We start from the raw sequence: 60,948 nt of genomic DNA, 5'->3' as shown, positions 1-60,948 counted from the left end.
GACTTACCTGCAGCGGCGGCTTCTCCTCAGTTCCACACATCTCCTCGAGTCCTCCCGCCTCCTCTTCGGCCAATGGCATGCGTTTGCCTTTCGGCCAATCAGGAAGCGGGTCTCGGACCCGCTCCCTGATTGGCCAGGAGGAGGATCCGTGTGACAATAGCGAATTTTCATTCACTATTGTCACACAATGGGTGGGCTCGGGGCGCACTGCTCTGCGCCCTGGGTCCACCATTTTTTGAAGCCTATTAGAGCCTCTGGCTCTGATCAGGTGATTAAAAAAAAAAAAAAACACTCTGTGACAGCGCCAGGCTGCTGACTCACTCGCTGCTAAACTGACTGAGCAGTGAGGTGAGGCGGTATAGGCGGGGCTTGGCTTGCAACAGTCCAGCCCGACCCGCCATTTTCAGCCATTGGGCGGCTGCGCTGGACATCTCCCAGCCTAAAGATGGAGGCAGCCACAGACAGTGTGTGAACTGTGTATGTCAGAGTCAGACAGACAGAGTGACACTGCGGATGCGCCCCCCCAGATGTTGCGCCCGGTGCGGCCTGCCCCCCCTGCACCCCCCACGCTACGCCACTGATGGCAGCGTTAGTGTTGTGTTATTGTGAAGTATAAATAATGCTGATTACACAGGTGACCGGGGGTGGTAAAGGCAGGTGGCTGATGCCAACCCTGCCGCTCCTCCTGTCCTGGTGTAAAAGGCCGTAGGGGCCCCCTGGAGCATGGGGAGCCACCCATGGGTCTGAATAATGTATCTGGGTAGATGATTCAAAACCCGAACTGTCTAAATTAATCCCGGACAGTTGGCAACCCTGAGGTTAGATCCTCTGTGAAGTTTTTATTGCTGTCTATGTCCCTCCTGGAGAGAGTCACCCTCTGTATCCATCCCGGAGATCATATCCATTATGTGAGGGAAAATGTGTCCCCCGCTACAGGAATAGAAAGGAATCTCCCAATGGGAATACTTCTTCTGGACTCTTTCACATGGTATAAGATGGGAATACCTCCCATTTTGGGGAGAGTTTCTCTCACTTCCTGTCATGTCTTTGGAACAGGAAGTATCTACTCTGGTGACAACAGTATAAGAGGGGAATTTCTCTCACTTCCTGTTGTGTCTGTGGAACAGGAAGTATCTGTTCTGGTGATATTAGAATAGGTGGGGAATTCTCCTTTTGGAAAGGTTTTCTCTCACTTCTTTCTGTGTCTGTGGAACAGGAAGCATCAATTCTGGTGACAACTGTATAAGAGGGGGATACCTCCCACTTTGGGGAGATTTTCTATCACTTCCTGTTGTGTCTTTGAAACAGAAAGTATCTTTTGTGGTGACAACAGTATAAGAGGGGGACTCCTCTCACTTTGAGATTATCTCTCACTTCCTGTTTTGTCTGTTGAACAGGAAGTATCTGTTCTGATGGCAACAGTATAAGAGGGAGGTTCCTCTCACTTTGAGGATATTTTCTCCCACTTCCTGTTTTGTCTGTGGAACAGGAAGTATCTGTTCTGGTGACAACAGAATAAGAGGGGGATTCCTCTCACTTTGAGATTTTCTCTCACTTCCTGTTTTGTCTGTGGAACAGGAAGTGTCTGTCCTGGTGACAACCGAATAAGAGGTGGATTCCCCTCACTTTGGGGAGAGTTTCTCTCACTTCCTGTTTTGTCTGTTGAACAGGAAGTATCTGTTCTGATGACAAAAGTATGAGGGGGATTCCTCTCACTTTGAGGATATTTTCTCCCACTTCCTGTTTTGTCTGTGGAACAGGAAGTATCTGTTCTGGTGACAACAGAATAAGAGGGGGATTCCTCTCACTTTGAGATTTTCTCTCACTTCCTGTTTTGTCTGTGGAACAGGAAGTGTCTGTCCTGGTGACAACCGAATAAGAGGTGGATTCCCCTCACTTTGGGGAGAGTTTCTCTCACTTCCTCTTTTGTCTGTTGAACAGGAAGTATCTGTTCTGATGACAAAAGTATGAGGGGGACTCCTCTCACTGAGATTTTCTCTCACTTCCTGTTTTGTCTGTTGAACAGGAAGTATCTGTTCTGATGACAACAGTATAAGAGGGGGATTCCTCTCACTTTGGGGAGACTTTCTCTCACTTCCGGTGATGTATGTGGAACAGGAAGTATCTGTTCTGATAACAGTATAAGAGGAGGATTCCCCTCAGTTTGAGATTTTCTCCTACTTCCTGTTTTGTCTGTGGAACATGAAGTATCTACTCTGGTGACAATAATATGAGGGGGTTGCTCTCACTTTGGGGAGAGTTTCTCTCACATCCTGTTGTATCTGTGAAAGAGGAAGTATCAGTTCTTGTGCCAATGGTATAAGATGGAAATTCCTCTCACTTGTCTGACTTTCCCCAGAGTTTATATATAAATATATATATGATTATAGACTTGATTTAACAGTTCTGGTCACGAGGCTGATAAGAACTTCCAGTGAAATCACCGCTGTGACTTCATCGCCTCCTGACTGATTCTGTTTCCAGGTGTAGCTCTATCTACGTCAGACTCCCTCCCAGTCCCCACCCTGCCTCAGCTGCGCATGCGCACCATGCTCCTGCCAGCCCTACCAAAACGTGACGCGCCTACGCCAGGACGGGACTTGTGCTCTGTCTGCCCTTCAGCGGCGGCCATCTTTAATATTGGCAAAACAACCTTAACCATATCGGAACTAGCTCTATGTTTTCCCCACCTTTGAATTCATTACAACTCTGATTGACTTTTTAGATAATGGCTCGCGGCTGCAATTATTCGATTATTTATTAGTATTAGTATTTGGATGCAAGTATTTTGCGAACATTTACATTATAAATTTGACCCATACGGGAATTTCGTTTATCGGAGAACTCTCGCTGTCACGCAAGAAAGCGTCGCTGTTTTGAGGGCAGAGTTTTTTTTCTCTGTCGTAAAGTTCTTGATAAGTTAGTGCAGAGCAGCCCTTTTCCAAAATGGCCGCTGCGTACTCAGGGGCAGGAGAGCGTGACTCATCTCCTAGTCACTTCCCGGAGAACGCGTGATGCGATGACGTCAGCACGCAGGGTCTGACGGGACGGGTCCGGTTGTTGTCGTCGCAGAGGAGGAAGGAGTAGGTTGGTGACAAGTGAGGGCTCGGCAGTGCGGACACACCGGGGGGAGATGTCGGTGTTTGGGAAGCTGTTCGGCACCGGGGGGAAGGGCACCAAAGGCCCGAGCCCCCAAGAGGCCATCCAGAAGCTGCGGGACACTGAGGAGATGCTGACCAAGAAGCAGGAGTTCCTGGAGAAGAAGATCGAGCAGGAGCTGGCCGCCGCCAGGAAACACGGCACCAAGAATAAGAGAGGTACTCCTCACCTGTTACCCATGGCAACTACAACACTTGGTTGTCATAGGCAACCGCTCCCTCCTTCCCTCAGCTGTTACCCATAGCAACCTAAGGAGATGTGCCCACACCTCCTGAATCACGTGACTGCAAAGAGTTTAAAAGGACCCTGCACTGACAGGTGGTTAGGCCATTGCTGACCTCAACTTCTACATATAGGGGGGGGAGGGGGGGTTAGACCTTCTGTCAGGGTTTTATTGGTGAGGAGCTCATTCACACGCCTGGATCAGAGAATTTCCTCTGCAGGTACAGCCGGGTGTCCGTTCCCATTCTCCCCACACTACAAAACCATCAGCAAAGTCAAATTCCATCTGTTTCAGTGGCCGGTGTTCACATCTGAGGGTTTTGTCACCGGTAGCCAAACGCCCATCACGCAAAAAATGTACAACAGCTATTTTTCAGGCTGATTGGAGCGTTTTTGCCCAAAGACTCCAGTAAAAACCCTAATTTTTACACCTAAGCAGCATCTCCCCGCCCCTAAACTCCTCCCCCTAGTGCTTGCTATTGGCTAAAACAGGGGTGATAAACTCAATTTGATTGCAGGCCACATCAGCGTTATGGTTGACACCGGTAGTATCTGTAAGACTAGATGTTCAGGGCCAAACCCCTTTACATTAGATATCAAGAACCCCCCTCTTTTACATTGGATATCAAGAGTCGCCCCCCTTTACATTAGATATCAAGAACCCCATTACTTTACATGAGATATCAAGAACCCCCACCCTTTACATGAAATATCAAGAACCCCTCTACTTTACATTAGATATCAAAAACCCCCTTACCTTGCATTAGATATCAAGAACCCCCCCCCCCCCCCTTTTACATTGGATATCAAGAACCCCCCTACCTTACATTAGATATCAAGAACCCCCCCCCCCCTTTTAGATTGGATATCAAGAGTCGCCCCCCCTTTACATTAGATATCAAGAACCCCCCCCTTTACGTTAGATATCAAGAACCCCCACCCCCCCTTTACGTTAGATATCAAGAACCCCCACCCCCCCTTTACATTAGATATCAAGAACCCCCACCCCCCTTTACGTTAGATATCAAGAACCCCCCCCCCCTTTACATTAGATATCAAGAACCCCCACCCCAACTTTACGTTAGATATCAAGAACCCCCACCCCCCCTTTACGTTAGATATCAAGAACCCCCACCCCCCTTTACGTTAGATATCAAGAACCCCCCCCCCTTTACATTAGTTATCAAGAACCCGCCTACCTTGCATTAGATATCAAGAACCCCCATTACTTTGCATTAGATATGAAGAACCCCCTTACTTTACATTAGATAACAAGAACCCCCCCCCTTTTACATTGGATATCAAGAGTCGCCCCCCTTTACATGAGATATCAAGAACCCCCAACCTTTACATGAAATATCAAGAACCCCTCTACTTTACATTAGATATTAAGAACCCCCCCTTTTACATTGGATATCAAGAACCACCCCCCCCCTTTACATTAGATATCAAGAACCCGCCTACCTTGCATTAGATATCAAGAACCCCCCCCCCCTTTTATATTAGATATCAAGACCCCCCCCCCCTTTTATATTGGATATCAAGAGCCGCCCCCCGCCCTTTACGTTAGACATCAAGAACCTCCCCCCCCCCCCCCCCTTTACATCAGATATCAAGAGCACCCCCCGCCTTACATCATATATCGAGCCCACCCTTCTTTTCATTCAATATCAAGAGTGGCCCCCCCCATCAGAAGTTGAGTCACTCACCCTACCTTACATGACAATACACCCCCTTTACCTTGTGCTGCTTCTGGGAAGAAGCTGAGGGGGGAGCAGAGAGTGCAGGGTCTGGAAAAGACAAGGGGAAGCAGAGACAAGGGGGGGCGCCTCACAGAGAGGAACAGGATCTGTAGGATTAGTTCTGTTCTCTCTGCTGGAGATTGGGTAAGGTGAGGGAGGCAGAGACGAGCCTCACTGCGACTGTACGGAGAATCGCAGGATCTAGTGGAGGAGTTTTCCTCTCTGCTGGAAACATTTGAAAATTGGCAAGAAGAAAAGCGCAAGTGGGAGCGTGCTTTCCCACTACACAAAATGTGAATGGAGCCTAAAACGCTGCTGTACTCTCACAGCAAAATGTCTGAAAATCGCTGTGCCGAGGTGTGAATGGAACCTCCATGTTTAGCTGCCTGTATCAATGACAGCTTTCTGCATGTAATGGCTCATGGAGCCGGTGGGTTGGGGCAGATGATGGGCTGCAGACTCGTACTGCATGCAGAGGCACTCATCTGCCGCTAAACATACATAATCCACTCTTTTAGATTACACGCCAGCAGCTATGAACAGTGTCAGCCTGTCATTGGCTCATACAGGCAGAACGTAAACACCAGGCAAGTCATAGCGGAGAATGGCATGGGAAGAATCCCCATTCTATATGTCCTGGTGGCCGTTGTCTCCACGTAAGAAAGGGAAATCTAGAATTTTAGAAATGTCCCCAGAACAGGGGGTGAGGGGAAATCCTCCAATGGGGGACACCTGTCCTGGTGACAACTTTCTAAAGCTACAATCCCACTGGTGCAATTGACAGAGGCAGGAATCTGCTGATTCCCACGGCTGCTGTGAGTGGTTTAGCTGAGGCCACCGAGGCCGTTAACTAGAATGACAGGTGACCGGAAGCCACAGCTATTCCTGAAGCCATCACCGCAGCAACCTGTCATTATAGTGAAGGGGGTTGGGAACCTCAGCCAGCCACTCACAGCAGGAATCATGAGATCTGCGCTGCTGTCATTCACGCTGATGTGAATGTAGCCTAAGTGAAATTAGGAGATATTCTGCAACTTCCTGTTGAATCTATGGGACAGGGAACTGAGAGGATATTTCCTCCATGCTACACAGACAAGGGTTTGCAATGCACTTTGCTGTACATACACTTAAAGCTGAGTTCCACCCTAAAATTATACTTACCTCCATCTTCTCGCTCCGGGTCACCTGAAAAACAAATGGATAATCGCAATTTTTATTTTTTTTTTACTTACCTGGTTTAGAAGAAAATATACTTACCTTACTTCCTCTTCCTCCCTTCGGCGGCCACGGCGATTCGTCACTTCCTGGCTTTGCAATGATTCCTGGGAGCTGAACGTCATCACTTCCAGGAATCAATGCGCCTGCACCGGCCCCGACGTCAGTTCCGGTGCGGGCGCCGTCATACCTTGCTAAACAGCTTCTGGGCATGCCCAGAAGCTGTGCAGGGATGACGCTGCGGCCCCGGAAGTGACGGCGGGGCCGGTGCAGTGCGGCCTGAGATGGCAGCGCTGGACAATACATTTTCAAGGTAAGTATTTCTTCTTGCAGGTAAGTGCGACCCCGGGACAGATCAGAGGCTAGCCATTGTGGAATGCACTAGCCCTGACTGTCCCGGGGGTATTTTTATTAAAACAAAATGTCCCAGGGTGGAACTCCGCTTTAAGTGCTGGAGATCTGGAACAAGTTTACAGACTAGGAAAGTCAGAATGAGGTCGGAGCACCTTATCTGCACGCTTCTTCTCCACCATATTTAGTACAGAAGCCATTTGATCTGCAGGGCAGCCAAAAAAACTAGCATTTTCAGGAGGAGAGAAGTTCTGGCCCTGACATTACTTCCTTGGTGAGGAGTTCTGTGCTTTTGCCCATGTGGGATAAAAGCAGTGGAACTAAACCCTCCCATCCCTTGCAACCATGGAAGCAGCCATGAAAGTCAGTCATTTGATGGCTTGACAGTTTGGTTAAGTGCCGGTTCACATTTATGCGATCACAGAGATCACATATTATTCGGAGCGCACTGCTCCTAAAATCACATGCGATCTCTGTGCGGTGCAAATTCAGCCATACAGTTTGTATGGCTGAATTCGCACTGCAATCGCACTGAACTCGCACAGGACCCTTTTTTTTGGTCCCCGACAGAATCAGATCGCATGGTGGTTCACACTAATGCGATCCGATTCTGTGCCAACTCTCAGATCGCACTGCAATATGCCATCTGATCTGGGGGTGTCGTTAACTTTGAATTGACACCCCCAGCGTATCATATATGGCAGTGTGAACTGCCTGTGCTGCGGATGCGATGCGGGAACACGCTGTATATTCGCAGCGTTCCCACATCGCATAAATGTGAACCGGCACTAAGTGCACAAGAAACTGTGACCGTTATTTACGTCATGTCTTGAAGGTAACTGGGGAAATTGGTAAATCGATGGGTTTAGTTCAGCTTTAAAGTTTATCTAAAGTAATTGTTTTTACTTTAGATACAGTATAGAGGTGTTGGAATCTCTTGCCTATTTTTACTGTTGTCTTTGGCCCTATTGGGGAGAATTCCTCTCACTTCCTGTCCTGGTGATGTGTCACCAGGACAGGAAGTGAGGAGAAATGTTTAAAAGGGATGCAGACAAAACACCTTGGAGTATAAGGGCTCGTACACATGGACGATTTTGGGCTAGGGATGCACCGATAAGGTATTTAAGACCGGTTATTGAGTACCGGTGCTTTTTCCCTAAGTACTCACTGATACCTATATTGCCCTTGGATGCATCCCTGGTTTACCCCAGTTCAGCTTTTAAATTGCGCTATTTCAGCACCACAGATCAGTGTGATTTGCACCTCCCAATTTTTTTTTTTTTGCGTCTTCTGCTTTTATTTAACAGAGGTCAATGCAAGTCGCAAAAAAGTAGTGCAGGAATCTGTTTCAAAGTAGATAAATTTTTGGGGGGTTTACAACCTCTTTAAATTGTTTTTTTTCTTTTTGCAACCTGCAAGACAAACACATAATGAGCTAGTATGCATTGCAGACTAGCTCATTATGAAATACCTTAGAACGAGCCCCCGCCGTGCCGCCCGCTTACCTGTATGAAGGTCGCCCATCTTCCGGGATCGCGGCATCCGGCCATCTGATTGGCCGGAGCCGTGGTGACGTCACTCCCGCGCACGCTGACGGTCACGGCACGGGGCTCTGAATGAACGGCATGAGCGGCCGTTCCTTTAGAGCGCATGTGCCAGTGACGTCACTGGCTGCATGTAAGGTAAATATCTCCTAAACGGTGCATGTTTAGGAGATATTTACAGTACCTATAGGTAAGCCTCATCATAGGCTTACCTATAGGTACAAGTGTCAGAGGAGGGTTTACTTCCTCTTTAAACAGGCCCATTGCAAGCAGTGGGGTGCGAACTGTCAAATAGCATGGCAAATCGCACTGGTGTGAACCAGTCTGCAGACTTGAAGGTATCATTTTAGTATCGCCACTTATGCACGAGTACACGCACTGTGCAAATGCTTAGTATTGGTGCAACGCTAATTTGGGCGCACGCCACCAGAATTTAGCATGTTTCTGTACCCTGGAGCTATGGAGCTACAGATGTTGGCATACTGCCGTGGCCAGCAGGCTGTACAAATCGGTGACAGGCCAGCAGATGCCACAGCAAGTGGTCTCACAGATGAATGAAAACAAAACGTCTGCATCCAGGGCCGCTCACGTACGCACTCCAGTGTGCGGTTACAGGTGTACAGCCGCAGTGTATGTCAGCCTGTCATTGGTTGTACAGGCTGCTGCAGCTGTATGCCAAACACCTTTGACTCCTCAGTGCAGAAATCTTCGGAATTGTGGCGGTGTATGCTTCAATGGGGTTAATTTACTAAAACTGGAGAGTGTAAAATCTGGTGCAGCTGTGTATGATAGCCGATCGGCTTCTAACACCAGCTTGTTCAATTAAAGCCCCGTACACACGTACTGATCGTCCGCCGAACGATCGGCCGTCTTTTGTCCAGGGCTGTCATGTCTGTTGAAAACTGCTAAAGACTGCACACGAATTTTGTCGGCCAACAAGAGCCGACTGCAGAAGTGATGTCATGTGATGGTTAACTTTCCTTGTCTTTTTTCTTTTCTGAGCATGCCCAGTCTTGCTAATCGGCTGTCTGTCGGCCGAAATCTGTACTGACTGGCGAACAATCGGCCGTTCTGGTGTTGGCCAACAAAAATTTTAATGCCTGCACGACAGATTCTGTTCGGCTGAAAATGGGCTGTCGGAAGCATCATACTAACAAGCCTACAATCGGCCGATCGGTCGTCGGCTGAATATTTACGGCCGACAATCGGTACGTGTGTACGGGGCTTGAGCTTTGACAAAAAAAAAAAAAAACCTGGAAGCTGATTGGTTTCTATGCAGAGCTGCACCAGATTTTGCACATTTCAGTTTTAGTGAATGAGCCCCTAAGCTTTATGTTGCTCTCTCCTTTGCCATATTAGATTTTCTCTTCTACTAGTCTGAGCGTCCATCTTGTCATCAAAACACAAAGTGTCCCTAAGGAGACCTCAGGCAGCAATAAATACCCCTTCCCTTTTGCATTCAGAACTGAACAAACAAGTTTTGCATGTAGTGAACTCGATGCCGTTCCATGCAGAACAAAGTATGGCTTCACTTTTAGTAGATCAGTGGTGGGGTGTGGAGGGCCCACCATTATAACTACTTAAAGGGACAGATGAAAGTGGAAGGAAAGGCTACATTATAACCTAGCTGTAAGGCAGGTCTTGCATGATTTCAAACCGGCATTTTAGTGCGAGATCGGGGGCAATTTAACCACTTAAGCCCGGAAGATTTTACCCCCTTCCCTTCCTGACCAGGGCCTATTTTGCGATTCGGCACTGCGTGACTTTAACAGACAATTGCGCGGCCGTGCGATGCTGTACCTAAACGAAATTTTTTGACGTCCTTTTTTTCCCCACAAACAGAGCTTTCTTTTGGTGGTATTTGATCACCAATGCAATTTTTTGATCATGCGCTATAAACAAAAAAAAGAGTCAATTTTGCAAAAATAACAATATTTTCCACATTTTTTTTATATGAAATTCCCAAAAAAAAAATGTAAAAATCAAAATTTTTTAACATTTTAGGCCAATTTGTTTTTATGCTACATATGTTTGGTAAAAAAAATAGCAAAAAGCGTATTTTGATTGGTTTGCGCAAAAGCTATTGCGTTTACTAAGGGAAAGATTTTTGTCATTTTTTTTTTTTAACAAATAATGGTGGTGATCTGCGTTTTTTTTTTTTTTTTGCAGGGCTGCAACATTGCGGCGGACAGATCGGACCCTTGGCTGACATTTTTGACACTTTTGGGGGTACCAGTGACATTACTACAGTAATCAGTGCTATACATATGCACTGTTACTGTAAAAATGACACTGGCAGGGAAGGAGTTAACTTTATTTGAGTAGGAGGGGTTAAGTGTGTCCCTAGGGGCGTGTTTCTAAGGGCCCTTTCACACGGGCGATCCGATCAGATCCGCCTGTCAGTTTTTTAGGCGGATCTGATCGGATTCTCCATGCAGCTCTATGGGGCAGCGGGTGTCAGCGGAGACACCTCCGCTGACACCCGCTGCCATCCGTATCCGATTCTGTCCGTGAAATCTGGACGGATGGAAACCCTATTTTTCCATCCGTTCAGTGATCGGATTGGATGAGAGCGGACAGGCGGTCCACTCTCCTCCGATCCCCCATAGAGGGCAGCGGGAGCTGTGACACCTCCCTCTCCGCTCTGCAAGCGGAGACTGAGCTGTCATCCGCCGGCTCAGCGGGGATCGCGGATCGATCCCCGCTGAGCAACACGGATCCGCCTACGGAGGCGGACCGTGTAAAAGAGGCCTAACTGTGATTGGATGTGGCTTGAGGTGTAAGAACAGAGATCTACAGTCCTACATAGCAGAACCATATGATCAACATTCTTACACAGGGGAGAATGACAGGCGGCTGTGTTTACATTAGCCGCCTGCCTTTCTCCCTCTGTAACGGACAATCGCGAGTGCCCGGCGGACATCGGGTCCGCCGGGCACACGCGTGGGGGAGGTCTGTGAGCGAGTGGGAGCGCGCCTCCAGCCGCACACGCTCGCTCCCTAGAGCCTCACAGGCTAGCGACGTAGATCTACGTCACTTTGCCTGTGAGGGGCTGACCGCCGACGTAAATCGGCGTTAGGCAGTCGGCAAGTGGTTAAAGGAGTTGTAAAGTCAGAAGTTTTTTTTAGTGCATTCTATGCATTAAGATAAAAAGCCTTCTGTGTATGACAGCTGCCCCCAGCACCCCTAATACTTACCTGAGCCCCATCTCTCTCCAGCGATGTCCATGAGTCCCTCGGCCGCTGGGGACTCTCCTTTCTAGTTGGCTGTCAACTAGTCAGTTCATCAATCAGGAGAGAGAGCGGGCAAGACCAAGCTGCAGCTCCGTGTCTGAATGGACACACAGAGCTGCAGCTCAGCTTGGTTGCCCCCATAGCGAACTGCTTGCTGTGGGGACACACGATAGGAGGGAGGGGCTAGGAGCAGCAATGAGGGAACCAAGAAGAGGAACTGGGCTGCTCTGTGCAAAACCAACTGCACAGAGAAGGTAAGTATAACATGCTTTTATTTATTTTTTTTTTTTAATACATTAAAATCACTTTGGGAGACATCTGTGCGGGTTCATGCACAGATGTCTATTGAAATCGCCCCCAAAGTCACCAAATGTAGTGCAGAAACTACTTTTTGAAATCGGTGCAGCACGGCAAAGTTGGTGTTGCACCAATCAGACGGTGCCATTGCCAGTAATAGGTAGTGATTTGGCATGTCAAATCACCCCGAAGTGAGCGAGGGCTAAATCCTGCTCCCCTGTGTGCCCTGATCCTCTGCATACATTGGGGATGATCTACTAAAACTGGAGAGGGCAAAATCTGGTGCAGCTGTGCATGGTAGCCAATCAGCTTCTAACTTCAGCTTTTGTAAGCTTTGACCAAAAAAAAAAAATAACCTGGAAGCTGATTGCTTTCTAAGCAGAGCTGCACCAGATTTTGCCCTCTCCAGTTTCAGTAAAACCCCAATGTGTAATCACTTCCTGAATATTGTGTTTTAAAGCTTTTCTATGCAGTCACATGACCACAAAGCTCCGGCTAGTCTGTGCACTGTGGAGGCTCAATTAGTGGGGTTGAATCTCCTGTAGCTGTGACTCAATGAGAAGCTTTGTGGTCTTGTGATCACACAGAACAAAAAAAGGAAGCATCATTTAGCGCTGGGTTGTTTGGAAATTCTCATTCATCACTACTACTCATGCATGTCTGTACAACCATCAAGGAAGTCTATATGCAAGTCCTCCAGTAATCTAACCAGATCCGCAACAGACTTCATACTAATATCTGCCGATAACGAATCACTTTATTTTTTACTGATTTGTGTGGCAATGATCGTTTTATGTGTTGTGCAATCTGATTTCAGCCCCTGTGTTGCAATTTACAAACTGGGGATATTTACTAAAACTGGAGCAGTTATGCAGAGCAACCAATCAGCTTGTGCCTTGAGCTTGTTGAATAAGGCTCCATTGGTGCGGGCGTTTTAGCTTTGTATATGATCTCTCAGTTCTCGGCCTTAGAGACATCCGGGGACTGCTGCAGTATGGAGTAGGGTGACCAGACGTCCCTGGATTGAGCACACACTCCCCCAGACCAAGTCTGTCCCCGGTTTTGTCCCCGAATTCAGGGCTGGATTAATGTAGACAGGGCATCCCATGCTGGCTGAGAAACAGCCTGGTGGCTAAGATGCAGATGCCCCCTGCTGGACGATAACCCCTTCTTGTATTTTTATGCAGTCCTGTGCCCAGCGCTCTGTGTATTATGCAGTCCTGTGCCCAGTGCTCTGTGTATTATGCAGTCCTGTGCCCAGTGCTCTGTGTATTATGCAGTCCTGTGCCCAGCGCTCTGTGTATTATGCAGTCCTGTGACCAGCGCTCTGTGTATTATGCAGTCCTGTGACCAGCGCTCTGTGTATTATGCAGTCCTGTGACCAGCGCTCTGTGTATTATGCAGTCCTGTGACCAGCGCTCTGTGTATTATGCAGTCCTGTGACCAGCGCTCTGTGTATTATGCAGTCCTGTGACCAGCGCTCTGTGTATTATGCAGTCCTGTGACCAGCGCTCTGTGTATTATGCAGTCCTGTGACCAGCGCTCTGTGTATTATGCAGTCCTGTGACCAGCGCTCTGTGTATTATGCAGTCCTGTGACCAGCGCTCTGTGTATTATGCAGTCCTGTGACCAGCGCTCTGTGTATTATGCAGTCCTGTGACCAGCGCTCTGTGTATTATGCAGTCCTGGGCCATTTGCAAATAAAAAAAAAAAAATGTCCCCGGATTTCTTTTTAAAAATCTGGTCACCTTAGCATGGAGGGAAGTATAGATGTTTGTTTTTTTGTGAACCCCAAACTTCTCCTTTTTAAAGTGATTGTAAACTATCACCTTGTAAAACAATTCAGTTTAAAATAGAAATGAAAGGCAAAACATATTTGTGTAGGTATAAAAAAAGAAAAGACATTAATACTTTTTTTTTTAAATAAATGATCACATTCCTTCTGTTCTCAGTTGCATAAGAGCTGGGGGAGGAGAAGCCACAGCACCCTGAGCTTGCCAGTGAATGGCTGTACAGTGAGTGTGTTAGGATAAGTCTGAACATTGAAGGAAAGCATGCTGAATTCCCAGCATAAATGGAGAACTGACCACGCTGGGCTCTCTTGCTTAGTGTGGTCAGTTTTTAAAAGGAAAGCAAGGGGACTGGCAGGAACACCAGGGATTTCACGTGAAGCAATACAAAGAGAGCAGGAGACTCTGTGATACAAGTACATGGTACAGCAGCCACGGATCAGGAGTATGAAGTTTTGGGGTAACAAACGCTTTAGGGCTATGTTCACAGTAGCCTGGGTGGTAAACGCAGCGTTTTTCCTGTGTGGGCAGCTTCAGTGCATTACACTGCTTCCTTTTTAACTTTTATTTGAAGTGTCACACATTCATACCTCTGCAGTGTGTGATCTGTAGGGCCATCGAGTGCCTTGAGGGAAAATGCTGATATGCTGCATTTTTCTGCACTGCACAGCAGCACACCTCTCACTATTGTTGTGTGAACAGGACACATAGAAAACTATTGTTGTCTATTGTGTCCTAACGGTGACCTGCATTTACCCAGGGCAGAAAGACACAAGTCACTGCACATAGTGTGAATGATATCGATAGTAGTTAAAGACTTCAGCCTGGGGTGAAAAAAATGTAAAATCAGCATCTACAAATAGTGTAGCTGCTGACTTTTTAATAAAGGGACACTTACCTGTCCAGGGAGCCTGCGATGTCGGTACCCCAAGCCGACCCATTCATTGGCTCCAGGTGCAGACACCGGCATCCTTACTAAGGGAAGCAGGAAGTAAAGCCCGTTTCCTATTGCGCATAAGCGAGTCGCGCTGTGCTTTCTGAATGGTCCCGCTGTCTTCTGGGACCTGTGTGGGTGTCCCAGAGGGCAGTGGCGGGGGGGCGGTGGATGGTTGGAGGGGTCGCAAATGACGTAGGTGGTCACGGAGCCCTTACATGGAAGTGGCTGTGGGTACCTGACTTTGGCAAGTATTCACTCCCACCCCCCCCCCCAAAATAAAGGTGACAAATGTGGCACCGGGGGGGAGTAAGCAAATAAGCGGAGCTTCCACTTTTGGGTGGGACTCCGCTTTAAAGAATTTGTTACTCCAACATTTCATATTCCTGATATGTGGCTGCTGTACCATATACTTGTATGAGAAAGTCTTCTCTTTTGTATTACTTCCTTTGTGAAATTCCTGACGTTCCTGCCAGTCCCCCTGCTTTCAGATTAAAAACTGACCACGCTAAGCAGGAAAGCATGACGTGGTCAGTACTTTAGCTATGCTGGAAACGCAGTGTGATCCCCAATGATCAGACATGTCGTCATAATCCCCCCCCCTCCCCTCACACAGCCATTCACTGGGACACTCAGTGTACTGCTGCTTCTCCTCCCCCCAGCTCTTATGCAGTTGTGAACAGAGGGATTGTTGATCACCTATTAAAAAAAAAAACATTCTAAATACCTTTTTTCCATCTATACAAAAATGTTTTGCCTTTAATTTCTATTTTAAACTGAATGGGTTGTTTTACAAGGTGATCATTTACATAAAGTGCAAAATTCTGTTTAACCACTTGCTGACCGCTCACTCGAGCTCTACTGCGGCAAAGGGGTTAGTTCCCATCCAGAGACGTAGACCTACGTCGCTGAACTCCTCCCCTTGTGGGCGGCGCTCGCGCGCCGCCGGTGGCTCGTTCCCGCTGTATTCAGTCACAGCGGGAGTCGGGCCAGGTGAGGAGCGGCGGCGATCGCCGCTGCTCTTCCCCGATCGTCGGGGAATCGAGTCTGGAGATCCGCCCGCTTGTGTAAACAAAGCGGGCGGATCTCCTAAGTGACAGGGAGTGACAGATTGCAGGGTTCAGCATAGCTGAACATGCGATCTGTCACTGTGTCACTGTCCCCTCCCCCCACACATGTCAGTAAGCACCAGGCATACATTAACCCCTCCCTCTCCAATAAAGTTAACTCCTTCCCTGCCAGTGTCATTTTTACAGTAACAGTACATATGTATAGCACTGATTACTGTAGTAATGTCACTGGTACCCCCAAAAGTGTCAAAAATGTCAGTCAGGGGTCCGATCTGTCTGCTGCAATGTCGCAGTCCCGCAAAAAAAATCGCAGATCGCCGCCATTACTCGTTAAAAAAAAACACCAAAAATGACAGAAATCTTTCCCTTAGTAAACGCAATAACTTTTGCGCAAACCAATCAAAATACGCTTATTGCGATTTTTTTTTTTTTACCAAACATAGGTAGCAGAAAACAAATTGGCTAAAAATTTAAAAAAATTTTGATTTTTACATTTTATTTTGGGGGAATTTCATATAAAAAAATTTGAAAAATATTGTTATTTTTTCAAAATTTAAGCTTTTTTTGTTTATAGTGCAAAAAGTAAAAATCGCACAGGTGATCAAATACCACCAAAAGAAAGCTCTGTTTGTGGGAAAAAAGACGTAAATTTCGTTTCGGTACAGCCTTGCACGACCGTGCAATTGTCAAAGTCGCACAGCGCCGAATCGCAAAAAGTGGCCTGGACATAAGACAGCAAAATCCTCCGGTGGTAAAGTGGTTAATCATCGGGATCAGCTTTACTGGCTGTTGAAGTGATCTAATGCATTGGGTCGCCGATTACTTGGCTGCTGCCCGTAATGAGCGTGAACCCCCCCCAAACACAATACTAGAGCACCTGATCACGATTCCTTGCACGCTGCGCCCAATGCAATGTGTCTCCTGAGCAATAGTCCCTGAGCACAGCACCAGGTGGCATTGTGAAGATGCAGTCCTGGCTGGGAGCGCATGTCAGGGTGGCTTCATGGTGGCCTCCGGGGAGATCCTGCAAGGCAGCAGAGACATTATAGGTGGAAATTAAAACTCACCACAATTTCAGAATCTTATTGTTGCAAAGACTCCACACAGAAATGGAACTGGAAACAATAATAATATAAAGTATGCTTCCACATTTTTTATTAGAGGAATTTATATAGAGCTGACAGTTTACATATTGTACATTCACATCAGCCCTTGTCCTCAAAGAGCTTACAGTCTAAGGTCCATACCTCACGTGTGTGTGTGTGTGTATATGTGTGTGTATGTATGTATGTATGTATGTGTGTGTATATATATATTACACACACACGCCAATTAACCTGCCAACATGTCTTTGAAGTGTGGCAGGGAACCAGAATACGCAATGGAAACCTACACTAGCACAGGGAGAACATGTAAACTCCATGCAGATAGTGCCATGGTTGGGATTTGCATTGAGGACTCAGGTACTGCAAGGCAGGAGCGACAACCAAGCCACTATGGTGCAATACATAATTTTCACACAGAGGCAATAAAAATGCATTTAAATAAAACCAGTTTTGGACATAGTGGAGAAGGATTAGAACGCCTGTCAGTCTTTATTGCTGTCTGTGCCCCCGTTGGGGAGATTCACCCTCTCTATATGTTCTGTTTACCGTTATCATTGAAAGTGAAAGAAAATCTCAAATTTTGGGTTGTCCCCCGAAAAGTAATAGAGTGGAAATCTTCTAATGAGGACACTAGTTCGGGTGAGCTGGGGAGCCCCTTAAAGCGGTTGTATCCTCAAAAAAAAAAAAACCAAACCCTGCAGAACAAAGGCATAATGAGCTAGTATGCATTGCATACTAGCTCATTATGAAATACTTACCTTAGAATGAACCCCTGACACAGTCGCCCCCGGATACCGCTGAGGCAGCTGACATCTTCCCTCGGCATCTCTTCTGGGTTCGGCGGCTCCTGTGCTGTGAGTGGCCGGAGCCGCGATGACGTCACTCACAGCGCATGCACGCAGGAGTTTACTTTCTGGCAAGGACCTCCTGAGGGTCCACTGGTGTCAGCGGCAGCATGCAGGGTGAATATTTCCTTAACCATGCAGGTTTAGGAGATATTCATTTTACCTACAGGTAAACCTTATTATAGGCTTGCCTGTAGGTAAAAGTTAAAAAGCGGAGTATACTACTGCTTTAATTTGCAGGGAGTTCCCCTTTCTTCCTGTTTTGGCTATGGGACAGGAAGTGAAGGGAAATCTCCCCCAATGGGACACATCTGACGGGTTATAACTCTCCCTTAGTGCCAATTCACACTAGTGCGGCTGCGGAGATCGCATGTAATTCGGAGCGCACTGCTCCTTCATTACATGCGATCTGCGCTGCGCACTCGGATTGGCTCGGTGGCGGGGGAAGTTGGAGAGGGCCAAACTTCTGAGGGACAGCACCGCGGCGCCGTCTCTCGGAAGTGGGGAACCGGTACCTGTCAAAAACTGGTACCTGTCCCCCCCTCCCCCCTGAAAGGTGCCAAATGTGGCACCGGAGAGGGGTAGAAAGCAAATGAGCGGAAGTTCCACTTTTGGGGGGAAATCCGCTTTAAGTTTAGTTCTACTTTAATGGGGGAGGACTTGGCATGTGACATGTCACAATGCCTTCTAATTATATGCTTTATAAATGTTCTTGTCTGTTTATGCTGCAGTATCCCATTATTTTACTTTGAAAAGTTATATAACACAGGTTCATTCTGTTTAAGGAAATAACCCTGTAAATAGAAGTCCTATTTAACCCAGTTATAAGTCCTATACGATTACAGAAATACTTTTTAGTCCTTAGGACAATGTTATTAAGAAAAGATAAGTGAGATTTGACTTTTCACAGACGCTGGGAGTCGTAATGGAGGTAATTGGATAGAAACGGTTAACAACATAAATGGATTAGTGTTCCAGCAGCTGCAATAATGGTAGGGACCTTTAACCACTTTTTAGCTGACACAGTGCAGTTCCATTAGAAATACAAAGGGCTTCTCTACTGTATTATAATTGACAAAAGACAAAATTAGATCTAAAATATTGCAGTGTTGGATTTTACTTAAAACCAAGGCAACATTTCAATGATTTAATGAATGCAGTTTTATTATTTTTTCTTAGTTACTGCAGATTGCTTTTTAAAGTAAGGTTGGTCATAAAATATCCAATCCGGAGCTATGTTGAGCAGGGGTCCCCTAACCCTGAGCCACGGACCATTGCCGGTCTGTGCCCTGCTTAAAGCCAGGCCGTACTGAATGAGGTGAGCATCGGGCAAGCCGAGACCAGAGCATTCTATTGCTCGTATCACCGCCCACATCACTTCTGTTGGGTCCGCCACCATGAGATTCTTAGATCTCATAGAAGCGGAACCCTGTAATCAACTGCTCGTGTTGTGGATTCCTTGCCAGGCTGTAGCGCTGGGGAGAGGCTTTACTATTATTACTAAATTCTTTCACCACACAAAACCCTTATAAATCCTTACAAAGTGTCAAGCTGCATCTGGTGGCCGTGGTGGCAGGCTAGTTACAGGCTGCATCTGGTGGCCATGGTGGCAGGCTAGTGACAGGCTGCATCTGATGGCAGGCTAGTGACAGGCTACATCTAGTGGTTGCGATGGCAGGCTAGTGACAGTCTGCATCTAGTGGTTGCGATGGCAGGCTAGTAACAGGCTGCATGTGGTGGCTGCGGTGGCAGGCTAGTGACAGGCTGCATATGGTGGCTGCGGTGGCAGGCTAGTGACAGGCTGCATCTGGTGGCTGCGGCGGCAGGCTAGTGACAGGCTGCATCTGGTGGCTGCGGCGGCAGGCTAGTGACAGGCTGCATCTGGTGGCTGTGGCGGCAGGCTAGTGACAGGCTGCATCTGGTGGCTGCAGTGGCAGGCTAGTGACAGGCTGCATGTGGTGGCTGTGTCGGCAGGCTAGTGACAGGCTGCATGTGGTGGCTGTGTCGGCAGGCTAGTGACAGGCTGCATGTGGTGGCTGTGGCGTCAGGCTAGTGACAGGCTGCATGTGGTGGCTATAGTGAGTCAAACTATTTCAGTATATTTTACAATTTAATAGAAATAAGGCGTTTCAATCATCCTGACACCATATCAACCATGGTGTCGGGATCACTGAAGCGCAAACACCCTCCCCCCAACCGCCAAACCCCCAACCACATTCTATTTAGTTTTTTAGTTATAAAGGCTTCCTCTTTTTTTTTTTTTTTTCCCTCACTGCAATCCTGTCCAAATTCTAATTCTATAAACCAGGGTTCTTCAACCTTTCTGAACAAAGGGCCAGTTTGATTCCCTTCAGAGTTTAGAGGGGTTTGACTGTGGCCAGTAGGAGTAGAAAATGTCCTGGCATCGGTAACCATGCCTATCATTGGTGTCAGTGAGTCCCATTATAGGTATTAGTGAGAGGAATAGCATCCCATCATTGGTGTCAGTGGGAGGAATAGTGCCCCATCCATCGTTGGTGTCAGTGGGAGGAATAGTGCCCCATCCATCGTTGGTGTCAGTGGGAGGAATAGTGCCCCATCCATCGTTGGTGTCAGTGGGAGGAATAGTGCCCCATCCATCGTTGGTGTCAGTGGGAGGAATAGTGCCCCATCCATCGTTGGTGTCAGTGGGAGGAATAGTGCCCCATCCATCGTTGGTGTCAGTGGGAGGAATAGTGCCCCATCCATCGTTGGTGTCAGTGGCAGGAATAGTGCCCCATCGTTGGTGTCAGTGGCAGGAATAGTGCCCCATCGTTGGTGTCAGTGGCAGGAATAGTGCCCCATTGTTGTGGGTCAGTGGGAGGAATAGTGCCCCATCGTTGTGGGTCAGTGGGAGGAATAGGGCCCCATCGTTGTGGGTCAGTGGGAGGAATAGGGCCCCATCGTTGTGGGTCAGTGGGAGGAATAGGGCCCCATCGTTGTGGGTCAGTGAGAGGAATAGCGCCCCATTGTTGTGGGTCAGTGGGAGGAATAGCGCCCCATTGTTGTGGGTCAGTGGGAGGAATAGCGCCCCATCGTTGTGGGTCAGTGGGAGGAATAGGGCCCCAAGGGTCAGATAAAGAAGAAGTTATTCTGTGCTTTGGACAACTAGAGTGCTAGAGTGTGTTTCAAGCTGCTGCCCCCATTAAAACTACCACCATGGTGGAGTCTGCAATGAATATTATGGAAGAAAAATGGGTGTGGTACTGCTTATTGGTGTATACCCCTTTAAGAGTCAGGTTAACACTATGGCGACACGACTTCGGGGCGACTTGAACAAGTCGCCGTGCACCGCGACTTCGGCGCGACTTGCACAGACTTCACATAATGGAAGTTAATGCAAGTCGCTCCGACTTCGGACAAAAGTAGTTCCCATAGCACAGAATGGAGCACGACTTGTGACTTATTAGTTACTGCATACCCCATGCTACCAGCCCCTCTTCATACAACCTGGGTTGATGTTATCCCATTGTGTGTAGCCTTGATTTTAATTCTGTTTTTATTCATGCTGTGTCACACTCATTCACACTGTTTTTGTTAGCATTGGCATATGTGCCTTAATAAAGTTTACAGTTTTTTGATCTTCAATCACCTGGTGTCCTTAGTTGACTCTTCTCGGGGGGGGGGGGGGAGGGGAGACCTCCTGTCTCCCGTCTCCCAATTTTTGTAGTTTCTCTTATAAGTCGCCTGACAAGTTGGAGTAGTGTGAATCGGCACTAAATGTGTTTCAAAATGAAATGTGTTTTAAAACCTGATAGTTACCAGTATAAAAATATGTAAACAATCCTTTTATAAATGTGCATTAGGATTTACCTAGCGCATGAATAATAAAACTCGATATTCTTTTAACTACAATAAAGTGACTTCGCTGTGCTTGCAATAACATTTGTGAGTAAAGTGACGCGCTGAGATCCATTGAAAAAATTGGGACTTTATTGTAGTTTAAAGATTATAGTGTTTTATTATTTATGCACTAGGTAAATCTTACTGCACATTTATAAAAGGATTGTTTACATATTATTTTTATACTGGCAACTATTGGGTTTTAAAACACATTTATTTTGAAGCACATTTAAAGGTATATACACCAATAAGCAGTGCCACACCAATTTTTCTTCTGTAATTTTCAAAGGCAAGCAAAGGGCCGCCAGTTGGAGACTACTGCTATAAACCATAGGCTATGGTGACTTTACCGACCAGTCACAGATCTTGTCCCTAACAGGGTCTCAGATGGAGGTCCATGTAGAAAGCTCATGTACGACTAGTTGGAGTGGGGTGGCATGGACCATCAAGAGCTGAACCTGCACCCTTCTTACCTGAGACTAAGGATTTTAAAGCCCCATACACACGATAAGAATTTCGGCCGGGAAATTTAATCCGACCGATCTGCCGATTTTCGGCTTGTTAGTAGGGTGCTTCCGACTCCGACTTTTCAGCTGAAAAAATCCTGGTGTGCAGGCTATAAAATTTTTGTTCTCAGTCAACACACGTCCGATTTTCGTCTCATTAGTACAGATTTCGACGGGGAAAAATCTTATGAGCAAGACTAGGCATGCTCAGAGATGAAAGAACACATAGAAAGCAATCCAACACATGACATCACTTCTGAAGTAGAATTCTGTCGTACGGGAAAACTTGCATGCAGTCTAGGCACATTCCAACCAACAAAACACAACTCTGGACAAAAGACGGACGACCGGTCGGCGGAAATTCGTTGCGTGTGTACGGGGCTTAAGTTTTATTTTGTGCAACTCTGTGTCCTCTTGTCAACTTCTGTACACGTGTTTTTGAGCGTCACCGAGAGACTTTTTCTCTAACTGCTTATTATAGTTTTTGGACTTCCTCCCAGTTTCTGTTTCCTGCCAATAAAGTACAGGTTATTGCCATACGCTAGACATTTGTGTACTAGGGAAAATTTCACATGGTGTACCAACTACATAATATCTTGTGTTTTTCTCATATAGACAGAACAGAACACCATCTTTTCTGACAACATTGGGGTGACCTTCTTACAGACCTTCTTGGACAATTCTTTACTGTCTTTCTATTCCACCAGGTTTGGGTTTCACAAAAAGCCATGTATAACACTCAAGGTGAGTGACTCCTCGCAGGCTCTGCCATGTATAACACTCAATGTGAGTGACTCCTCGCAGGCTCTGCCATGTATAACACTCAATGTGAGTGACTCCTCGCAGGCTCTGCCATGTATAACACTCAATGTGAGTGACTCCTCACAGGCTCTGCCATGTATAACACTCAATGTGAGTGACTCCTCACAGGCTCTGCCATGTATAACACTCAATGTGAGTGACTCCTCACAGGCTCTGCCATGTATAACACTCAATGTGAGTGACTCCTCACAGGCTCTGCCATGTATAACACTCAATGTGAGTGACTCCTCACAGGCTCTGCCATGTATAACACTCAATGTGAGTGACTCCTCACAGGCTCTGCCATGTATAACACTCAATGTGAGTGACTCCTCACAGGCTCTGCCATGTATAACACTCAAAGTGAGTGACTCCTCACAGGCTCTGCCATGTATAACACTCAATGTGAGTGACTCCTCACAGGCTCTGCCATGTATAACACTCAGGTGAGTGACTCCTCACAGGCTCTGCTGCAAAAATCTTTTGAGTGCTGATCAGGCCTTTTGCACTCCGGGAAATTAGTCAGAAATACAAATGAACTCCAAACTACAGCTACTTATTTTATGACTTCTGTTACTATTCAATAAATTAGAAAGGTTGTCCCCACCGGGTATGGGTATTCTATTTTGGGGCCCACTCAGTATTTAGTGTGAACTGTTTCCAGTATGTTATAAAGCAATCCAAGTGTGTGGACTTCATTATTGGCTGTGACCAATACATGCATTGTGTGACACAAGTGATATAGCCACCAGCAGTGGTCAGGGTATTCTACCATCGGGGAAGGCTTCCTGCTGGCAGAACTCAATAGCACAGCGTGGTGAAAGAAAAAACAATGTTATAACCTATGACTTGCATAAAGGGGTTGTAAAGTCAGAAGGTTTTTTTTAGAAGGTTTTAAATGTTATAACCTATGGCTTGCGTAAAGAGGATGTAAAGTCAGTTTTTTTTTTTCTTTAGAAGGTTTTAAAGAATGCATTAAGATAAAGTCTTCCCCCCCCCCCCCCCCCCATGCTTACCCGAGCACCATCTCTATCCAGCGATGTCCCAAGACTCCCCTCCTCCCCTTCTTATTGGCTCTCACTGCTGTCAATCAAAGTCAGCTAGCCAATCAGGGGAGAGAGTGGGCGGGGCCGAACCACAGCTCCGTGTCTGAATGGATACTCGGAGCTGTGCCTCAGCTCGGGTGCCCCCATAGCAAGCTGCTCACTGTGGAGGTACTCAAAGGGAGGGAGGGGCCAGGAGAGCCGGAGAGGGACCTAAGAAGAGGAGGGTCCGGGCTGCTCGGCGCAAAACCAACTGCACAGAGGAGGTAAGTATAAGGTTTGTTGTTTTTATTGAAAAAGATACTTTACAATCGATTTAAGAGCCGGCTCACACTATTACGACTTGCCAGGCGACTTGGTCAGCCTGACAAGTCGCGCACCGTCGGGTCCATTGAGTAGTACAGGACCGGTTCTAATAGGAGCAACACAAGTCGCTCCGACTTAGAAAAAGGTTCCTGTACTACTTTGGGGCGACCTGGAGGCGACTTGCATAGACATTCATGTTATGAAGTCTGTGCAAGTCGCGCCAAAGTCGCGGTGCACGCGACTTCACAGGTCGCCCCCGAAGTCGGAGCGACCTAATGTGAACGGGGGCTAAGTGTCATTTATGCCTGCTGCTTCGTTTCTCTCTCAGCATGAATCACTTCTGACAAGTTTTCCTGAAACTAAGAGAAAAAAGATGAGCGGGGAGGCATCTCCAGCACACTGCCTGTGATTTACAGCCTCAGCTCTATTCCTGTGAGCTGTGTGAAGGGGGTTATGTGCCTTCCCTCCTATCGGCTCTCAGAGCTCTCTTCACAGAGTTCTGCAGTGAGTCATTTCAGCTCCCCGCCCCCTGTATTCTCTTTTCTGAAAGCTCAGACATGCTCGATAAATTCTTGACTTTGGATGAAGAAAAGACTGCAGATGGAAAGGTGCAACTTATGTAAGAAGATTTGTTTCACCTGATTCATCTGAGTCCAGTCACTTCACTTGGTATGTAAGGGTTTACAAGCACTTTACACCCCAGAACTCTGATTAGATGTGAAAACCCCAGTGGGGCTTCCTGTGATTGGCTGCAGGAGGCAGCCCCATTGAAAGTAATTGGAGGCTGTGGTCTCCCGCAGCAAATTGTGGCCACTCGCATGAAACGACTCAGGCGTTGATCATATGCAAGTTATTGACCCTGGATGCAGGCAGTATGAATGCCCCCTAATATAAATTTGTACTAGGTGCTCCTCAATTTGCATCCAAACATTGGTACTAGGTGCTTCTTAATGCACATCTGAACATTTGTACTAGGTGTACCTCTTTATACATCTGAACATTTATACTGGGAGCTCCTCAGTGCACATCCAAGAGTCGATCGTCCATTGAGCGGTTATATTTATCGCGATTGGAGAGGTAGTGGCCTAGGACCAGAACAAGGACCGCATACACTATACTTTGACTGTGGATCTTCTTTTATAAAGGAAATGCACTCCACTTTATATCCTTGGAACCGGTCTCCCCCCCACTCTTATTGGTTCAGTGCCATCACACATTGGTGCCTAAACAGAGGGAAGCCAATGGAAGATGTGCAGCTGGGAGGGGCAGATCAGACTTGAGCTGTTCACATTAAAACTTTATTATACTCACTTTGTAGTAAGTGAGCTTGCGTTTGGAAGCTGTAGTAAGGAAAACATGTAGTAGTTATTACATGATCACTGTGAGTAGAAGGAGGGGGCTGACTGTCACTAGGGCGGTTGCTAGGTGTGTAGTAGCTCCAAAGTGACAAAGAACTGCTCACATCAATCATGGCGTTTACGAGGCTCCAGGCTTTCATGTGGTACGTGTGACAAGTGGAAACATGCCGCAGCTTACTGAACATGACCGGCTCTGCAGCTTTGTAAGAATACGTTCTAGTTGTAAGAAACGAGTATTTGCTCCAGGCTTCTAGGAACAACACAGTTTGTTTCCTTTTTAGGGATCTGATAGAATCTGCTTGTTTTGGAGTTGCTGAGAGATGACTGAATTCCTCACTGAATCCCAGGCAGGACTTCTATATAAACTGCCACAGGGAGGAATCCATTACTGCAGCGGATATAGATTAAATCTATTGATAGTCAGATGACTCTGTTCATGTCTAGGTTAATGATTAAACATTTTGTGCCAGAAAGAGCAGCCCTGGCCCTGCAATGTTAGTCAGTCCACACAGTATATCCCAGGGGGGTTAGGGTCATAGTCCACGCTGTATATCCCAGGGGGGTTAGGGTCATAGTCCACGCTGTATATCCCAGGGGGGTTAGGGTCATAGTCCACGCTGTATATCCCAGGGGGGTTAGGGTCATAGTCCACGCTCTATATCTCAGGAAGGGTTGGGGGAGGCTTTCATAGTCCACGCTGTACATCCTTTTAGATTGGGTCATAGTTCACGCCGTATACTCTGGGAGGGGGGTCGTCGCAGTTCACACCCTATATCCAGGGGGTCATAGCTTACACTGTATATCCGGGGGCGGGGTCATAGTTTACACTGTATATCCGGGGGCGGGGTCATAGTTTACACTGTATATCCGGGGGCGGGGTCGTAGTTCACACCGTATACCGGGGGGGAGGGTCATAGTTCACACTGTATACTCTGGGAGGGGGGTCGTCGCAGTTCACACCCTATATCCGGGGGGGGGGGGTCATAGCTTACACTGTATATCCTGGGGCGGGGTCATAGTTTACACTGTATATCCGGGGGCGGGGTCGTAGTTCACACCGTATACCGGGGGGAGGGTCATAGTTCACACCGTATACCGGGGGGGAGGGTCATAGTCCACGCTGTATATCCCAGGGGGGTTAGGGTCATAGTCCACGCTCTATATCTCAGGAAGGGTTGGGGGAGGCTTTCATAGTCCACGCTGTACATCCTTTTAGATTGGGTCATAGTTCACGCCGTATACTCTGGGAGGGGGGTCGTCGCAGTTCACACCCTATATCCGGGGGGGGTCATAGCTTACACTGTATATCCGGGGGCGGGGTCGTAGTTCACACCGTATACCGGGGGGGAGGGTCGTAGTTCACACCGTATACCGGGGGGGAAGGGTCGTAGTTCACACCGTATACTGGGGGGGGGAAGGGGTCGTAGTTCACACCTTATACCGGGGGGGAAGGGTCGTAGTTCACACCATATACCGGGGGGGGGGGGGATGCTGTAGTTTGCCGTAGTTAACACCATACACTGGGGGGGTGCCGTAGTTCACACTGTACACCGGGGGGGAGGGGCATAGTTCATACTATATTGGGGGGTCGTATTTCACACCATATATCCTGGAGGAGTGGTTGTAATTAACACCATATACTGAGAGGGGGAGGGGGTTGGTTGTATTTGACACCGTATATCCGGGTGAGGTGGGGGGTGTAGTTTACGCTGTATATCGGGGGGGGGGGGGGTTATCGTAGTTCCTGGTGTGGAGGTGGTAGTAGTTCATGCCGTAATTTATGGGGGGGGGGGGGGTTGTCGTAGTTCAGGCTGACCACATCAGAGACCCAACAATAGAAATCGGGCTTAAAAACAAATTTATTGGAGTTCTGCTATGAAGAGAACCGGTCACAGTTGTCCTTCAGCGCACACTTTATGCCAGACCAGGTTCACTTTAGGCGCAATGTAAACAGCTACATGGCTTTGTGTTTGATTCTGTCATGGTTACTTGGGAGCTGGAAGACAGCGTACATTCACAGTGGGCGGGGTAATAACTGTCTAACTCCAGGCATCTATGACTCTTCGCTCCGAAGTGACCCTCAGTACCACAATGTAATGTTGCATTATGCGTGAAATGTGTTTCATTGAGAAGCATTCAGAATTAACAATCAAGGTTTCCATTCTTGCATAAGCTCAGTCATGACTGCTTCTCTGTAAGGCTTGTTGGGGTGATATCCCCCTGTACATTATATATCTCACCATAGTTAGTCACAGCTTCTAAAAAACTATTTTTATCTTTTGCCCATAGTTGCTCTTCTGGCCCTGAAACGAAAGAAGCGGTACGAGAAACAATTGGCGCAGATTGACGGAACGCTGTCTACTATCGAATTCCAGAGGGAAGCCTTAGAAAATGCCAACACAAATACTGAAGTCCTCAAGAACATGGGATTTGCAGCTAAAGCTATGAAGGCCGCTCATGATAACATGTAAGTATTGTCACATGTGAGTGAGAGCTCATCCCAGTGGGTAACCTGGCTGCCGATTTGCAAATAGATTGTTTGCTCCCTCTACTGGCTGTTCTGCAAATTTCTATATTTAACACAATGATAAAAATTTAGAAACGCAAGCATGTAATAATGGGATAGTCACAAAAAAACTGCAAATAATACCTAAAAATTCTCATAATTCCCCTCTCTGCTTCCGAAAATCATACCTGTGGCCTATCCCTTTTTAAAATCTTACAAATAGCAGACTGTGTGACTATTGTTAGTCATTTGATAAAAAAAAACGTTTTAATTTAGTCCAGTAGCCTGGACATTAGGCAGTTGACCCTTGCAGCACAGCCTCACTTCATGGAAAAATTTTTTTTTTTTTTTTTGCCCAGAGTTGGGCATTAAAGTGTAAGGAAAGGCTACCCTAAAACCAAACGGTTACATTTTGCTTCACCATTGCTTTGGTACTTCTCAGAGATTTTCTACTAAATTACCATTAAAATGCATATTGTCTAAATTTTTCTGTTCATGTGACTGCAAAGCTTTGTATGGTCCATGTGTCCCGTTGAGGACTGCTATTTGCTGCAGCAAGATGTAGAGTGGTTTAAAGGCCCGTACACACGTACCGATTGTCGGCCGAAAATGTTCGGCCGCCGAAAGATCGGCCGATTTTCGGCTTGTTAGTATGATGCTTCCGACAGCCGACAGCGCACTTTCGGCCGAACAGAATCTGTCGTGCAAGCATTAAAATTTTTGTTGGCCAACACCAGAACGGCCGATTATTCGCCAGTCAGTACAGATTTCAGCCGACGGACAGCAGATTAGCAAGACTGGGCATGCTCAGAAAAGAAAAAAGACAAGGAAACTTAACCATCACATGACATCACTTCTGCAGTTGGCTGTTGTTGGCCGACAAATCAAGCCACTGATCCCCCGCTGAGCAGGAGGATTACAGCTGTGTCTCCGCGCTGTGTGCAGAGACACAGCTGTCAGTTCCCCATGCATCTCTATGGGGGAAATCGGATGGGAACGGACCGTTCTCCACTGACATCCGATCCCCCATAGAGATGCGTGGGGGGACCGTTCAGATCCGCCAAAAAAACGGACAGGCGGATCTGAACGGTCCGCCTGTGTGAAAGAGGCCTTAGTATGCTGCCCAGTGTGTTTGGCGGAGGTCTGGTTCTCCTGTGTGCACCTAGCTCAGGATTTTATTTTGGTGCAGCAAATAGGGTTTAGGCTTAAGTTGAAAAAAGTGAAAATTCAAGGCTCTTTATATTTCTTAGGCCCAGGATCCTAGGGGCTCCACAGGGATACAGGCATTAATTTAACCACTTCAATACAGTGCACTTTCACCCCCTTCTTGCCCAGGTCAGTTTTCAGGGCTGTCGCACTTTGAATGACAATTGCGCGATCATGCAACGCTGTACGCAAACTACATTTTTATCATTTTGTTCACACAAATAGAGCTTCTTTTTTGCTTCTGTTATAAAATTTTGCAAATAAATAAGTGTTCTTCATTATTTTAGGGCAGAATGTATTCTGCCATATTTCTTTGGTGAAAATAACCCAAATAAGTATATATTTATTATATTTATTTAGTCCTGTAGGAGAGTCCACAAACTATGGTATTTATCTGACAAATTAATTGATCCTGATGTACCAACAGCCCATCTCATTTCTTGAGACCCGGTCAGGACTGTCAGGACAGTACAGATATTCCCCAAATTACCCCTTTTTTTTGAAAGTTGAAAAGGTATATAGTAAAAGGCACAGTGAGTTTTTTGAAGTTGTAATTTTTTGTCATAAGTCTTTAGAAAATTAAGAAATTACATTCTTTTTTTTTTTTCTTACTGTCACCAGTGCAGTACAGCATCGTCATATAATGAAAAAGGATGTGATCTGTGTGTGTGTGTGTGTATATATATATATATATATATATATATATATATATATATATATATATATATATATATAATTAGGGCTGAACGATAGTCGATGTGATATCAACTATCGTTCTGCAGGCACGGGCGATATTCATATCGCCGAAGCCACGATATTCAGGCATTAGGCAGAGCGGGGAGAAGTCGGGACTCGGGGGGAGGAGGAGGACTTGCAGTGATTGCGTCCGTCCCACACTTCCCTCCCAGCTCTGCCTTTAGTATCCAGCCGACCATTACTCCACCCTGCTCCGCCCATTGTCTCTCCTGGCTGCATCAGGGGCGGGATCAGGCTGTAATGTTTTTCAATGGAGAGACAATGGGCGGAGTAATGGTCGGCTGTTGACTAAGAGGGAGGGCTGGAGTACGGGGCGGATTGCATGGCGGCGGAACAGTGTTTGCAGCAGGAGAGGGGAGAGACGTCCGGAGCATGGCGGAGGAGCACTGCGGGACAAAGGCTGCTACCGACAGCCCGCTTCCTCTACACTCTGGCTCCGACAGATGGCTCGGGCGGGAGAAGTTCTAGGAGTGTGGTGGATCCCCTGGCAGAAAGCTGAGCTCTGCTAACTGATCCCCTCCTCCGGAGACTGTCTGGAGAAATATCGCAATATACTTGTTTCCCCAATATCGTGCAGCCCTTATTTATATATATATATATATATATATATGGGATTGACCGATTATCGGCAACACTGATATATCGGGGGCTGATATGCACTTTCCCCGATATATCGGAATCGGCCCCTGAGGTTGCCGATATTTACCGGAGGCATCACCCCGGTACCGGTGTCCATAGCCACCATTCGACTGACTTGTAATGACAACCGATACGGCTGAGAAGCCGCTCGGCTGTTAGACTCGGTTCACACTGGGGCGGCATGACTCTGTACTACTTCGGGGGCCACTTGTGCATTACCATGCACCACGACTTGGGGGCGACTTGCAAGGACTTCACATAATGGAAGTCTATGCAAGTCGCTCCGAGGTCACCCCGAAGTAGTACAGGACCCTTTTTCTAAGTCGGAGCGACTTGTGTCGCTCCTATTAGAACGGGTCCTGTAGCAGTCAATGGATCGCGAGGGAGCGCGACTTGTCAGGCTGACAAGTCGCGCTGGTGTAAATGGAGTCTCATCACAAGGAGCTGGAGGGGACTTTTCCCCCCTCCCGCTGCCTTCTGCGGCTCGCCCGGTTTTCCCGTCCCACCGGGAGACCCAGGCATCCTACCTCCACAGCTGCCAAAGAGAAGACCCGATCAAAGTTGCATTAGGCTCTGATCGGGTCTCCATGTAAAAAAACCTGGAAGTGGCATCACTTCCGGGTACTCGGCGCAGAATTAAAAAAATGACAGCATTCAAAACAGCCAATCTTGGCGTTTTGAATGCTTTTAAGTGCAGAGGAGGGGTTTGGGGTCTTTTATACCCCCAGATCCCTCCACAAGAGTACCTGTTAAATTTTTATTTTATTTTTTATTTCTTTTTAATGTCTGAAAATATTGGCCAATATCCAATGACTAAAATATTGGTATCGGCAATTAAAAAAAGATATTGGTCGATCATATATAATTTTTTTATATATGCATATAGCAGTGCATTACATTGCTATATGCAAGCATTTTACTGAATGAAATCGATTCATTCAGTTTGTTTTGTAGTGATTAGCTATGATTGGTCAGATCTAATCACATGGTACAGAGCAACATAAGTGTATACAATGGATGGCTTGAAGGGAAGCCCTCTATTGTATACAACTGTCATGTAGCCTACTGTGATTGGTTACAGTGATCAGTCATCTGCTGTGTCCGGTGGACGCAGCCAGCGCAATCCGAGAGGACGTCATTTGACATCCGCCCACAGTGATGAGAGGTTCCCGCCGGCGTCGTTATGCTATACTCCGGGCGAGAACTGGTTAAAGGCTGACACAGGCAGTTACATAAGAAGTTGCCTGCACCTCACCATTGTTCCTACCTTTTAGGATCTAGACCTGAAATATTGCTTATGGATTTATATTTTGAATATATCCATTGTACATCGTCGCCATCGATAATTTGAGGGATATTTAAAGAAGCAGCATCCTTTTTCTTTTTGCAGTTGTGATTGGCAAATTTGTTTGGCGGAGCAAATAGGAGTGATGTCAGATGCAAATTTTTAGATTTTTTTTTTTTTTTTTTTTTTAAGCATGTTTTTTTCAAGATGTCATACGTTTTTTATATACCTTTTATGCTATTGGAATCCTTATCTATGGTCTTTGATGTATGAGAAATTGTTTTTTTACTCTGGTAAGCTTCTCACTTCTAATTTGGTTGGAGATGTTGATCACTGCCTGGTTTAAAGTGATTGTAATGGAACATTTTTTATTAAAAAAAATAAATAAATGTCATGCCTACCTGCTCTGTGAAGTGGTTTTGCACAGAGCAGCCCTGATCCTAATCTTCTCTGGCCCCTTCCCACTTACCGAGGGCCCCCAAAGCAAGTCGCTTGCTGTGGGGACACTCATGCATGCTCGCTCCCGAGCCAGCTCTGTGTCCGTAAGACAGAATGCGGCTAAGCCCCAACCCCCACTCCGGCCTCACTAGCTGTGATTGATTGACAGCAGCGGAAGCTAATGGCTCCGGCTGCTGCATCTCAGCCAGTCAGGAGGGAGAGACCCAGGAGAGCCTCAGGTCTTGTGCACATTGCAGTATCGGGCGTTGGTAAGTATTAGAGGGGGGCTGGGAGGGGAGCTGCACACAAAGTTTTTTACCTTTTTATGCATTCTAGAATGCATGAAGGTTTTTTTTTTACCTTTTATGCATTCTAGAATGCATGAAGGTAAAAAAAACCTTCCGCTTTTAGAACTGTTTTAAAGTATTTTTTATTTTTATTTTTTAGTGAGAGGTGATAACTACCTGCTTTGTGCAACCAGATAGCACAGAAAGGTCGCTTACTTCCTGTGCTGGCAGTCCCCAGGCTCTGTCAGTTCCTGCCTTCTTTGGGTGCCATCTGTAGCAAGCAAGGTGCTAAAACACCCGCGCGTGCACACTCTTTGGGTCCTGAGCTGTGTGCGTCTAAAGACCCACAATGCCAGCAAGCCACACCCTCACTTCCTCCTTACAGAAATTTGACTGACAGCAGCAAAAGCCTATGGTACTGCTGCTCTGTTTCTCCTGTGAGAGCAGAAAGTAAGAGGAGAGGTGCTGGTGCTGAGAACAGCGCTTGGAGCAGTGACATGAGCCAGGGTTATGTTTATGAACAGAGGGGGCTAGGACAGTTACAGCCCATTCAGACTGGCACGACACGACTTGGTTGGGCGACCTCGGTGCGACTTGCACGGACTTCATATAATTGAAGTCAATGCAAGTCGCCTCCAGGTCGCCCCAAAGTAGTACAGGACCCTTTTTCTAAGTCTGAGCGACTTGCGTCGCTCCTATTAGAACGGGTCCTGTGCTAATCAATGGCGAGCGACCGACCGCAACTTGTCAGGCGACCAAGTCGCCTAACAAGTTGCGCTAGTGTGAATGGACCCTTAGTGGGGTGTTTTTGCATTGTATGAAGGTTAAAAACATTTAGGCTTTAGAACTAATTTTATTTTATTACGTTCTGGATTCCACAGTAGGGTACCTACCTGCCTTTTATATATTATTTGTTATTTAGCAGCAGTGCCTACTTTTTTTTTTTTTTTTACTATTGTATCTGGATGTGTATAACTCTTAATAGGTGGACTGCTTTGTTGTTCAGGTTTATCCATTTCTAAAAATGCTGTGTGTTTGTCCACAGGGATATTGATAAGGTTGATGAACTAATGCAGGACATCGCTGACCAGCATGAGGTGGCACATGAAATCTCAGATGCCATTTCCAAACCCATTGGTTTTGGAGAGGAGTTTGATGAGGTGAGTGAAAAAAAAAAAAAAACAGCTAAAATTAAAATAAGAAACGCCCAAAATTTGCATATGTATGGAATAGCCAAAGTAAGCATACTAAAATCAGCAACAGGTTCGCTTTATGTGAAAACGAACACAGGATTGATGTGTCAGCAGGATCTTCCCCAACTTTTGGTAAGCATTCTAGATGGCAGAAAACCCAAAGCCTGATTTCTACTACCTCTTTTACTGTGGCAGGGCTTCAAAGGATACTAAAGTTTTTTTTTTTTGTGTTCTAAAATTATAATAATGTTACACTTACCTGCTCTCTGCAGTGGTTTTGCACAGAGCAGTCCGGATCCTCTTCTTCTTCGGTCCTGGCCCCTGCCGAGTGCCCCCACGGCAAGCAGCTTTCTCTGGGGGCACCCGAGCAGGGCTCTTTCCCGAGTTGTGGAGCTGTGTGTCCATTCACACATGCAGCTGTGGCTGGGCACTGAGTTGCTCACTGGTTGTGATTTGACAGCAGTAGGAGCCAAAAGCCAATCAGGGGTGCGAGTTCCCAGAGAGCCAAGTCTTTCGAGGACATCGTTGGATTGAGGGGGCTCAGGTAATAGGGGGGCTGGTGCACACAGAAGGTTTTAACCTTCATACATAGAATGCATTGTGGGTTTTCCAAAGACCTTCCTAGGTCCTGATTCCATAAGTCAAATGAACCCATCTAACCACCTCCACAACCAATTAAAATCCTCTACCAGGGTTTTGCTTTTATAATTCCCAACACTTTACACCAAACATTTCTAACTGGCAGGCATTTGCATTGTAAAAAGCATTACAAATTTAATCGTCCAGTCTCCTGTAACGCTGTTCTAGAAAGTTCATTTTGTTAGCAGCCGTTTGTCATATCAAATGTCCAGGATAACCCCACACTGTGCTGATACACAGGTTAGAACAGTATTACTAAATAATACAAAAAAAGTGATGCGCCAGTAAAAAATATTCATAAACTTCTAAATCCGTATCCATAAACAATGCAATCATCCCAAGTTTCCATATAATAGATCAATCAATAGGTAAATCAACTCCCACGTGTCCAAAAAAGTTATCCTGTGTGAACGTAAATATATCTACTTCTGTGAGCTGTGCAATCCCACCACCAAGTGAATTGGTCTCTCACCTCCACTGAAGACCTAATCACGGGTCAGTGACAGCGTTGATATATACACAGAGATCCTCGGATCACATAGGCTATAGGAAGCCTCTCACCTCCAGAGCGATTACCATATAGATGGGGAACAAATGAAAAGATCTAGTGCTCTCTGTATGATCAAGCAAGCGGCTTTATTCAGACAAAAAGAATCGTACTCACAAGAGTGGCGCTCCACAGCGCATAGCAGTCAGCATGTACAGGAAGAGACGGCATCCAGCGCGCAGGCTCCGCCCCTTTACGCGTTACGTCGGCGCCTCACCGTAGGCGTTGACGACTTCGGTAGGGGTGGAGTCTGCTAGACGTGCTTCGCCTTACGTGGCCAGGCTGATCCACAAAGAGGAAGCTGATTGGATCTCATCAGAGACATATTCTGTAATGCACTGGTCTCATTAAAAAAAAAAAAAAAAAAGAAAAATAGATGGTATGTTGAAATCACTAAAGGCAAAGCTAATAGAAAATATTGACCTAATACGTTGCTGGTTACCAATCCTTAGATGTAGTGTTGGATTCATTGTTGTCATCTTCTGGCTTTTTTTTCCTTTATTTCCACCTGGTAATGCTGTAACGAATACACTTCCAGTCCCATCATGTCTACACTCACCTATCCACTGTATCTATGGAAGTAGCCATGGTTGTCTCACAGGCTGGATTTGGTGGGATCAGTATTTTATATGCTCTCTTTTCAGCTCACAAAGTGGTAAAAAATGGGGGTTGGTTTACTAAAACTGGAGAGTGTAAAGTCTGGCACAGCACTGCACAGAAACCAATCGGCTATCAGGTTTTTTTCTTCGCAAAGCTTAACCCTTTCACGCTGACCACTTCCCGGCCCTTAACCACTTCTGGACCGGAAGGATTTGCCCCCTTAATGACCAGGCCATTTTTTTGCGATTTGGCACTGGGCTACTTTAACGGAAAATTGCGCGGTCGTGCGACGCTGTACAGAATACAATTGATGTCCTTTTTTTCCCACAAATAGAGCTTTTGATCACCTCTGCGGTTTTTAGATTTTTCGCTATAAACAAAAAAGAGCGACAATTTTGAAAAAATCACCATATTTTTTACTCTGCTACATATTTTTGGTAAAAAAAAAATTCCAAAAAGCGTATTTTAATTGGTTTGCGCAAAAGTTATAGCGTTTACAAACTACGAGATAGATTTTTGGACTTTATTTAGTTATTTTTTATTAGTAATGGCGGCGATCTTGGCTTTTTAGCAGGACTGCGACATTGCGGGGGACAGATCGGACCCCTAACTGACATTTTTGACACTGTTTGGGGACCAGTGACACTAATACAGTAATCAGTGCTAAATAATATGCATTGTTACTGTATAAATGACACTGGCAGGGAGGGGGTTAATACTGGGGGTGATCAAAGGGGTTAAATATATGCCTGAATGCTTACTGACTGTGTGGGGGGGGGGGGGGGAGGGGGGTTCTGTGACAGGCACAGAGAGATCGCAGTTTCAGCTTAGCTGAAACTGTTCATCTCTCCTTGCCTGTCTGAGAGGAGATCCACCTGCTTTGTTTACATAAGCAGGTGGGTCTTCTCTCGCTTTCCCGGACGATCCCGGGAGGGCAGCGGCAATCTAAACACAGCAGGAGCACGGCTCCGGTGGTGCCCCTGAAACCACATGCAGTCCAGTCACAGTAAGAAGGCGGCGGGCTGTCGGCAAGTGGTTAAAGTGTTCTAAAACCCGGGAGGTGGGTGTTCCGTGAAAAAACCATACCCTCGTCACTTCCGGTTGAAACCTACGGAGGGTATGGATTTCTCACAGTAGTGTATATAATGTTACACTTGCCGCCGTTACATTAAAACAACTCCTCTGCACTATGAGTCATCTCCGCTCCTTCCCCTGTCACTTCCCTGATCTCGGCTAATAAATATAAAAGCGGATCACGGAGCCGACATCTCCGTCATTTACATTTCATACACCCGCCGCCGCTTTTATATTTATTTGCCGAGATGAGGGAAGTGTCAGGGATAGGAGAGGAGATGCCCCATGTTGCCGCCGAACTGTTTTAATGTAACCGCCGCAAGTATAACATTACACACACTACCGTAATAATTTCATTCCCTCCGAGCATGCGTACTTCTGAACTTCTCTGCTGTGCAATGACGTATCTGGGGCTCTGAGCATGCGCACTGCTGCGCCGCTCAGCTGTTTCAGACCGGAAGTGACGAGGGTATGGAATTCTAACGAGGTATGGTTTTTTAACGTTACAGGGGGCATTCGGGTCATGTGACTATTGTGATGTCACAGCAGTCACATGATCAAAAGTTCCTGATCGCAAGTATGCAGCAGGAGCTTACTGATCCCCGCCGTCTACCACACTGGGATTGGACTCTTGAGCACAGTAAGTGATTTACACAGGGCTTCAAATATGAGGCCGCTCGCCGTTCAAGCCTACCCGCTGGGAGGCCACATATATGCGTACGGCCGTGAAGAGGTTCATTGAACAACTGAAGTTAGAAGCGTATTGGCTACCATGCACAGCTACTCCAGATTTTGCACTCTCCAGTTTTAGTAAATCAACAGCATTGTATTTCTGGCAAGATCAGCAGGTATACTTGTGTACTGGGTGCACTTGCTAAATATGTGGTTGGCCTGAAAAGTGAACACAAATGCCGCCACCCGATCTCAGGACCGGTAATCTGCAATATATCACAATTTGTTCTTGGAAACACTTAAAGTTGTATTAGTGCCGGTTCACATTAGTGCGATCACAGAGATCGCATGTAATTCGGAGCACACTGCTCCAAAATGACATGCGATCTCTGTGCGGTGCAAATTTCAGCCATACAGTTTGGCTGAATTCGCACCGCAATCGCACTAAACACGCACATGACCCTTTTTTTAATCCGCAGTATAATCTGATCGCATGGTGGTTCACACTAGTGCGATCTGATTCTGTGCGATCTCAACTGGGGGTGTCATTAACTTTTAATTGACACCCCCTGCGTACCGCATATGGCAGTGTGAACTGCCAGGGGTGCGGATGTGATGCGGGAAGACGCTGCATATTCACAGCGGTCCCGCATTGCTCAAATGTGAACCGGGACTTAAACCCCAAAACAAAATGTAATTTCCTTCAGCTCACCAATCCTTAGATGGGATTTTATATTCATTTGGTGATCTGGCCAGTAACATACTTTCCTGTCTTGAGATGCGTCATGTCTGAGATGCAGCAGCTGCACAGATACAGCCGCTGCTCCCAGTTTGACATCCATGCGAGTGCTTGAATTCACATTGTCTCTGTGTTCGAGGACCCACACAGATGTCCGAATATAATCTGTTGCGTCCCAATAGACATGAATGGGACTGCTAGCATGGAATATACATAGCACCTGTACATCCTTTGTGGGCAAACAGGCTGTTCACACAAATGTACGCTTAAGTTACTCCCCTGTGAATGAGGCCTAAGAATTGGTGAGCTGCAATATGTTATGTTTGCTTTGGGTTTATAAAGCTTTAAATTTGCCCTTTAGTCATAATTGATTCCTAAAATGCATATCAGTCACACAGCCTACCTAAGCTCAGGGCTTCAAGGAAGCTTGTATGTAGTATAGTGTAATACAGAGGATTCCGTTACTGATCTCCTTCTATAAAAGCTAGTTGCCAGGCTTCAGTGCTTTTTGAGGCACAGATCTGGAACAAGCGTGCAGTTTAAAGCGGAGTTCCAGCCTTTTCTGTGTTTATTAAAAGTCAACACCTACAAAAAGTGTAGCTGCTGACTTTTTTTAATAAACACATACTCACCTGTCCCACTTTCCAGCGATGCAGCCGCCCGAAGCCTCGATCCTCCCCCTCTGGTCTCAGCGGCGCCGGCATCACTTGTGTGGGCACCCGGCTGTAACCGCTTGCGGCTTCACAGCCGGGTACGCACTGTGCATGCGCGGGTTGTGCTGCGCGTCTTGATTGGCCGGCAATCTTTTGGGACCTCTGACATGTCCCAGAAGATTGCAGGAAGGGAGGGGGAGAGGAGAACTTCCGCTCAGGGCGCCGCGGTGCTCCGAGCGGAAGTGGTAGCGGGTACCTGTCAAAACTAAGTACCCGCTTCCCCCCCCCCAAAAAAAAAATGACATGCCAAATGTGGCATGTCAGGGGGTTAGGACTACCTAAAGCGGAAGTTCCACTTTTGGGTGGAACTCCGCTTTAACAGTCTTGCTTGTTGTAGGTCATTACACCTAGAATCTGCTCTATAGGCTTTTGGGGACTGACATTTTCCATTCAAACAAGGCTCTGAGACGGAAAATGTCAACCCCCTTTCACACTAGCAGACCGTTAATATCCGCCTGTCAGTTTTTCAGGCGGCTCTGAACATATGCCCCATGCATCTCTATGGGGCATCGGATGTCAGCAGAGACATGTCCACTGACATCCGATCCGTCAAATCTGGATGGATGGAAACCCTATTTTCCATCCGTCCAGCGGGTGGGATCGGATGAGAATGGACAGGCGGTCCGTTCGCATCCGATTCCCCCATAGAGAACAGCGGGGACCTGACAGCTGTCTCCACACACAGCGCGGAGACAGAGCTGCCATCCGCCTGCTAAGTGCCGACGGACTCCCATGTGTGAAAGGGGCCTAAAGCATAGGGTGGTGAGAGACGTGTTTTCAACATTCTCACTTTAGCAACTGCTGGCCCAGAGGTGAATGTGAAGACATTTATAGTTGCCACTTTCAGTGCTTTTATTTTTATCCTTTGTGGATTTTTTTTTTTAATATAGGGGTGTTCACAGTTCCCTGTGAATGAATAGACTACAAGTACCGTTAGCCATTGCGACTGACGGCTTGTAGTTCTCAATTAGTTACTTGGGCTCTGGTGAGCATCCTCTTAGTTCATTGTTGTTCCTACTGTCAAGTAACTGCTTGCCTGTGTCAAAGGTACGGGCAGACAGCTATCCTGACTGTCTGCAGGAGCCGGACATGGCACCTGCGATCTGCTGATCGCAGGTGCAATGCTCTGCAGAGCATTAAAAAATGTACATTTATTTATTTTTTTCAAAGGGTTAACTTGGCCTTTTAAGGGTTAAATCAAAGCACAGGAGGCGGCAAGTGTAACTGCCCCCTGTCCTACAGCAGACAAATGTAAAGTGACCTTTCCACATTGTATTCCCCTTTTCACGCTCCATTTGCCTGTTTACACAAGCTATAAAACAGAAATAATGTGCTCCTATTATTATACTTGAATGATTCTAATAAAAGGGCATATAGGACGTTCCATTTAACCGTCACAGTCGCCCCTCTTAATAGGAGTACTTCTTTACCAACTGTCTTTGTTTTCAGGATGAACTATTGGCAGAATTGGAAGAACTAGAACAAGAAGAACTAGATAAGAATCTTTTGGAGGTTCATGGTCCAGAAACTGTGCCGCTCCCAAATGTGCCTGCAGCTTCTCTGCCTGCAAAGCCAGGTAAGCATTATATCTCCAAAGGCTTAACTGTGTGCAAAGGGCACTCTGTGTTACTCACTCTGAAGCTTTTCCCATGTGCTGTTCATTTATTTGATCATTTTAAAGCGGAACTTCTCTAAAACGTAAGTTCGGCTTTATATCCTCCTCCTCCTCCCGTTCTCCAACATTAGTGGTATATTATACATTAGTTTTTTTGTTGGGAAATGGGTACCTAGTTTTGGCAGGTATCTACTCCCACTTCTGCTGAAATCGCCTAGATCAGTGGTCCTCAACTCCGGTCCTCAGGGCCCACTAACAGGCCAGATTTTAAGTATTACCTTGGGGAGATGCAGACTAGAGTACTGCAATCACTGAGCAGCAAATTATATCACCTGTGATGTATTTCAGTTATCTTGCAAAGCTGGCCTGTTAGTGGGCCCTGAGGACCAGGGTTGGGGACCAGGGACCTAGATGATTCCATCAGAAGTTCTCCCCCCCCCCCCCCCCCTTCTGCAGCCTCTTGGGACATTTCAGAGGTCCCAGGAAGCTACAGGACCATTTTCAAAGTGCAGCAAGAAGCCAGCTGGGAAGTTGCAAGGGATCGTAGCTGGTTTCCCACAGTAAACATGCCAGGGACCCCAAGACCGGTGAAGAACCAGCCCATGCGAGGACAGAGCTGGATCCCTGTATGGGTAAGTTTCCTTTTATTAAAAGTCAGCAGCTACAATACCTGTAGCTGCCGACTTTTATTTTTTTACAAACCGACTGAAGATACTCTTTGAGTGAACAGCCAAGCTAAAGTGCATGCATGTTCATGTTGGTCTCCAAATCAATCCACATGGGTCCTAGGCCCAGGCTGTACGTGTAGGACCCTGACAATAGAATAAAAGAATTGAGTAATGGCCGCCCTGTAAAAGATTGTTAAATACTTGCCTGTCAATTTGGTGGTAAGTCCAATCTTCACTCTTTTGCAAAAAGTGCAGCTGCACTCTTTTGGGTGTATTGGAAAAGGTTTCCCCCAGCTTTGTGCTGATATTTCAGCTGCTGGCTTCTACGTCATTTGGTGTCCTCTAGTGGCTGGCAGGAAGAAACAAAGTAGTCCGCTGGGGACATTCTATCTGATACACCAGGAAGTGTCAGATAACAGCAGCTTCTGTAGCTCTGCAAGAGAAGATTAAACACACCGTCCACCAGGCAGTAAGGTGATCAACCATTTCTTTTTCTCTCAGAGGTCAAATGGCAGAGCCCTTACTGTCCACAGACAGAAATTAGAGTAGTTGGGCGTAGCATTTGGAGGGTTGCAAGTTAGCACTGACTTGGCCGGAAGATGGGGCCCCATGTGCAGCCCTGGCCTAGGATCCAGGAGGTCACCACAGGGGCGATTTGTGGAAATAATTTAGGCAACTTCCCACTACAGTTGGCGCTTGCTGGTAAGCCACTCCCAGCCTTTCATTTCTATTGGCTGCCTCACTGACGAGTAGGAATCTACAGGAAGACCCAAAGCATTGCCCATCAGATTGGGGTCTGGTAGTCAAAACCACAAGGCTTATAATCTGCTGCAAATATCTGCAGACACCACTAGGTGGCTCCTCTTTATACCTGCAGCATTGTGTTTTTTTTTTTTTTTTTTTTTTCTTCTTTTTTAAAGAGGAAGTAAACCCTCCTCAGGAAGTTGTACCTATAGGTAAGCCTATATTAAGGCTTACCTATAGATACTGTAAATATCTCCTAAACATGCACCGTTTAGGAGATATTTACCTTTAATGCAGCCAGTGACGTCACTGGCGCATGCGCTCTGAAGGAACGGCAGATCGTGCCGTTCCTTCAGAGCCCCGTGCCGTGACCGTCGGCTCCCGCGCGCGTGCGCGGGAGTGACGTCACCGCGGCTCCGGCCAATCAGATGGCCGGATGCCGCGATCCCGGAAGATGGGCGACTATACATGTCGCCCGTCATACAGGTAAGCGGACGGCACGGCGGGGGCTCGTTCTAAGGTAAGTATTTCATAATGAGCTAGTATGCGATGCATACTAGCTCATTATGGGTTTCTCTTTCAGGATTTAAAGAAGAGAAAAAAAAAATTATAGGTGTACAACCTCTTTAAGTGAAACTTATGCCCCGTACACACGTGCAGATTATCTGAAGACTTTCAGATTTACCTTTTCTATGTAGTGCAAGGGCCTGCCGGATTGCATACAAATTGAAAGTGTTTAGGTTTGACCTCATATTATATGGTTTTGGTAAGTCTGCAGACAAAAGTCTTCAGATAATCTGCACGTGTGTACGGGGTATAATTTTAAGGTGATGTCTTTGAAGCACCTGGCTTCACAGATTTTCCCCTAGGTCTCTTTCACATGGGTGGCAGACTTCACTGCCCTCTAAATATCGATCCGAGGTGGATTGCTTTTCGAACCATAGTTGACAGCAAGTTTTCATTAGTTCAAGAGGTTGTGGGGGAACAGCCAATCATCCGTGGCTTGAAAGCCCTGGAATAAACAATCTCCAGACCCTTGGGGGGGGGGGGGGAGACCATGCAGGGGCCCCTGCCTAAGGCTCCAGGGAAGGACAATCCTTCAAAACTCATCAGCCAGCAGGGGCCACTGCATGCTCCCCCCCCCCCCCCAAGTTCTATGAGACTTTTTATTCCAGGGCTTTGGAGCCACAGATGATTGGCTGTTTGTTTCATACATTCGTCACAACTTTGTGAGTCGTTTTTAATACTTTTTATCTTCAGTATATTTATGTTGGATAATGCACTAGGCTGGTGCACCCTCTTTTCTTTCCATTCTCTTATTTATTTTTTTCTATGCCAGTGGGGATTTTACCTTGAACTACCGCACCACAATTGCCAAAGCTGCGTTTGGCACATGGCTGCAGCGCTGTCCCACTGACTTGCTGAGTTAAAAATGCCACACTGCAGAGCATTGCAACTGTGTCAATATGAACTTGCCCTTCTGGCCCTGTGTAATCTTGTAGGTGGGCAATTGTGGGTGGTAAAAATGCTGAGCAGCTGCCGATTTTTCTACCGCCCCTTCTTTGCCAGTGTGCACTGAGCCATACAATGCAGGCAGTTATTGGTATAAGACCTGCAAAGTGTTGGCACGGGAGAGGTTGTTGTATGACCTATGTTTGGGTGGGGGGTTCCTACTATGCAGGGGAATCGCAAGACTGTACAGTAGAGTCTCTATTAAAGTGCTTTCATCGAATAACGCATTCTGGATTTTTTTTTTTTTCTAGCCAAGAAGAAGCAAGAGGAGGATGATGATGACATGAGAGAACTGGAGAACTGGGCGGCTGTGTAGAGGCCACACGTACATAGAGACTGAACACCTGTCTGCGTTTGGTGTACACATACCTGGGAAGAAAGGGGGAGGGGATACAGAAAAGGATTCAATGTCTCTCTCTTTCTATCCTCCTTTCCCTTTCTAACGCCTAAAGCCTGGAATGCGCATTTGGATAAACTAACTGAACACAGCTGGTGCTTAGGTTCAGCCTGATTACGAAATGACAACTAGTTTTCTTTTCAGTACATTGTCAGACCTGTAAAGCCCCCGCATCTGGCTAATCAACGTCAGACTGCCCATCATTAAGGACACCCGGATCATGGCGTCTTCTAGCTGCTTTGGCCTCAAATGCCTGCGCTCTCTCTAAATATTGGACTCCATTCCTTCCCTGCATTGGTAAACAGTCGTTCTCCTGTCAAACGGATGCCTTCTATCTCTGTAACATACCAGCTTTTCAGTACAGTGTAGCCATCTATTATGTGAGGATCCCACAAATGTCACATATATATATTGGTCTGTTAGTCCTGAACTGCTCCCCCTAGTGGCACAGCTTTCTCAGTTCACATGGAGTGCGGGTAAATGATGGCACTCTCCTTTTTTTTTGTTACTTTGCTGTATCCAAACTAGAGAATGCAACAATTTTCATCTGAACTGCAGTGATATCCGTGTATAATATGTAGTCAGTATGTCATGTGGCTATATTTATACAGATTCTGAAATATACTTACAGATCTTACACAGAACATCTTGTGTGCTCACCTATGTATTCCTGTATCCGTTTATAAAATATAGATGTACATATTCCAGTTGGAGCGAGTAATACATGGCACAGGCCTATACGTGGGTTATTTCCTTACAGGCTACACAGGAGGACAAAACCAACAGCTGTATTCGTCACTGGGTCCATCAAAAGTCTATGGCAGCCAATAAGGTTCTTCTGTCCTTTTCTAACCTGCACTATTCAAATAACATTGGAATCTAATTGGTTGTTCCATTTACTGTTTGTGCCGAATATTTATTTTTTACAGTAGCCTCTGGGTTCTTTATCATTTACATCTGTGAATAAGCTAGCTTATTATTGGTCAACTCAACAGGCTTTGAGGCCTATTCATTAAAGCAAAATCGAGCTGTTGACTGTAGAAACCAGTCATTTTTTAAATGGAGATTTGGTTGCTGTGGATAATGGCGCCATTTTTACCTCATAATTAAAACTTTTTTCGATTCCGTAGTGGATGTGGTCATCTAGGGCCTTTTAATTCTCCTCTTGTCAGGGACTCACATTTGCTTTTATGTAAGGAAGGAGGTGGCTTAAGTTCTACCAACCACAGCAGCAACCGTTCTTTAGATCACAGGCTAGATACTAGTTCAGGGGCTCTGAAGCTGAGCCTTTACAGCACAGGTGTCAAACACAAGGCCCGCGGGCCGAATCCGGCCCTCCAGGCCATTTCATGTGGCCCCTGCACCTCTACTGCAGCTGCAGTAGAGTTCCAGCCTTCCCAATGCCCCAGCTTCTTCTCAGCAGCAGCACAAGTTAAGGGAGGGTGGGGAACTCTTGACATCTGATGGTTGGGGGGCTCTTGACATCTGATGTAAGAGGGGGTGGGGTGCCCTGGACATCTAATCTTACAGATTCAACCGGCAACTGCCCTCAAAGGCAATCCTAATGCTGATGCGGCCCATGAAGAAATTGAGTTTGACACCCCTGCTTTACAGCTTCACTGTCATCGTGTCTTCCTTTGAACTTGTATCTGGCCAGGCCTAGATGGGCTACTGCTGTGTTCACACCCCAGAGCGTGAAGACAAATTTCCTTAAATCTGCATTTGCTGTTTTTTTTTTTTTCCCCTTCACACTACACACAGTGTGTTCTCCAACCAACCAGCATCTATCATTTTTTTTGGTGCAGGTTAGATAGAACAAGTAAGCATCTGGTTGTTTGTCATGAGAACACACACACTTGAAATCGAGGCCTGTCGTGAGACTGTGGGTTAAAGTCATATCTTAAACCTTCATACCGTGTTTACAAGCATTTGGGAGCCCTTACCAATCACTGCACTCTACCACATGTGCTTGGCACTGCCATAGAGAAACCATACCGGGGGCCCTATTTATTAGTGTGCATCATTGGACGGTTTCTATCTATAGCAACCGTATTCTTCCATTTATGCTTTTTAATGGTTTTGGAAAATCTAATAGGTTCTTAGGAACGTGTAGACTGTCCTGGTGCAGCATGGGAGCATGAACGGAAGAATCTGATTGAATGCGGTGGGGCATTTGAAACCATTCTTGCCCTACACACACTGGTAAATAAGGCTCTGTATTGTTGGCAGTCAAATGGTAAATTAGCATAATAATAAAGCTTCACTTCCTTCATGTCGGTGATGTTACTGTTTAGTTTGAAATAATGTGTTTTGTTTTTCAAATTTTATGTCTACAGTCAGTAATAGTTTGCACTTTCTAATAAAAAGTCTCTATATTCCTATTATTTTTATGGAACCGTTGCCCCTCTTTTTTGCTTAGCCAAGAAACCCTTTTAACGGTTAAATACCATAGGATGTACAGGCCTTGTCTGAAAGCTCTGCGTGTAACTTCTAGACTATAGACATACAATACAGTGAATGACTGCACAACTCTTAGCGATGTTCATGGAGTGAATGTATTTTGCAGTCCTGTATGTCCTGTTTATATAACATTTCCAATTACTTTGAAACTACGTTCGCTCTCACCTATGAAATAAAGTATATTTCGAAATGTGATTTTTCTTTTTGTACAGTCCTTGTTATGCTGTGAAAAAAAACAGCTATAGATACAGTTGACATACATAGGCACTACATGGTTATGTCAGTGGTGCAAGAATGAAGCAGACAGTTGTGACCCGTCTCCGTGCAGCTAGGAAGTAGACAGTGGTGACCCGTCTCCGTGCAGCTAGGAAGCAGACAGTGGTGTCCCGTCTCTGTGCAGCTAGGAAGCAGGCAGCGGTGACCCGTCTTTGTGCAGCTAGGAAGCAGGCAGCGGTGACCCATCTCTGTGCAGCTAGGAAGCAGGCAGCGGTGACCCGTCTCTGTGCAGCTAGGAAGCAGGCAGCAGTGACCCACCTCTTTGCAGCTAGGAAGCAGGCAGCGGTGACCCGTTTCTGTGCAGCTAGGAAGCAGGCAGCGGTGACCCGTCTCCGTGCAGCTAGGAAGTAGACAGTGGTGACCCGTCTCTGTGCAGCTAGGAAGCAGACAGTGGTGTCCCGTCTCTGTGCAGCTAGGAAGCAGGCAGCGGTGACCCGTTTCTGTGCAGCTAGGAAGCAGGCAGCGGTGACCCGTCTCTGTGCAGCTAGGAAGCAGGCAGCGGTGATCCATTTCTGTGCAGCTAGGAAGCAGGCAGCGGTGACCCGTCTCTGTGCAGCTAGGAAGCAGGCAGCGGTGACCCGTCTCTGTTCAGCTAGGAAGCAGGCAGCGGTGACCCACCTATTTGCAGTTAGGAACAGGCAGCGGTGACCCGTCTCTAAACGCGATTTTCTCTTTGTAACATCCTTGTTATGCTGTGAAAAGAATAACCGCTATAAAGACAGTTGAAATACATTGGCACTACATGGTTATGTCAGTGGTGTAAGAATGAAGCAGGCAGTGGGTTACCGTCTCTAAACATCTAGGAAGCAGGCAGCGGTGACCCATTTCCGTGCAGCTAGGAAGCAGGTAGCGGAGACCCTTCTCCACGCAGCTAGGAAGCAGGCAGCAGTGACCCCCTTCCCATGCAGCTAGGAAGCAGGTAGCGGAGACCCTTCTCCACGCAGCTAGGAAGCAGGCAGCAGTGACCCCCTTCCCATGCAGCTAGGAAGCAGGCAGTGGTGACCCGTCTCCATGCAGCTAGGAAGCAGACAGCGGTGACCCGTCTCCATGCAGCTAGGAAGTAGGCAGCGGTGACCCGTCTCTGTGCAGCTAGGAAGCAGGCAGCAGTGACCTGTCTCTGTGCAGCTAGGAAGTAGGCAGCGGTGACCTGTCTCTGTGTAGCTAGGAAGCAGGCAGCGGTGGCCCGTCTCTGTGTGGCTAGGAAGCAGGCAGCAGTGACCCGTCTCTGTGCAGCTAGGAAGTAGGCAGCGGTGACCTGTCTCTGTGTAGCTAGGAAGCAGGCAGCGGTGGCCCGTCTCTGTGTGGCTAGGAAGCAGTCAGCGGTGACCCGTCTCTGTGCAGCTAGGAAGCAGACAGCGGTGACCCGTCTCCATGCAGCTAGGAAGCAGGCAGCGGTGACCCGTCTTTGTGTAGCTAGGAAGCAGGCAGCGGTGACCCGTCTCTGTGCAGCTAGGAAGCAGACAGCGGTCACCCGTCTCCATGCAGCTAGGAGTGTTGCGTTTTTGGGCATTTTTTAAGAGTGTGTGTATGTGTGTTTTTGAGTGTTTGTGTACAGTTGTTTTAAAATGGTTTTGAACTTTGGTGTTTTAAGTAGCCAAATTAGAAAAATATAATCGGTTTCAGCATTTGATGCTATGTTTGTCAGCTTTTTCATCCACTTTTATTTATTTACACGTTTTTTTTTTGTTTTTTTTTTTAGGGTTTGTTTATTATTTATTTTATTTTGTTAGGTTAGGGATTCATTTCAGGGTTAGGGTTTAAAATTAGGGTTAGGAGTTAATATTAGGGTTAAAGGTTGGGGTTATTTTTTATTTTATTTTCATTTATTGAATGTGAGCAGAAAAATGTTAAAAAACATGCAACAAATGCACTTAATCACTCTAAGCATTTCTATGGAGCGAAAAATTCTTTAAAAAATGCACCAAATATTCTTGAGCTTCAGGCGATTGGCTTCAACCGACTCCATAAAGAATAATTTATAAATTTTTCTCCTCTGGCATTTTGGAGCTTCAGGCTACAAAACTCTGAGGTGTGAATGGGGCCGAAGGCCCCTTTTCACACTAGCGGACCATTTGAGATCCGCCTGTCAGTTTTTCAGGCGGATCTGAACGGATGTCCCATGCATCTCTATGGGGCATCGGATGTCAGCGGAGACATGTCCGCTGACGTCGGATCCGATCCGTCAAATCTGGACGGATGGAAACCCTTTTTTCCATCCGTCCAGCAGATCGGATGAGAACGGACAGACGGTCCGTTCTCATCTGATTCCCCCATAGAGAACAGCGGGAACCTGACAACTCTGTCTCCGCACAGAGACAGAGCTGCCACCTGCCTGCTCAGTGGTGGATCGATCCCCCGCTGAGAGAAAATGGAGTCCGCTGATGGGCTCCCATGTGTGAAAGGGGCCTTACTCTTATATCCATCTAGAGTAAATGAGCATGACCAGTCTTTGTACAATCTACTTTGTATTTTCTAAAGTTATATAATGTGAGGACATACCTAAACTATCAAATTTGTATCCAAACAGGCAGGCCCTTGCACTAGATACATGGTAGATCGAAAGAAAATTATTGTTGTTTTTTTTTTTTTGTGCTGCGCTGAGTTACTCTTAGGGTTTTTTTTTTTTTTTTTTTTTTTACTAAAGCTAGAGAGGGCAAAATTTGTCAAAATTCCACAGAGAAAGCAATTTGCTTCTATCCTAAGCTTGTTTTTTTAAGCGTTAGCAGAAAACCTGGAAGCAGAATTGTGACTAATTTTGCCCTCTCTAGCTTTAGTAAAGGAACTCCTTAGTAAATAAGTGTGCTTATGAAAGCTTCACATGGAGCTGGATTGTGGAACTTTTATAAGAGAACAGGAAAGTTGTATCTGCCACAGTTAATATCACCCCATCACCCAGCCAATAAGCAGGTGCTTCTGTAGGGGATCAAATCAAGTGTTTACTGCCCAGAGTGTACCTAGTGTTCTCAGTGTGCTCCAAACAACCATTCATTTTCTTTACAATTGCATAACTCCCAAGTGTCTCTCTTCAGGAACCTAATCCATTTGTTCCTCCTTTTCGGTGGACCGACCTTTTAGGCCCCTTTCACACATACGGTCTGTTCAGTTCATCAGTTCAGTCACGTCAAAATGTATCAGTTTTTCATCCATTGTCATCCGTTTTTCGTCCGATCCATTTTTTTTTTTTTTTTTTTACGGATGAAAAATAGGGCATTCATCCGTTCAAAAAAACAGACATTGACGGAAGCGGATGAAAACTGATGTTAACTGATGATCATCCGTTGTCATCCGTTTTTACATAGAGATACATTGATGTCCGTTTTTCATCCGTCAACGGATGGATGAAAAACGGACAAATGGACAGTATGTGTGAAAGAAGGGTCCTTAAGACCCGTACACACGCACCAATTGTTGGCCGTAAATTTTCGGCTAACGTCCGATCAGCCGATTGTCGGCTTGTTAGTATGATGCTTCCGACAACCGACTGCGACTTTTTGGTCGAACAAAATCTGGTGTGCATGCTATAAAATTTTTGTTGGCCGTCACCAGAACGGCTGATTGTTCGTCGGTCAGTACAGATTTCGGCCGACAAAAGTCAGATGAGCAAGACTGGGCATGCTCAGAGAAGAAAAAACGCACGAAAAGTAGACCAGCACATGACATCACTTCTGCAGTTGGTTGTTGTTGGCCGACAAAATTGGTGTGCAGTCTAGAGCACATTTCAACCAACACAACAACACTGGACAAAAGACGGCCGATCGGTCGGCCAACAATCGGTGCGTGTTTACGAGGCTTAAGTCAGACAATTAGATCTCCTTTAAAAATATGGACTATCTGACTACTTAAACCTAAAGATTACATTTACTAGTATATATTAGTATTTGCTAATATAAAGGAATAGCAGCGGTGGGGAAAAAAAAAACTGCTTTTGGGTTTACCTAATCACTTTTTTTTTTTGCAGGAGCATGCCCTTTTCCAACCGACTTTGGATTAAAAGGCATCCCTCCTTCTCATCTCAGACAGTTTGGCAACAGTGATTACCTTGGGTTCATCTGAACCCAGAAATTAGCTGTCATTGCCAGACCAATGAGCTGTGTGTGGGAGATTCTCTGCCCCACAGTTTAAAGGAGAGGGGATGCTTGTGCCATCATTGACCCAATATTGGCCAGAAACTCCTGCCCTCGGGTTCATTGACCCAGCAATGTCTGCGAACATCCAGGTTCGAACCAAACCCTATCTCATCCCCTAGTATGCAATTAGGTGCATATACCAAGCTGAGCATCATGTATAGGGAATGTGTTGCTGGTTCAACACAAACAGTTGGCTTATATATGCCTTGCTCAAACTTTGACAGAGTGCATATTGGAAAAAAGTATAGGACTGCCATTGGTAGCCTATTTGAAAACACTGTCGCTGCCTTACTTCTTTACTTTTGAATCACGTAGCTGCCTTCCTTCTATACTTTTGAATCGCTGACCCAGAACTTTTTTAATGAGTGTCAAAATTCATGATCCTCTACTTGTTCCAGGTGAGAGACCTGGGAAGCATGGAAGCCAAACCTAAACTATTGGCTTGCTGCTAAAATTTTCAAAGCAAGATCAGCCCTCATAATTTTCTCATGACGTAGTCATTTTAATTGGGCACTTCAACTCCATCTGAGTGCGACCTTCAACATTTGGTGTACAGAGTCATTGGTTGCGTTTTCTTTCACATTGCTTTTAGCTGACATATGCAACATCCCGAAAAAGAACATGCCCTCTTATTACATTGCTTGCCATCCAGTAGAGTGTTTTGAGCCTGAGCAGACACAGAGGTTGATTTACTAAAGCCCGGTACACACGAGGAGAATCAAGAAGGAAAATCGGCCACACTCCACTGCGGCGCTTGAATAAAGTAAATCCTTTTTATTGACACGTCAAGCCTCAATGGTACAAACCCGAAACTGTAGATGCATTTCACACAGACACGGCGTGCTTGTTCACTAGAGGAGAATATCGGACGAATGATTGTTTGTTTTTGTATGCTAGTCCTTTGAAAATTAGGAGGTTACTCAACCTATGACAGAATACAACTTTGCGAGTGATGTCATGTATTGTCGTCTTTCGTTTTTGAGCATATGTAGTCTTGCTCTCCTAATTTTTTTTTATTTTTTGGACAAATTCTCATTAGGCGAAAATTGGAAGCTGTGTTCACGTACTATAAACATTTTCTAGCCTTCGCCATGCAAATTTTTTCTTTCGATCTTATCGTGTTTATGGGCCTTATGGCTTGAGGGTGCAAAACCTGGTGCAGCTCTGCATAGAAACCAATCAGCTTTCAGGGGTTTTTTTTTGTCAAAGCTTAAAAGGGTTGTAAAGTCAGAAGTTTTTTTTTTTCCTAATGCATTCTTTGCATTAAAGGAGATGTACAGCCAAAGCTCATTTGGCTGTTCATCTCCTATGGATCACAAGAGTGTAGTTTGTTCTGCACTCCTGTGATCTGTTTTGAGCAGAGAGCTGGCTGAAGTGCGCTCTCTGCTGACATCACAGAAGTCGGTCCAGGCTCCGCGTCATCACGACCACGGGATCGGGATCCACCAGATCCCTGGACTGACACCCGGCTCAGCCTTTCAGTGAGCTGCTGAGAGCCTGAGCCGGCCGCTCCGCCCCCTTCACAGCTGACTGTCTCTGCTCACGAAGCTGTGAGAACCGAGCAATCGGTGGTGTTCGATCACTCAGTTCTTAGTGTAGAGGCTCCGGGGGACAGATGCAGCTTCGAACCAATACTGCATCTGCCTAGATAAGTATGATTCTGGGAAAATAAAACCCATATTTCTCTTACGTCCTCCGACAGTCGCCGCCTCCTCTAAGTCATCACAATTGGGTATTGTCCACCTATCCGTAGGAATAGCTAGGCATATAGACTTAGTCAAAAGACAAAAGACATTAGCATGTACACACCCACGGGGGCTGTCCCATCTGGTCAATACCCCCCCTGCATCACCTCTCCCAACTCAGTTTTAGTTTGCCTAGCTTTCAGGAATAGTCAGGCTACCTTGTGCCGGGGCTTCAGTCTCAGCCTTCCTATATCTTTTATTTGATTTTCTTTTGAAAAATGTCAGTTTTTTCTCTCACTTTACTAGCTGTTTATTTTGTCAGCTTTAGTGCTAGTTTATTCTTCGGATGAAGATGGATCTTGCGCTGCTGGGATTCAGACTGGCCGCCCTGGTTCTCCAGGGCACTGAGGGTCAGATGGACCCCCAGTCCGCCATCGAGTGTTCAGCTATGGTTCGCCCTGGCATTAAGAACGACCCATCCCTGTTCGCTGCAGGGATGCAGCCGTGAGGTGGCTACCTCACAGGACTCGTCTGCGCTGCTGCAGCGTCATGTCCCTGGCTCACGGCACTCCCTGTCAGGAGAGGACAGAGGTTTATCCGTGCATAGAGGCTCCCCCACACCATCGGGTACAGGTAAGTACTTTTCTGTGTGGGGCCTCTGTCTGGGGTGGCAGTCTGTGTTGCTGTGTGTCCCCATGTCTGTGCCTGTGTGACTCCCTGTACGATCCCTGCGGGGTTTGTTTTGTACAAATCTGTATGTTTTTTTTACTGGGGGTCCCTGTCCCTGTGTCACCTTAGGTGCATGTTTGGGGGTACAGACGTGAGTGTTGTGCGGCGACCGCTGCGGGGGTATGTTCGCGCGGTCCGCCATGTTTTTTACTGCACATGGTTATGGCCCCGCTGGGGCAAGCATACAGATCGTTTTGGCGCCCTCCGCCGCCATTTTGTGGGCTGTAGAACGATCGGTTCGGCCGCATGTCGGCAGCCATCTTAGTGAAGCCTCCAATGCATTTCCTATGGGCAGCCATTTTCCCTGAGGTCTGGCTTATAGCCAGCCCCTTCCAGCAGCATTTCCTTTTCCTCTCAGGCAGCAAGGACACAGGTAGCAACGATCTGCGGGCTCTGCACTGCATCTCTCTGTCTTCTTCTGTATACTGCTTCTGGCTCAGTTTTCTTTCTCCTTTTGGGGGACTTCATAGCTGTGACAGCGGTGGGCTGCGCACTCCGCAGCGCTATTTAAGGGGACAGTACATCATTTTTTTTTTTTTTTTTTGCACTGTAATTTTTTTCTTGTCTTGAGCCATGGATTCTCAGGAAAGCAAGTTTCCTCCAGCTTTAGTGGGGGGCCCCAGTTCTCCTGTGGCTCCGCTGCGACCTGATCTGGCTGCTGTGGTTGCGACTTTAGTGGCAAATATGGAAATGCTGATGTCTGAACGGGCTGCGAGAAAACGGCCCAGGCTGTCTCTCTCTTCTGATTCAGATGGGGATATGGCTGCTGCTGCAAGCGTGCCCTTTTCAGGGTCCCGCTCATCCTTGGACCCCCCGGGGTCCGAGGGGGAGGCTGAAATTGAGGGTGTTGACACATCCTCCCCTGGGTCACCTAAAGAACGGGCGACCATGGATGAGTTGATTGTTTCTGTTAAGGAAACCTTACATTTTGAGGATGAGCCCAATCCTCCGGGCGTTGTGTCCTCTTTTGGGACGCACAGGACCCGCAAGTCTGCGCAGGTTTTTCCCTGCCCAGCTGAATTTCATTACACTGTTAATGAACTGTGGCGCACGTTAAAACGTCCGTTCGTGGTGCCTAGTCGGTTCAAATTGCTTTATACTTTTGTGCCGGCTACGGAATCGCGATGGTGTGTGCCTCCACAGGTAGATCACACTGTGGCCGTGCTGAACAAGGCTACCTTGGTTCCTACTGAGGATATTCCAGTTTTCCGGGATCCCACGGACCGGCGGTTGGAGTCTCTAGCCCGCCATTCCTATACGGTGGCGGGTTCGTTGCTCAAACCCGTTTTCGCATCCGTTATGGTGGCTCAGGCAGTAGCTGATTGGATCAAGGTGCTTAGAAGCAACCTTGTGTCTGATGACGTGCCGCCTGCCCGACTGGAAATGGTGGATCAGATCCACCAAGGAGTCATGTATTTGTGTGATACAGCCTTAAATGAGGCCCCCTTGGTGGCTCGCCTCTCGAGTGTCGCGGTGCTTAACCGGCGACTGATATGGCTGAAGAGCTGGTCGGCCGACCAGTCCTCACGGAAGACAGTTGCTGATTTTCCCTATGCTGGCTCTCGCCTTTTTGGCGAGGCGTTGGATACCCTGGTGAAAGGCGTCACGGGGGGCAAGAGCACTATGCTGCCCCAGAACCCAAAGAACAAGTCTTTCCGAGGCAAGCGGGGTTCTGATCCAGTCAGGGGTCCTTTCGTGCCTTTCGGAACCAATCCAAGGGCAAGCCCTTCAAGGCCCAGGGCAACCAGAAGAAGCCCTGGGCGGGTAAGCAGAAGGCCGGCAACGCTGGCTCGGCGGGACACTCTGCCTCTGCCTGAAGGGGCGCCCTCACCCATTTCTGGGGTGGGGGGACGTTTGCGCAGTTTCCTCCAACCTTGGCTGCTCCGGATATCGGACAGGTGGGTCCAGGAAATCGTTCGATCAGGATACAAGATCGAATTCCTTTCCAGGCCGGCGGACAGATTCTTTCCCCCCAATCTCCATCTGCCTCCGGGGCGTCTGCAGGATTTGCATCGGGCGGTGCAGGACCTGCTTGCTCAGGGAGTGATTGTCCCGGTGCCTCATCTTGACAGGTTTCGGGGGTTTTATTCGAATCTGTTCACTGTGCCCAGGAAGGAGGGCAAAGTGCGTCCTATTCTGGACCTGAAAGCGCTGAACCGCTTTGTGTGTGTTCGAAAGTTTCGAATGGAGTCTCTCTGTTCGGTTGTGGCCTCCTTCAGTCCAGGAGAATTCCTAGCTTCGATAGATCTGAAGGATGCGTACCTGCACATCCCCATTTTCGAGGGTCATCAGCGGTACCTTCGGTTTGCTATCGCAGAGGAACACTACCAGTTTGTGGCGTTACCTTTCGGTCTCGCTTCGGCTCCAAATGTCTTCACCAAGGTGTTGGCACCGGTCCTGGGCCTGCTATGGGCCCAGGGCATTGCGGTCCTGGGGTACCTGGACGATCTGCTTCTAAAATCGAGGGCCAGCCAGGACCTTGTGCGCGACCTGTCCATCACGGTACAGACGATCCAGGAGTTCGGATGGACCATCAACGTTCAGAAGTCAGCGTTGTCTCCGTCGCTTCGCCTTCCCTACCTGGGAATGGTTCTGGATTCTGCTCAGGCAAAGGTGTTCTTGCCGGAGGACACGCTCCGGACTTTGCGGGACGAACTCAGGTCTCTCAGGGACAATCCGTCCTCGTCACTCAGGACCTGCATGCGGGGTCTGGGGTTGATGGTGTCGGCCTTCGAGGCGATTCCCTTTGCCCAGTTCCACACGTGGGCTCTCCAGACGGAGATCCTGGCCAGGTGGGACAGACTTCCTCAGTCCTTGGATCTGGATGTCTCCTTGAGTCGCCAGACCAGATTGGCTCTTCTGTGGTGGATCCAGTCCCCGGCGGTAGCGGAAGGCAAGTCCTTCCGCCCGGTGGTATGGACAGTGGTTACCACGGACGCCAGCCTGTCGGGCTGGGGTGGAGTCCTGGGCAACCTGTCTGCCCAGGGCACTTGGTCGGAGGAGGAATCCTCCCTTCCGATAAATGTGCTGGAACTAAGAGCAATAAACCTCTGTCTCTTCCAGTGGTCGGACCGTCTCCAGGGTCTGCCTGTTCGTGTACAGACGGACAATGCTACCGCGGTGGCTTACATCAACCACCAGGGGGGCACCAGGAGTGCTCGAGCGGCCCGGGAGGTGACCGATATTCTGTCTTGGGCCGAGACTCATGTCCCGGCGATCTCGGCAGTTCACATTCCGGGTGTGGAGAATTGGCAGGCCGACTATCTGAGCCGCCAGACCCTGGACCAGGGGGAATGGTCCCTTCACCCGGAGGTTTTTCAGATGCTGTGTGCGAAGTGGGGCTCTCCAGATGTGGATCTCCAGATGTGGATCTGTTCGCATCCCGGCTAAACCGAAAGGTGGAAAGCTTCGTGGCAAGAACGCGCGATCCGTTGGCGGACGCCTCAGATGCGTTGGTGGCCCCTTGGCATCAGTATCGTCTGATGTACGCCTTTCCTCCGATTCAGTCACTATCCCGGTTCCTTCGCAGGTTGGCCTCGAAACCGCACATGGTGATTCTGGTGGCACCGGACTGGCCTCGCCGGTCCTGGTTCGCCGACGTTGTTCACCTGGCAGTGGCACCTTCATGGCGCCTACCTCTGCGGGAAGATCTTCTGTCTCAAGGTCCGATCTTCCATCCTGCTTTACAGTCGCTGGCTTTAACGGCCTGGCTGTTGAGACCCAGGTCTTGAAGGACAAGGGTCTATATCCTGAGGTTATTCCTAGCCTGATCAAGGCTAGGAAATCTTCCTCTGGTAAGATCTATTACCGTACCTGGAAAGCCTACTTCACCTGGTGTGAATCCAGGGGGTTTTCCCCTCGTTCTTACTCGGTGTCGAGAATCTTGGCTTTCCTCCAGTCTGGAGTGGATCAGCGCCTGGCGCTGGCCACTATAAAGGGCCAGGTGTCGGCACTGGCGGTCCTTTTCCAACGCCCTGTGGCGTCTCATTCCTTGGTGCGCACATTCATTCAGGGTGTGCGACATTTCCCAGAAAGGAGCCTTTACCTCCATGGGACTTGAACTTGGTTCTGTCCGCATTGCAGCGTGCTCCCTTTGAGAATATCAGGGAGATATCGTTGCCTATGCTGGCGAAGAAGGTTGCTTTTCTTGTGGCGATCACTTCGGCTCGCAGAGTGTCGGAGCTGGCGGCGTTGTCTTGCCGCTCCCCTTACTTGATAATTCACAGGGATAAGGTGGTTTTGCGACCACCCCCCTCTTTCCTTCCCAAGGTGATCTCTGATTATCACCTTAATAAGGACATTGTCCTGCCTTCGCTTTGTACGAAGCCTAAACATCCAAAGGAGATTGCATTGCATTCTTTGGATGTTGTCAGGGCGATCAGGGTTTACCTGATGTCTACGGAATCCTTTCGGAAGACGGATTCCCTCTTTGTCCTTCCTGAGGGACCTCGGAAGGGCATGGCTGCGTCCACAGCGACTATTGCCAAATGGATCAGACAGACCATTGAGCAGGCTTACGCCTTGAAGGAACGGGTTCCGCCCTTCCCTGTTAAGGCGCACTCTACCAGGTCTTTGAGCACTTCCTGGGCCTATTGGCATCGGGCCTCGGTGGCCCAGGTGTGCAAGGCGGCGACTTGGTCGTCGGTGCACACTTTTTCCAAGTTCTACAAAGTAGACGTTCTGGCATCAGCTGATGCTTCTTTTGGCCGCAAAGTTCTCAGTGCGGCTGTGCCATGATGGACCCTTGGGTTTTTGTCTCTGAGTCCCTGGCTGTTGGCATTTGCTTTCCTGGGCTGTTGCTCCTGTTGAGCATTGTTTTTTTCTGTTGCCCAGTTGGTTCTTAAGGTGCTTGTAAGATTCCTTTTCTCTGATATGGGTACTGCGTTGCTTTTTCTACGGTTGCGTCTCCCACCCCTCATGTCTATACTGCTTTGGGACATCCCAATTGTGATGACTTAGAGGAGGCGGCGACTGTCGGAGGACGTAAGAGAAAACGGAATTTTTGTAAAATCTTACCTGTAAAATTCCTTTCTCTGAGTCCTTCGACAGTCGCCGCCCCCACCCCTCTTTTGGGGTTCTTATTACCTACTGCTATGCTACCAAACTGAGTTGGGAGTGGTGATGCAGGGGGGGTATTGGCCAGATGGGACAGCCCCCGTGGGTGTGTACATGCTAATGTCTTTTGTCTAAGTCTATATGCCTAGCTATTCCTACGGATAGGTGGACAATACCCAATTGTAATGACTTAGAGGAGGCGGCGACTGTCGGAGGACTCAGAGAAAGGAATTTTACAGGTAAGATTTTACAAAAATTCTGTTTTCTCTTTAAAAAGCCTTGTGTGTAGCAGCCACCCCAGCACCCCCTAGTACTTGCCTGAGTCCCCTCTCTATCAAGTGATGTCCAGGTTGGCTGAGATACAGCAGCGGCACCATTGGCTCAAAGTCAGTTGGCCAATCAGGGGGGGTGCGGCCAAACAGCAGCTCCATGTCTGAATGGACACAGGGAGCTGCAGCTCGGCTCGGCTGCCCCAATAGCAAGCTGCTTGCTGTGAGAGCACTCGACAAGAGGGAGGGGCCAGGAGCAGCGAAGAGGGACCTGAGAAGAGGAAGATTCGAGCCGCTCTATCCAAAACCAACTGCAAAGAGGAGGTAAGTATAACAGGTTTGTTATTTAAAAAAAAAAAAAAAAAATTTGACAAAAGCTAAAGTTAGAAGCTGATAGGCTACCATGCACATCTGCACCAGATTTTGCATTCCCAGTTTTAGGAAATCAATCCTGGAGACTCTGGATGTGCTTCTCCAACAGTGCTTATGTGAGCTTCACTTTACAGTATCAGCTGAACTTTTGCCTCTAAGAAGTAGTCTTAATCCATCCTGGTTTTCCTATGACTTGTTACGTGGCTGTACTTTGATCTCATGTTATATGAGGATGATGTGACAACCCATCTGTGACCGCACTGTATTACCACTTCAAACGTTTGCTGATGCTGTCAGATTTGAAAGAACCTGACAAAATGATTGTAAAACCCAAACAAGCAAGAAAATGTCTGAAATTGCCCCAAACTTCAAACATCATGCAAAATTACCTGCAGCAGGCTCTGTTTTCTCGTGTTGTAACAGCATGAAAAATGTTTTAGGGCCCCTTCACACTTGTACATTCCAGTGGGGTGACTTACCGCTTGGACGTTAACATGCACTGCGTTTAGGCAGCCCTCTAATCAACAGCAATTAAATAATTAAAAAAAAAAAAATCTATTGGCATTGGCAAAGCGAATCCCTCTCCCGTACCCACCACCCATTAAGTCTACTGTTTGAATGCACTTTAATTATTTATAATTTTTGGGAGATTTTATGAAGCAATAATCTGCAGTTTTTGTTTTTACAAAGAATATTGGAAACATAAGGCAATATTCTGCAGGTCTTGCTCAACAATATATATATATATATATATTTTTCATTTAGGATACAGAATTGTTTATATATACCTTATTATAAGTTTAAGAATAATACGCTGCATATAGTATAGCAATAATCTGTTATACAGTGGGTACGGAAAGTATTCAGACCCCCTTAAATTTTTCACTCTTTGTTATATTGCAGCCATTTGCTAAAATCATTTAAGTTCATTCTTCTTCCTCATGAATGTACACATAGCACCCCATACTGACAGAAAAACACAGAATTGTTGACATTGTTGCAGATTTATTAAAAAAGAAAAACTGAAATATCACATGGTCCTAAGTATTCAGACCCTTTGCTGTGACACTCATATATTTAACTCAGGTGCTTTCCATTTCTTCTGATCATCCTTGAGATGGTTCTACACTTTCATTTGAGTCTAGTTGTGTTTGATTATACTGATTGGACTTGATTAGGAAAGCCACACACCTGTCTATATAAGACCTTCCAGATCACAATGCATGTCAGAGCAAATGAGAATCATGAGGTCAAAGGAACTGCCTGAAGAGCTCAGAGACAGAATTGTGGCAAGGCACAGATCTGGCCAAGGTTACAAAAAGATTTCTGCTGCACTTAAGGTTCCTAAGAGCACAGTGACCTTCATAATCCTCAAATGGAAGACGTTTGGGACGACCAGAACCCTTCCTAGAGCTGGCCGTCCGGCCAAACTGAGCTATCGGGGGAGAAGAGCCTTGGTGAGAGAGGTAAAGAAGAACCCAAAGATCACTGTGGCTGAGCTCCAGAGATGCAGTCAGGAGATGGGAGAAAGTTGTAGAAAGTCAACCATCACTGCAGCCCTCCACCAGTCGGGGCTTTATGGCAGAGTGGCCCGACGGAAGCCTCTCCTCAGTGTATGACGCATGAAAGCCCGCATGGAGTTTGCTAAAAAACACCTGAAGGACTCCAAGATGGTGAGAAATAAGATTCTCTGGTCTGATGAGACCAAAATAGAACTTTTTGGCCTTAATTCTAAGCGATATGTGTGGAGAAAACCAGGCACTGCTCATCACCTGTCCAATACAGTCCCAACAGTGAAGCATGGTGGTGGCAGCATCATGCTGTAGGGGTGTTTTTCAGCTGCAGGGACAGGACGACTGGTTGCAATCGAGGGAAAGATGAATGCGGTCAAGTACAGGGATATCCTGGACAAAAACCTTCTCCAGAGTGCTCTGGACCTCAGACTGGGCCGAAGGTTTACCTTCCAACAAGACAATGACCCTAAGCACACAGCTAAAATAACGAAGGAGTGGCTTCACAACAACTCCGTGACTGTTCTTGAATGGCCCAGCCAGAGCCCTGACTTAAACCCAATTGAGCATCTCTGGAGAGACCTAAAAATGGCTGTCCACCAACGTTTACCATCCAACCTGACAGAACTGGAGAGGATCTGCAAGGAGGAATGGCAGAGGATCCCCAAATCCAGGTGTGAAAGACTTGTTGCAGCTTTCCCAAAAAGACTCCTGGCTGTATTAGATCAAATGGGGGCTTCTACTAAATACTGAGCAAAGGGTCTGAATACTTAGGACCATGTGATATTTAAGTTTTTCTTTTTTAATAAATCTGCAACAATGTCAACAATTCTGTGTTTTTCTGTCAGTAT

The 60,948-nt window shown here is 47.0% G+C and overlaps 1 protein-coding gene across 1 annotated transcript; it reads left to right on the top strand.

Moving 5' to 3' along the window:
* Positions 1–3,010: 3,010 nt before the first annotated feature.
* Positions 3,011–44,411, top strand: CHMP4B (charged multivesicular body protein 4B). The gene is made up of 5 exons (XM_082271843.1): positions 3,011–3,317; positions 27,673–27,850; positions 33,546–33,660; positions 40,127–40,253; positions 43,468–44,411. The coding sequence occupies exons 1-5, from the start codon at positions 3,134–3,136 to the stop codon at positions 43,530–43,532; spliced, it is 669 nt and encodes a 222-aa protein (XP_082127969.1). The 5' UTR covers positions 3,011–3,133; the 3' UTR covers positions 43,533–44,411.
* Positions 44,412–60,948: the final 16,537 nt, after the last annotated feature.

This window comes from Pelophylax lessonae, assembly GCF_965119305.1.
Source record: "Pelophylax lessonae genome assembly, chromosome: 11".
Classification (NCBI taxonomy): Eukaryota; Metazoa; Chordata; class Amphibia; order Anura; family Ranidae; genus Pelophylax; species Pelophylax lessonae.
Note: the sequence above shows the minus strand (reverse complement) of the source record. Positions and strands in the feature narration are given on the sequence as shown.

What these genes read in the sequence shown, in the direction of transcription:
- CHMP4B (XM_082271843.1), top strand. Translation starts at nt 3,134, where the DNA reads ATGTCGGTGTTTGGGAAGCTGTTCGGCACCGGGGGGAAGGGCACCAAA. An exon ending in AAGGCCGCTCATGATAACAT is followed by an intron (nt 27,851 to 33,545) that starts GTAAGTATTGTC and finishes GTTTGTCCACAG; the next exon opens with GGATATTGATAAGGTTGATG. An exon ending in TTCTCTGCCTGCAAAGCCAG is followed by an intron (nt 40,254 to 43,467) that starts GTAAGCATTATA and finishes TTTTTTTTCTAG; the next exon opens with CCAAGAAGAAGCAAGAGGAG.